Here is a 72,089-nt window from a genome sequence, read left to right on the forward strand (position 1 = left end):
TTTGCATAATTTGACCTACAAATTCACTTCCATTGTCACTCCAGACAATGCCTTGGCAAACCAAATCTCGGGAAGAATTCTTTTAAAAGTATTTTTGCAGTGGACAAGGCAGTGTTGTCCTTTAGGGGGTAGGCCTCTATCCATCTGGAAAAGGCACAAACCACCACCAGGACATACTTGAGATTGTTAAAGCGTTCCATATGGATATAGTCTATTTGCAGTACCTCGAATGGGTATGTAGAGGGTGCAAAGTGACCTGCTGGAGTTGGTGTTCCCTTTCCTGGATTGTGCATCAAACAAACAATGCAATGTTTCACCACTTTTTCTGCACATTTAGGAATACCTTCATTCTGCCATACTGGAGCTAAAAGCTTGCATATACCCCTTGCATTAATATGGGCTGGTCCATGAGCCATAGTAACTACAGGCAGTACATACGCATCTGGTAACAACCATCGTTGATGCTCTGACAATTCCGTCCAACATCCCATACTATCCAACATTCCCGTACTTTCTCTCCACGTACTCAATTCTTTCTCGGTGGCCTCCTTCTGAATCGCTTTCACACTTTCCACTGTGTCTTCACACATACCACCTTCTGCGACCCATCTTGCAGGGCCCGCAACATACATGCGACTTTCAATATTCCTTGCTGTTTCCCTCGCTATCTCATCTGCAAATGCATTTCCTCGACCCACGTCATCAGTAATCTTTTTATGTGCACTGCACTTCACAATCGCTATTTGAGTAGGCAAAGCAAGTGATTCAAGAAGGTTAGTTACCAACTGACCATGCTGTATCTTGGTGCCGTGGGAGGTAAAGAATCCTCTTTCCCTCCACAAACGACCAAAACTATGGGCAACGCCAAACGCATACTGACTGTCAGTATAAACAGTTACTCTTTTCCCTTTCGCCAACACACATGCTCTTGTCAACGCAATCAATTCTGCAGCTTGCGCTGAGTTTTGCAAAATGCGTGCAGTTTCTACCACTCTGCGCAAAGTTTTACTGCATAAGCAGCTGTGGTTTTGCCATTAGGAAGTTTGAAACAAGACCCATCTACCCAAAGGATCCCATCCGGATCCACAAGTGGTGTATCCTTTAGATCTATTCGACCCCTTGTTTCTTCTTCAGTGCGAAGAAAACAATCATGCTGATCTTGTACATGGTTTGTATCCAAAATAGGCAACAATGTTGCTGGATTCAGAACATTACATCTTTTTATGTGTATATGGCTAGCTAAAAGTGTCAACTCATATCCAGACAAACGGGCACTCGTTAAGTGCTGAGTTTTCGTCCTGTTAAGAAGAGTATCTACTGCAAGTGGCACCATAACATTAAGAGTATGATCTAGCACTAGTCCAGCAGATTGACGAATAGAAATTGCCGCTGCTGCTGTTGCTCTGAGGCAACTAGGTAATGCCTTAGCTACTGGATCTAATGTTGCAGAAAAATAGGCACATGGCCTTTGTTTTGTCGCCGAATTGTTGCGTCAGGACTGATAGTGCGCAACCTTCCCTTTCATGGACATAGAGCGTGAAAGGTTTACTGTAATTCGGGGTACCCAACACAGGAGCAGAACACAAGGCAGTACGTAAATCTGAAAAACTCTTTTGACATTCATCAGTCCAAGGAAGAGTCTGGGGCGTATCTTTAAGCGTAGGTGCCAACAGAGGTTTAGCAAGTAGGGAAGAATTTGGAATCCACTGTCTATAGTAAGAGGTAATGCCTAAGAAAGCACGCACTTCTCTTTGTGTGGACGGTACAGGCATCCGTGCAATTGCATGAATACGTTCTGGGGTCAATCGCCTTCCCTCCTTCGACAAGAGATTACCTATATAGGTAACTTCTTGTCGGCAATATTGCAACTTAGAAGATGATACTTTATGATGTAAATCAGACAAATGTTGCAAGAGCGACACAATTGCAGTTTTACAGATATTTTCCGAATCAGCAGCCACTAACAAATCATCCACGTATTGGATAAGAGTAGCACCTGAGGGCAAAGAAAAGGTGTCAAGCTGAGATTTCAAAGCTTGACTGTATATTGAAGGACTGCCACAATAACCTTGAGGTGCACGCTTAAAACGGAAGCTTCGGCCTCCGAGAGAGAAGCCAAAGAGATCCCAACTTTCCTCAGCAATAGGAATGCTAAAAAAGCATTCTTAAGATCAATAACCGAAAACCAAAAAGCCGAAGCAGGAATCATAGTAAGCAAGGCTGTTATATCTGGCACAACAGGAAACTGAGGGACAACAATTTTGTTGACCTCTCGAAGATCAATCACAAAACGGTACACAGGTGGCTGAGAGGGATCAGTACGTTTAAGAATAGGCAAAACAGGGCTATTGCAAACATTCCCTCTAGTCTCTTCAACCACACCCTTCTGAACCAAATCATGAACAATAGCCAACAAAGCTCTCTCACCATCACTAGATATTTTATATTGAGGAACACGTGGCATCTTAACATCAGGCTTAACAGTGATCACATATGGTGCAATTTGCAATAAGCCAACATCATTCGGACCCGTAGCCCAAAGTGTAGCAGGAAGTGAACGCAATTCAGGTGGTAGCTGTTCTTTAGATACATACATTGGAGAAGTCAATTTATCACCCAAAGTGAGGTGCACACCAGAGGGTGAACAATACAGTGTAGCATGTAAACGTTTCAATAAGTCCAAACCCAATAAATTCTCTCTGCATCCTGTTGTTAAGAGAAGTGGGGCTTCCAAATCGTATGGACCAATAGAAATGGGCAAAGGACAAGAAACCGGATTTGAAACTGGGGCACCAGAGAATCCCACAGAAACATTTGTTAAGCCAGACAAAGGTGCCCCAGGGAGTTTAGAATGAATTATAGAACTTCTCATAGCACCAGTATCCAAGAGAAATGGTTCTGTAACACCGAATGCCATAACATTAACATAAGGTCCTTCCTGATCTACTGGAACTGATACGACTCCCTTACTTTGCCTATGGCTGTCCTAGCTAGTATGAAAATCAACGTCCTCATTATCGAGACAATAGTCATCATTGTAATATTGTGCAGATTGAGAAGTCTGCTGGTCAAAGTAAATTGTAGAATCCTGAGGGGGAGAGGGATGTCGTTCCTGAGTCGACGCACCACGACCCCTACCTCTGGACATGGACCGAGAATCACCACGACCCCGTGGTGCTAATGGTCCACCATACCGCTGTAATAAAATTGGACAAGTATTCTTAAAATGACCATCTTCCTTACAGTAGGCACACTGATTAGGGCCCAATGGAACTCGAGGAACTGAGGGTACCGGCTTCTGCAACAACCTCTGAAACTGCGGGGGCTGTTGATATTGGGGCTGAGCAGAACGAGGGGGGTAAGCCTGTTGCAGAAGAACCTTCGTTTTCAAGTCTTTAGTCTTTTTCTCCGCTTTCTCCTTATCTTCCTTATCCCTATTCTCATAATATTGAGCAGTAGCCAATATCTGAGCAGTGGAAGAAACAGCCCACAAACTCTCCGATTGTTTTAATTTTTGCGATAATTCTGGAAGTAAATTAAAACAAATTTGTCTACGAATAATAGCTGTCCACCTTCAGTACTCATGTCTTGACCACTATGGTCGATGAAAGTCTCCTCGAAACGAGTAAAGAAGTCAGAGACACTTTCATCCGTCTTTTGCTTACACGCCGCTAACTTATCCCAGTTAACGTGCACCGCAGGCATCATAGTTTTCATCAAATCTATTATTCTTCCAGGCAATTCCGTAATCAAGTCATCCGGTTTGGCACCACCTACTTGTCCTGCATCCACAGCTGTAATGGCAGCCCAATCACCACCTAAAGCTGCAGCATGATCCTGCCTACGAATCTTGGTCCATATTGCTTGTGGGACTACATTTCCCATAAGTAAGTCAATATCTGCCAAATTCATAATACAAGCGTCAACAGTCTGGGACAACTCTTTATAATACCCAGCAGGATTCTTACGAGGGTCCGGTAAAGACTGTTTAAGTGCCAGTACTTCTGACCTTTTCCAAGGGTCATGTACCCATATACGCTGAAAATGAGCAGGAACACCTGGATTAGCACCTGCTTGAGGAACCTCATCTCTCTATATCGGACGAACTTCTCGCATAGGATATTGTGCCATCTTACGACGAACCGCGGGATCAGGTTCAAGAGAATTTTGAGAGAAAAAGGCGGATCGAAAAGTAACAAGCTTTTGAATAGCACGTTCTACAGCAGGACCCACAAAAAGTCCCTTATCAAATTGATCCTGAATTTCAAATAAATCCTGAGGAGGTGAATCTAGATCCACATCTCCCCATCCTTTAATCAGAGTATTGCACATAACATTAAATACGTATCTCTGTGTGGGCGTGTTCCATTGCAGGAAAGTATCTAAAATATCACATACACTATATTGTGCATTACTTTTAATCCAATTCCTAGCAAGAGAATCTAATTTAGTCCGTTCTTCCAAATCCGGAAACTGACTACGGGATTGTCTCCTAGACGACGCAGGAGAAAAGAAAAGAGGTCCAAGAAAAGGCGACAAAAGACCTGAAACAGTGTCGACTAAACGCCGTCGAGCTGCAGTGGAATCTGACACTAAAACAGGGGACAACGTATTCTGTAAAACAGAAGAAGAATCTGTAGCAAAGGAAATGACAGATGGAGAAGGCTGAGGAACAGGAGATTGGGGTACAGATGTCGCTGGCAAAGGGGGCGGAGCTGGAATCACAGGAATAGGCAATTGTGCAGGAACCAAAACAGTTGGATTAACAGCAGGTTACAATGGCGGTGCATTAGCACCTAACACATAAGGTGGAGGTAATGTCAACAAATGGGACATAAAAGAATCGTCATCAGGAGTTTTACTCTTTGATACAGTAGGTAACACAGGATAGCATCTATCTATTGCCATACGATGTTGTCTTTCCGACACCTCAATCACCTGATCAGCTTCGTCATTTTTAAATTGTTGGGCAGCCTGCAGAATCGACATACTCTGCTCCTTCTTATCTTTCTTCATTTGCTTAATTTCTTTCTGTTTGGCTTCCTTTCGCCATAGGCGAAAAGAGTCAAACATTGCCGGCCGGGCTTTTCTCTTGAATAGAATTGTTTCCAAATTATCTAATATGTCTGGCTCAAAAGAACCATTTTGTGGCCATTGTAAAACACCATCCTTTTAAGTGTATCGGATCCATGTTTCATTAAAAACAATAGGACCCAGACCATGTTTCGAGTACAGCTCGTAAGTAGGAGTTCCAACTGGAGGAATCGGACAAGAATCCTCTAGCCGGGAATCCCTAGAACAACCAAAACAACAACATTTCTTAAACTTACTAAATCCAGGCATTGCGTAACGAACTGGACTTCCTTACAAACGTCAAGGGATTTTTAGACAATAGAGTCACAGCACAAACGTACTTACCCCTTGGCTTCGGTTAGCGCGCTAATCGAATAACAAATACAAAAACAAAGAGAGTGGGCGCTACCCACAAATACTTAACTAAATGCTTTTCTCACGCCAACAGATGTCCGTCTAACATCTCGCGATACCAATCGTCACCAAAGGGCCAAGGCAGGGCGACAGTCAGGGCAGCAGTCGTCAGCAGCCGTCGGGAAGGAGTAGCCACGCTTCAAAAGACCTTCGGTCCACTTCGACATACAGGGGTCGCTCACGTGGTTCGCGAAATCCTCCGGAATTTTCTTGCGAAGCTCCTCACGACTCTCGGGCAAAAACTACTACCACTGAAGTCGCCCCACGTTGGGCGCCAATTGGAGAACCTGACCTTATGGGCCAGGCGGCGCAGGGCACGCCTAAGATCTCCGAGTTCACCTGCCTCGACCTAGAGAGACACGAGACACTCTGTTAGGCGTAGAAAAGTAGTTTTATTAGCTGCAGCTAAGTACAGTTATCTAAGAAGTACCACACAGGTAGGTTCTCAAGAGACTGCCACTTCAATCCGTGGCGCACAGTCTTTTATACAGCACAAGTTTACAATAACAACTCCCAATATGTACAAAAACTGACAAATAGGAATAGTTCAAAAACAAGCTATCAGATGTCTAAAACACACCCTCCTTTCAGACCCCGTGTGCTCTCCTCCCCTCAGGTTAATCAACACTAGTGCCCGTAATTCAATTTGCAGGTGGCAAAACATGTGTAGAATGCTTCAAAAGAAGGGCTATGTAACAAGAGAACACACGAAGAGAATAGTGAAGGCCAGTCAAATAAGATAAGGTAGAGAAGAATGGTGGGACTCAAACAGTGGAGTAAGACATGGATTAATCAGTCTAGACATGGCTTTGCGAACTCGGCCAGACCCTGACATCAGTATTGCACACAAGGACAAAGGTTGTTCTTTAACAAAAAAGACATGGAGCAGCTGAAAAGGCAGAAAGACCATTTTTACCGCGTTAGCCGTGCTGCCTGAGTGAGGCAACATAAAATGGTGGCTAAACACATAAATGGCGGCTGTAGCGAAGCGGGTCAAAAACTACGTAACCTCACCAGAAACAGGCATCCTGGGACCGGTTTCGGGGTAACAGCCCTCATCAGCCAGGCTAGCTTGAATCCAGTGGCAAAGTGAGCGAGGGACCCACGTCTGGGCATACCCTGCCAACTTAGGGCGAACAAAGCAAACACAAAGAGATGATGGACGGAGCGCTGAAACTTTTCAGACACTCACCCCAGTCACAGATCTGGGTTGAATCCATCATCGTTCTTTAGCTCACTACGTCACCCCAGTTCAGACACAGCTATATGCAAATCAGTCTTGACCCTGTGCCTCATGGGAACAGTCCTGCCCGAATTGCCAAGCCATATCTTCCCTGGACCGGAAACAAGCATCCTGGGACCGGTTTCGGGCTAACAGCCCTCATCAGCCATGCTAGCTTGAATCCAGTGGCAAAGTGAGCACAGGACCTGGCAGTTTGGGCTGGTCTGTTCCCATTGGGCACAGGGTCAAGACTGTTTTGCAAATGGCTGGGTTCAAACTGGAATGGCACGATGAGCAAAAAAATGATGGGCCTCATTTATGAGAAATGACGCATCGCTACGTGAAAGCAGCAATGCATTACTTCTCAGTGCGCACTCCTTGCGTCATGATTGATGCGTCATATTTATAATATGACGCATCATGTTGCAAGGAGTTAAAGATACGTCAGTATTTCTGACGTATCTGTAGGCCCAAAAGTGACGCATTGCTGGAGTGTGTCACAAAAGTGACGCAACTCCAGAAATGTGTACTTTCACATGGGCAAGTCCATGTTGTTAGTGCCTGCGTCAGTCTTACGCATGCCATGAAGCAGGCGTAAGATTTCGACGCATTAGCGGCCAAGAAATGGCACAGTGAAATCTTATAGATTTCACTGCGTCACTTCCATGACCCTTTCTTGCGTCAAAACGCCCCCCTTGCATACATAATACCTGGCACAGGTATAATGTGGCGCAGGGGTTTACAAAGTGACGCATCTACCTAGATGCATCACTTTTTAAATATGGCGCAACAAGGTGCATTTTTTACGCCACTGGTGCGTCACAAAAAGTGACGCACCGGCGGAGTAAAAGTGACGCACAGCCTCATAAATGAGGCCCGATGGATTTAGGGGCCGAAATGACATTGTTCTGCATTCTGTCCATCAATTGTTGTTTTTGCATTTGTCACCCCGAGTGGGACGGGCATGCTCAGACGTGGGTCCCATACTCTCCATGCCACTGGAGTCAAGCTATTCTGGCTGATATGGGGTGAAACATCGAAACTGGTCCTAGGATGCTTGTTTCCAGTCCAGGGAGGAGCTGGCCCGCAAGTTTGGGTTGGACTGTTCCCATTGGGCACAGGGTCAAGACTGATTTGCATATGGCTGGGTTCAAACTGGAACGGCATGGTGTGCAAAAAAACGATGGATTTAGGCCCAGATCTCTGTACTGGGGTCAATGTATGACACTGTTCTGCATTCTGTCCATCACTTGTCGTTTTTACAAAAATTTAAGCAGCCCTGATTCCTTCAAGGGAATTGGGTTGCTTTAAAAAAAAAAGTTGTTCTCTTTTGAAAAGCAAATACAGGATAATCGTCTGTTGACCCTTGCAGGCCACAATTTCTATGATAGTCACCAAATAAAGGAAGTTACAAATTACTGCAGTCTGTGACTCGCAATGATTCCCTATTAAAGCAGGTTGGTTTGCAAAATCTGAATCAATTCGTAAAAAGTCAATGAGCATTCTGCGACCGTTTTTTCTGAATGAATTTTTACTAAACCTAAACCTGAGCGCAGTATTCTCTTTATGAAAAAAATAAAATACATGTACGGACAAAATGAACAGCAAATTGATATGTCAAATGTGCACATATGCAAGTTACAATTTAATGAAGTTATAGAATAATAACATTTCTAAACACATTTCATTTCTCATAAGCGTCTTCCGCGTGCATTTTCGGTCTGCACTAAGTTCATCATTCCGTTTGTTACATTATCTGTTGTTATAGGATCCACTGTAAAGTCGCACACAAGCAATTATGATTGACTGATACAGTCTGAACACTACACTAAGAAGAGAAAATGAGATTTGCAAGAGAAAGGTCCTTTACATACAAATAGGTAATAACTACTAGGTTTGGCAAGGATCTAGGCAAATGCATGAAGGAAAGTGAATGTAATTGTATTTTAATGGTATGTTTCGGTTTCTCTTTTGATTGAACATGAAAGTTCATTTATAAATTCATGAAAACATGAACATTTCTAGTTGCAATCTCATTTTAATGCTACCTCACTATTGTCACAAATGAAGTGAGAGATGTGAACTGCAGGAGGGCACTCATGTGTGTCAGTACATTAAGAATGCATTCTCTTATTGCTTACCTTAACATCAGAAACAGTACATAAATCTAAGGAGCATTTTATCTGGACCATACCGATCAAAGTTATTCTCTCAAGCTGTTGGAAAGGGATTGGGGAGGAGTTAATCGAACCAAGATGTTCTTGTGTTCATTTCAGCCATGGATTGACTGGACAGGATTTAAAGTTAGCAAACCCTCTGCCAGTTGAAAGTCATGTGCATGATTAAATCTTGACCACACTCATCCTAACTTCCCTATGTTTCTACTGGCCCCTTTGTCATTTACTAGGGTCTCTGGGCCTCATTACTACTCCTGTGTTGTTCTGAGTAACAGTACTGCACCCGGTAAATGCTGGAGCCGCAGGCTGAAGTATTTACCATGTGGAATATTATCTCATAATTTCAATTTCGGTAACTCTGAATCTGTCATAATTTGTAATGAAGCTAATTGTTCTTGTTCTGATGTGCATATATAATGAATTTTGCAGGTTTGCATTCCTGTATCATAAAAAGGCAGCAGACAAAACCTGGCGGTGCAAAACTCCTAATCCTGACTCAGATGAAAACTTGAATTTGTGATAAAATCAAGATTTACAGAGCATATCACAAATATCATATATTTGTGCTCTGGTGTGCGTGCAACTCAGGAAGTGTAAACATCCTGCGTTTAGGTAAGCAGCGAGCTGCCTTTTTTCAGGTTGTTGAGACACCTCATGATTTATAGAACTATATGAAAGGAGCAGGATTGAGAATACCAGTAGGAAATCAGTCATTTGTTGCCATACAATGTATAATATACTTTTCAATGCCTGTCACTCACAAACATATAAATGTTACTTGGCCATATGAAAACAATTCCATATAATGGAGAAGTGTGGCTCAACGGTTAGAGGCGGCAGACCCGGAGGCTGAGGTCGGCCCGGGACCAGGGTTAAATTCCCTATGCGGCCGGGTGCAGGACCAATGTCAGCGGGCCCGATAAATCGCGCCTGGGTGCCACTCTAACCATGGGGTCCCACGCTGCAACTCTGGGCAATAGCTTGCTTAATCTCCACTCCAACCTCCCCACCGACGGGGATGCCTGGCTTCACCTTGGAGATACCCAGTAAAGGGACCATCTCACAGGGAAAGCCAGGACGGGTTCCCCAGTGGTACAGCGCTGGGATGCTCCAGGGTAACCACACGCTCTATAAATCCAACATTCATTCATTCATTCATTTGAGTGCACCGTTGCAATTCCTAATAATCCCATGATTACACATATATTTTAACAAACTAATGTGTAGTATGAAGTGTGCCTTTTTTCTTAGAAGCTTGTATAAACACACTTTATTTTCATGAAGAATCTCTCTGCCTGTTTGTGGAAAGCACACATGTTAAGGAATTTGCATTACATTTGTGGTACCCAGTGGAACAACTTGGACAGTGTATTCTACAGTACAGCTGCTGATGTAGTCACCACCGCCTGTGAAGTGGAGATTTTTATGATGACAGGCTGGCATTGTGGGCAGTGGTTTTGTAGATGTAAACCCTCCAAACTGGACAAAGTTCTAGGTGGAGGCTAAAATGACATGGGCCCAGAATCACCCCGTGGTTACCCCGGGATTAAATTAAGAAATCATCCTTTAGGTAAAAAAAACCACATTTGTTCACATTGTACTGGAAGTCACCAATGTGTAAAGATTGAAGACAACTCAGGATGTACAAAACGTAAATTAGCTGTCTGCATCATCTCTCTAATCTTCAAAGCTACTGGAACCTTGGCAGTCACCCGTGATCTCCAAAGCAGCTCCGATTGACCTTCTAACACAAAGGACATAGGCATCATCTGTTATGGTTACCATCTCTTTAATGGAACACTGCCTGTTCTACATCATTGATGGAGTGTTGACTTTCCTATACTGTGTCAGTTGCTGAGGATTACTGTTGATGGTTGGATTAATAAACCAGCTCTTTCTACTAAACCTGAATTGTGAGCTTTTATCACTGGCGACGAGATGAAGGCTTGATTGGGGACAAGCACCTACAACCATCAACTCCCCTACAATTGGAACATCAATTGGATTTGGACTAAGAGTTTGATTTGGACTTTGGACTAGGTTTAAAGAAACCTACATATTGAATAACCCTCTCATTGGACTGATATTGGCTTCAAACCCTGGATCTCATTTTGTTCTACTCAAACATCGAAATCCGGTCTCAATTCTACTTTATTTGGATTTTCTACAATTTTTCACCTGAATTGGATCGTTTAAATAGTTTAAATTGACTTTTTATCATCTTTTGCTGTGTTTATGGATTATGCTGCTGTATTGTCTGCGGTGCCAATAGCCTTGAACGGACTTCCATGAACTAATTTTCTATCTCTTGGCTTATTTATCTCTGGGCAGTTACAATCAAGATTTGTTTATGCTTAAACAGAGATACATCAGCGACAACGGCAGCGGGTGACATCGCGTGTATCTGCACGCTCACCTTCTCTTTCGTCGGATTGAGAACCAGTTCCGACATCGCGTGTGTCTGCGCGCTCACCTTCTCTTTTGTCAGCTTCAGAACTCCAACTTCGACTCCAGGACGTGATGCCAGAACGTACGCACGAACAAACGTACTACTCAAATTTAACCTTGACGCCTTAAACGTATAGCGTCACCACGCAGCGGCCATTTTTTTTCTTCGGTATATTTCCTCACACCGATGCGCACGGTAGCGCTTTTCAGTAACCTTGGCAACCACGCTGATGCGCACAGCAACGATAGTTTCTTCACATTAATTTTCTTGGTTTCATCGTCGATGTGCACGACAGCACATATATTCTTTATGATCCTTTGATAGTAAGTTATTTTGTTGGTCAATTTACTTTAACATCGTCGATGTGCACGACAGCACATTGACTTAAAAGTAAAGTCGTGTGATTGGACTTATTAGTCAATAATCGTATCACCTGAAAGTTTAAGACATGAGAGTAGATTACACAGTCTTAGCAGATTTGCTTTATTATTTTTTTTGTGTTGAAGAAATATGTTCTATTAGTCAGTAACATCAACTCTTTATTTTTTTTTTTTTTAGTATTGAATATTTAACCACAAGATGGCCACTACTTCCAGTATGTCGCAACCTCCCCCTTTCCTTTCTGAAGAGGGAGAACCTATTCTTCCAAAGAAGAGATGGCGGAATCTTTTTGATTCTTATCTTGTAGCAATTGGTGGGGAAAAGTTTTCAGCTGCTAGAAAACAGGCAATTTTGTTACATAATCTGGGGATTGAAGGTAGGCACACATATGATAGTATGGACACCATACCTGTAGGTGGTGCTGATGGTGAACCTTCTGATATTTTTGAAATGTCTATGTCCATGTTAGAAAGTTATTTTGCAAACACAACAATGATGGACAGAATGTGGATCAATGTCACACATTCACCCCAGTCCAAAGATCTGGGCCCAAATCCATCGTTTTTCCACTCCACACCACCCTGGGTTAGACAATGGCGATATGCAAATCAGCGCTGACCCTGTGCCCCATGGGAACAGTCCAGTCCGAACTACAAAAGCCATGTCCTTCCCTGAACGGAAACAAGCATCCGAGGACCGGCCCGGTTTCGAGGTAACACCTCTCATCAGCCCGGCTAGCTTGACTCCAGTGGTGTGGAGTGCCTGGGACTCACGTCTGAGCATCCCCAGTACACTTAGAGCGGTAATTGCAAACACAACAATGATGGACAGAATGTGGATCAATGTCACACATTCACCCCAGTCCAAAGATCTGGGCCCAAATCCATCGTTTTTCCACTCCACACCACCCTGGGTTAGACAATGGCGATATGCAAATCAGCGCTGACCCTGTGCCCCATGGGAACAGTCCAGTCCGAACTACAAAAGCCATGTCCTTCCCAGAACGGAAACAAGCATCCGAGGACCGGCCCGGTTTCGAGGTAACACCTCTCATCAGCCCGGCTAGCTTGACTCCAGTGGTGTGGAGTGCCTGGGACTCACGTCTGAGCATCCCCAGTACACTTAGAGCGGTAATTGCAAACACAACAATGATGGACAGAATGTGGATCAATGTCACACATTCACCCCAGTCCAAAGATCTGGGCCCAAATCCATCGTTTTTCCACTCCACACCACCCTGGGTTAGACAATGGCGATATGCAAATCAGCGCTGACCCTGTGCCCCATGGGAACAGTCCAGTCCGAACTACAAAAGCCATGTCCTTCCCAGAACGGAAACAAGCATCCGAGGACCGGCCCAGTTTCGAGGTAACACCTCTCATCAGCCCGGCTAGCTTGACTCCAGTGGTGTGGAGTGCCTGGGACTCACGTCTGAGCATCCCCAGTACACTTAGAGCGGTAATTGCAAACACAACAATGATGGACAGAATGTGGATCAATGTCACACATTCACCCCAGTCCAAAAATCTGGGCCCAAATCCATCGTTTTTCCACTCCACACCACCCTGGGCTAGACAATGGCGATATGCAAATCAGCGCTGACCCTGTGCCCCATGGGAACAGTCCAGTCCGAACTACAAAAGCCATGTCCTTCCCAGAACGGAAACAAGCATCCGAGGACCGGCCTGGTTTCGAGGTAACACCTCTCATCAGCCCGGCTAGCTTGACTCCAGTGGTGTGGAGTGCCTGGGACTCACGTCTGAGCATCCCCAGTACACTTAGAGCGGTAATTGCAAACACAACAATGATGGACAGAATGTGGATCAATGTCACACATTCACCCCAGTCCAAAGATCTGGGCCCAAATCCATCGTTTTTCCACTCCACACCACCCTGGGTTAGACAATGGCGATATGCAAATCAGCGCTGACCCTGTGCCCCATGGGAACAGTCCAGTCCGAACTACAAAAGCCATGTCCTTCCCAGAACGGAAACAAGCATCCGAGGACCGGCCCGGTTTCGAGGTAACACCTCTCATCAGCCTGGCTAGCTTGACTCCAGTGGTGTGGAGTGCCTGGGACTCACGTCTGAGCATCCCCAGTACACTTAGAGCGGTAATTGCAAACACAACAATGATGGACAGAATGTGGATCAATGTCACACATTCACCCCAGTCCAAAGATCTGGGCCCAAATCCATCGTTTTTCCACTCCACACCACCCTGGGTTAGACAATGGCGATATGCAAATCAGCGCTGACCCTGTGCCCCATGGGAACAGTCCAGTCCGAACTACAAAAGCCATGTCCTTCCCAGAACGGAAACAAGCATCCGAGGACCGGCCCAGTTTCGAGGTAACACCTCTCATCAGCCCGGCTAGCTTGACTCCAGTGGTGTGGAGTGCCTGGGACTCACGTCTGAGCATCCCCAGTACACTTAGAGCGGTAATTGCAAACACAACAATGATGGACAGAATGTGGATCAATGTCACACATTCACCCCAGTCCAAAGATCTGGGCCCAAATCCATCGTTTTTCCACTCCACACCACCCTGGGTTAGACAATGGCGATATGCAAATCAGCGCTGACCCTGTGCCCCATGGGAACAGTCCAGTCTGAACTACAAAAGCCATGTCCTTCCCAGAACGGAAACAAGCATCCGAGGACCGGCCCGGTTTCGAGGTAACACCTCTCATCAGCCCGGCTAGCTTGACTCCAGTGGTGTGGAGTGCCTGGGACTCATGTCTGAGCATCCCCAGTACACTTAGAGCGGTAATTGCAAACACAACAATGATGGACAGAATGTGGATCAATGTCACATATTCACCCCAGTCCAAAGATCTGGGCCCAAATCCATTGTTTTTCCACTCCACACCACCCTGGGTTAGACAATGGCGATATGCAAATCAGCGCTGACCCTGTGCCCCATGGGAACAGTCCAGTCCGAACTACAAAAGCCATGTCCTTCCCAGAACGGAAACAAGCATCCGAGGACCGGCCCGGTTTTGAGGTTACACCTCTCATCAGCCCGGCTAGCTTGACTCCAGTGGTGTGGAGTGCCTGGGACTCACGTCTGAGCATCCCCAGCACACTTAGAGCGGTAATTGCAAACACAACAATGATGGACAGAATGTGGATCAATGTCACACATTCACCCCAGTCCAAAGATCTGGGCCCAAATCCATCGTTTTTCCACTCCACACCACCCTGGGCTAGACAATGGCGATATGCAAATCAGCGCTGACCCTGTGCCCCATGGGAACAGTCCAGTCCGAACTACAAAAGCCATGTCCTTCCCAGAACGGAAACAAGCATCCGAGGACCGGCCCGGTTTCGAGGTAACACCTCTCATCAGCCCGGCTAGCTTGACTCCAGTGGTGTGGAGTGCCTGGGACTCACGTCTGAGCATCCCCAGTACACTTAGAGCGGTAATTGCAAACACAACAATGATGGACAGAATGTGGATCAATGTCACACATTCACCCCAGTCCAAAGATCTGGGCCCAAATCCATCGTTTTTCCACTCCACACCACCCTGGGTTAGACAATGGGGATATGCAAATCAGCGCTGACCCTGTGCCCCATGGGAACAGTCCAGTCCGAACTACAAAAGCCATGTCCTTCCCAGAACGGAAACAAGCATCCGAGGACCGGCCCGGTTTCGAGGTAACACCTCTCATCAGCCCGGCTAGCTTGACTCCAGTGGTGTGGAGTGCCTGGGACTCACGTCTGAGCATCCCCAGTACACTTAGAGCGGTAATTGCAAACACAACAATGATGACCAGAATGTGGATCAATGTCACACATTCACCCCAGTCCAAAGATCTGGGCCCAAATCCATCGTTTTTCCACTCCACACCACCCTGGGTTAGACAACGGCGATATGCAAATCAGCGCTGACCCTGTGCCCCATGGGAACAGTCCAGTCCGAACTACAAAAGCCATGTCCTTCCCAGAACGGAAACAAGCATCCGAGGACCGGCCCGGTTTCGAGGTAACACCTCTCATCAGCCCGGCTAGCTTGACTCCAGTGGTGTGGAGTGCCTGGGACTCACGTCTGAGCATCCCCAGTACACTTAGAGCGGTAATTGCAAACACAACAATGATGGACAGAATGTGGATCAATGTCACACATTCACCCCAGTCCAAAGATCTGGGCCCAAATCCATCGTTTTTCCACTCCACACCACCCTGGGTTAGACAATGGCGATATGCAAATCAGCGCTGACCCTGTGCCCCATGGGAACAGTCCAGTCCGAACTACAAAAGCCATGTCCTTCCCAGAACGGAAACAAGCATCCGAGGACCGGCCCGGTTTCGAGGTAACACCTCTCATCAGCCCGGCTAGCTTGACTCCAGTGGTGTGGAGTGCCTGGGACTCACGTCTGAGCATCCCCAGTACACTTAGAGCGGTAATTGCAAACACAACAATGATGGACAGAATGTGGATCAATGTCACACATTCACCCCAGTCCAAAGATCTGGGCCCAAATCCATCGTTTTTCCACTCCACACCACCCTGGGCTAGACAATGGCGATATGCAAATCAGCGCTGACCCTGTGCCCCATGGGAACAGTCCAGTCCGAACTACAAAAGCCATGTCCTTCCCAGAACGGAAACAAGCATCCGAGGACCGGCCTGGTTTCGAGGTAACACCTCTCATCAGCCCGGCTAGCTTGACTCCAGTGGTGTGGAGTGCCTGGGACTCACGTCTGAGCATCCCCAGTACACTTAGAGCGGTAATTGCAAACACAACAATGATGGACAGAATGTGGATCAATGTCACACATTCACCCCAGTCCAAAGATCTGGGCCCAAATCCATCGTTTTTCCACTCCACACCACCCTGGGTTAGACAATGGCGATATGCAAATCAGCGCTGACCCTGTGCCCCATGGGAACAGTCCAGTCCGAACTACAAAAGCCATGTCCTTCCCAGAACGGAAACAAGCATCCGAGGACCGGCCCGGTTTCGAGGTAACACCTCTCATCAGCCTGGCTAGCTTGACTCCAGTGGTGTGGAGTGCCTGGGACTCACGTCTGAGCATCCCCAGTACACTTAGAGCGGTAATTGCAAACACAACAATGATGGACAGAATGTGGATCAATGTCACACATTCACCCCAGTCCAAAGATCTGGGCCCAAATCCATCGTTTTTCCACTCCACACCACCCTGGGTTAGACAATGGCGATATGCAAATCAGCGCTGACCCTGTGCCCCATGGGAACAGTCCAGTCCGAACTACAAAAGCCATGTCCTTCCCAGAACGGAAACAAGCATCCGAGGACCGGCCCGGTTTCGAGGTAACACCTCTCATCAGCCCGGCTAGCTTGACTCCAGTGGTGTGGAGTGCCTGGGACTCACGTCTGAGCATCCCCAGTACACTTAGAGCGGTAATTGCAAACACAACAATGATGGACAGAATGTGGATCAATGTCACACATTCACCCCAGTCCAAAGATCTGGGCCCAAATCCATCGTTTTTCCACTCCACACCACCCTGGGTTAGACAATGGCGATATGCAAATCAGCGCTGACCCTGTGCCCCATGGGAACAGTCCAGTCTGAACTACAAAAGCCATGTCCTTCCCAGAACGGAAACAAGCATCCGAGGACCGGCCCGGTTTCGAGGTAACACCTCTCATCAGCCCGGCTAGCTTGACTCCAGTGGTGTGGAGTGCCTGGGACTCACGTCTGAGCATCCCCAGTACACTTAGAGCGGTAATTGCAAACACAACAATGATGGACAGAATGTGGATCAATGTCACATATTCACCCCAGTCCAAAGATCTGGGCCCAAATCCATTGTTTTTCCACTCCACACCACCCTGGGTTAGACAATGGCAATATGCAAATCAGCGCTGACCCTGTGCCCCATGGGAACAGTCCAGTCCGAACTACAAAAGCCATGTCCTTCCCAGAACGGAAACAAGCATCCGAGGACCGGCCCGGTTTTGAGGTAACACCTCTCATCAGCCCGGCTAGCTTGACTCCAGTGGTGTGGAGTGCCTGGGACTCACGTCTGAGCATCCCCAGTACACTTAGAGCGGTAATTGCAAACACAACAATGATGGACAGAATGTGGATCAATGTCACACATTCACCCCAGTCCAAAGATCTGGGCCCAAATCCATCGTTTTTCCACTCCACACCACCCTGGGCTAGACAATGGCGATATGCAAATCAGCGCTGACCCTGTGCCCCATGGGAACAGTCCAGTCCGAACTACAAAAGCCATGTCCTTCCCAGAACGGAAACAAGCATCCGAGGACCGGCCCGGTTTCGAGGTAACACCTCTCATCAGCCCGGCTAGCTTGACTCCAGTGGTGTGGAGTGCCTGGGACTCACGTCTGAGCATCCCCAGTACACTTAGAGCGGTAATTGCAAACACAACAATGATGGACAGAATGTGGATCAATGTCACACATTCACCCCAGTCCAAAGATCTGGGCCCAAATCCATCGTTTTTCCACTCCACACCACCCTGGGTTAGACAATGGGGATATGCAAATCAGCGCTGACCCTGTGCCCCATGGGAACAGTCCAGTCCGAACTACAAAAGCCATGTCCTTCCCAGAACGGAAACAAGCATCCGAGGACCGGCCCGGTTTCGAGGTAACACCTCTCATCAGCCTGGCTAGCTTGACTCCAGTGGTGTGGAGTGCCTGGGACTCACGTCTGAGCATCCCCAGTACACTTAGAGCGGTAATTGCAAACACAACAATGATGACCAGAATGTGGATCAATGTCACACATTCACCCCAGTCCAAAGATCTGGACCCAAATCCATCGTTTTTCCACTCCACACCACCCTGGGTTAGACAACGGCGATATGCAAATCAGCGCTGACCCTGTGCCCCATGGGAACAGTCCAGTCCGAACTACAAAAGCCATGTCCTTCCCAGAACGGAAACAAGCATCCGAGGACCGGCCCGGTTTCGAGGTAACACCTCTCATCAGCCCGGCTAGCTTGACTCCAGTGGTGTGGAGTGCCTGGGACTCACGTCTGAGCATCCCCAGTACACTTAGAGCGGTAATTGCAAACACAACAATGATGGACAGAATGTGGATCAATGTCACACATTCACCCCAGTCCAAAGATCTGGGCCCAAATCCATCGTTTTTCCACTCCACACCACCCTGGGTTAGACAATGGCGATATGCAAATCAGCGCTGACCCTGTGCCCCATGGGAACAGTCCAGTCCGAACTACAAAAGCCATGTCCTTCCCAGAACGGAAACAAGCATCCGAGGACCGGCCCGGTTTCGAGGTAACACCTCTCATCAGCCCGGCTAGCTTGACTCCAGTGGTGTGGAGTGCCTGGGACTCACGTCTGAGCATCCCCAGTACACTTAGAGCGGTAATTGCAAACACAACAATGATGGACAGAATGTGGATCAATGTCACACATTCACCCCAGTCCAAAGATCTGGGCCCAAATCCATCGTTTTTCCACTCCACACCACCTTGGGTTAGACAATGGCGATATGCAAATCAGCGCTGACCCTGTGCCCCATGGGAACAGTCCAGTCCGAACTACAAAAGCCATGTCTTTCCCAGAACGGAAACAAGCATCCGAGGACTGGCCCGGTTTCGAGGTAACACCTCTCATCAGCCCGGCTAGCTTGACTCCAGTGGTGTGGAGTGCCTGGGACTCACGTCTGAGCATCCCCGGTACACTTAGAGCGGTAATTGCAAACACAACAATGATGGACAGAATGTGGATCCGTTCTGGGAAGGACATGGCTTTTGTAGTTCGGACTGGACTGTTCCCATGGGGCACAGGGTCAGCGCTGATTTGCATATCGCCATTGTCTAACCCAGGGTGGTGTGGAGTGGAAAAACGATGGATTTGGGCCCAGATCTTTGGACTGGGGTGAATGTGTGACATTGATCCATATTCTGTCCATCACTGTTGTGTTTGCAATTACCGCTCTAAGAAAGTTATTTTGGTCCTAGAATTAATGTTACTCTAGAACGTCACAGATTTTTCACTCGAGTACAGGGTCCTGTTGAGCGTGTGGGTACATTTGTAGCTGTTTTAAAAACTCTTGCACGCACATGTGATTTTGGGGATTTAGCTGAATCGCCAGTGAGAGATCAGCTTGTAAGATATACCAATAGTTCTAGAGTTCAAGAAAAACTTTTATCCAAGAATCCTACTATGAAAGAGGCTATGGTTATTGTAGAAGGTATGGAGAATACTTCTACTTGGGTCAAAGAAATTAGAAAAAATAAAGAAGAGACTAATCACACTTCTACCGAAGTTAAAATGAAAATTGAAGATATTGTGCACAGACTACAAGATGATGAATTTCTTGAAGAATCTCATGATTCTATTGCGAAAATTTCAGCTAATACGAGAAACAAATTGCCTCAAAAGAACTAATCTCAGAAAAGTTCTCAAGATACTCGCCCTGTGTTTAATAGAGAGACTTCTGTGTCCAAAGAACGTGATTTGCGCCAGCAACGCTCATTCCCTAATCAAAGGTTACGTTGTTTCAGATGTGGTAGTTTTTCTTACACTTCTAATTATCCAAACTGTTTTGCAAGGGATAGTTTCTGTAACAATTGTGGGGGTAAAGGTCACTATGCCCGTGTTTGCAAATCTAATAAGAAGAAAGAGGCTAATGAAAATGTTTCTGACATTGTTCGCACTGTAGTGGTTTCAAATGTTATTGAAGAAAATGTGGATTCTGAAAAAATTATAATGCCTTTTTGTGATATAGGTATTGATAAGTATATGTTTAAACTGATGGCTGATTCAGGATCTCCTTACACGTTAATTGGTAACAAAATTTGGGACGAAGTGGTTGGTTTAGAAAATATTCCACTGTTGCCACCAGATATTGCTCCTTTGAGTTATGGTCGTTCAAGGATTGATATCTTGGGATACACAGTTGCTAGGATCTCATTTAGAGGTAAAGTGATCACTGGGAAAGTTTATGTGGCTGTGAGAGGAGACAATCTTCTTGGATGGAGACATCAACATGATTTTGGTATCATTCTTAATCCCTGTGCCAAAGATCCTCATAATCAAGTCATTTTTATGGAATACTTAGTTCCTTCTTCTCTTTCCCATGAGATCAACACTGTGTCTGATTCTAATAGCATTTTTTCTGAATTCCCTAAAGTTTTTTCTGACACATTGGGATGTTTAAAGGGATTTGAACACAAAATCATCCTTAAGAAATCTGCTAAACCGTGTGTACACAAGGTTCGGAAAGTCCCGAATATGATGGTTGAGCCTTTGAGATTGGAGATTGAGAAACTGCTAAAATTAGGTGTGATTGAAGAAATTGAGTCTTCAGAATGGTTAAGTCTTATAGTTTTGGCACCTAAGGGTGGTGGAAAAGCTGTAAGAATGTGTGTGGATTTACGTGGATTAAATTAGAACATTTGGGTTGATCGACAACCCTTACCAAACATTTCTGAATCTATTAGTATTTTGAAGGGTGCGAACGTATTTAGTGTTCTTGATCTCTCTTCTGCGTACCCCCAAATTGTTGTACACCAAGAATCTAGGCATTTAACATCCTTTGTCACACCCCTCGGTGCTTATCAGTTCTTGAGAATGCCTTTTGGTTTAGCTTCGGCTGCTGCCTGCTTTCAAAGGGTTATGAAGATGATTCTTGGAGATCTACGTAATGTAATGTTCTTTCAAGATGATATTTTGATGTATGGAGTGGATGCCAGGGAACATGATACTGTTTTGAGATCTGTGTTAAGTAGGCTTTCTGACAGGGGACTCACTGTTAAGAAAGAGAAATGCAGAATTGGTTTAGACTCTGTTACTTACCTTGGACATGTAATCTCTGGAAAAGGAATACAACCCAAACTGGAATTGGCTGAGAATATTGTTAAAGCGCCAGCTCCTGAGGATAAGGATCAGGCCAAGTCTTTCTTGGGCATGGCGTAATTTTATTCCAAATTTGTCAAAGGTTTTGCTAGCATTGTCGAGCCAATAAGATTCCTTTTGATAAAAGGGGTACGTTTCACTTGGTCTAGTGATTGTGAACATGCATTTCAATTGATAAAGAGTGAAATTGGCAAAATGCCCACATTGGGTCATTTTGATGCCAAATTGAAAACCATTGTCACTACTGATGCCAGTCTTAAAGGGCTTGGAACTGTTCTTTCTCAAATCGTGAATGGAGAAGAGGTTGTGGTAGCTTTTGCTTCGAGAGCTTTGAAGGATGCAGAATTGAATTACTCTTGCATTGAAAGAGAGGCATTGGCTGTATTTTGGTCAATACACCATTTTAAGTTCTTTTTATGGGGCATTCCGTTTATTGTGAGATCAGACCATCGGCCTCTTGTCCAGATATTTTCTTGTCATCAAAGTGATCATATGACACCTAGACTGAAGAGGTGGAGCGAAGGACTACAGGAATTTAATTTTTCGGTACAGTATATTCCTGGTCAGAACAACAAGCCTGCAGACTGTTTATCAAGGTTGCCGATTGATAGGGATTGCCTTTCTGGTAATATTGAATGCATAAATTGGGTGCTAGAATCGTCCTTGTCCAGAGATGAGTGGTCAAGTAGTATTGATAATGACACTGTTTTTAGGTCTTTGAGAGATATCATTAGAGTAGGGTGGCCTAGAAATGATCAACTGGACAATGAGTTGAAGCCCTATTGGACTGTCAGAAATGACTTGACATTTTGTCAGTGTAATTTGTTAAGAGGTGAAAGACTTGTGCCTCCAAATGATTTATGTGAGAAAGTTGTCCATCTGGCTCATGAAGGCCATCTTGGGAGGAACCTTACCAAGGCTCGCATCAGAGAGAGATACTGGTGGCCCAGTATGGATCGTATAGTAGAAGCTGTTGTGAAAGATTGCCAATTGTGTGCTGCCAATGACAAATCACACACTACTAGTCATGCTCCTCTTTCTCCAGTAGATGTTCCTACCACAGTTTGGACAAAGATGGGGTTGGATATAGCCGGTCCTTTTGAGCTCATGCCTTCACACAAGAGGTTTGTAGTACTTCTGGTAGACTACACTTCAAAGTGGGTGATCTCGAAATGTTTGGGAATGGTGAATTCCAGGGCTATCATTGAGTTTCCTAGGGATGTATTTGTCTCAGAGGGTGTGCCTAAATATCTTCTTACTGACAATGGGGTACAATTTACCTCCAATGAAATGGACTGTTTTCTTAAAGATCTTGGTATTGTTCACCAAAAAACAGCTCTTCATTCGCCTCAGGCGAATGGACTTACTGAGCGAATGAATAGGGTTGTCAAAAGTTGTGCGCAGAGGGCTTTACAATCTAAAGTTTCTTTCAGTAGTGTGTTGAGGGAGACCTGGTGGGCGCATCACACTGTTCCCAATGCTATCATGAAAAAGTCTCCTTTTGAAGCATTGAGGGGGAGATTAGCTAATTCCAAACTCAATCCGGCTTGGCTTCCGGAGAAAGGTTGTGATGATAGTGTTGAGGGTGAATTAAGAAGGAGAAATGCGTTGGTTGAGTATCAACTGAAATATAAACAACGTTATGATGAAAGGATGGCTGTCAAATATAGGAAATGGAATGTTGGTGACTGTGTCCTTGTGAAGAAACCGAAGTCTGGGCACAAGGGTACTTCCAATTTCAGTGGTCCTTTCATCATTACTGCTATTAGAAAAAATGTTGTGACTTTAGACAATGGTTGCACTTGGAACATGTCTAGATTAACCAAGTTTTCCAAGTTTAATAGTCACTCTAATAGTGGTTCTGTGCCTATTGATAATTCCAACCATTCCTGCATTTCTCCTAGCCAAGGTCTAGATAGTGCTCTTGATAATTCAAGAGTGACTCCTAGGACAAGACAAGTTCCCAGGAAATTTAAGGATTACGTACTGTAATAGTTTCCTGGTACAGTCTCTTGTCTGTAGTTTTCATTCATCCGTTTTAGCTATTTTCTTTTTGATGTATTTCTTCTAAGTTGTTTATGAAACTGTTGTTGTTCTTGATTTTATTCTTCTTTTCTTTTATATTAGTAAGGGGATGTGTTATGGTTACCGTCTCTTTAATGGAACACTACCTGTTCTACATCATTGATGGAGTGTTGACTTTCCTATACTGTGTCAGTTGCTGAGGATTACTGTTGAGGGTTGGATCAATAAACCAGCTCTTTCTACTAAACCTGAATTGTGAGCTTTTATCATCATCCCATCAGAGTCAGCACAGATCGCCAAGTATTGTGGGTATTCCTCATCGTCCAGTTGGCAGCCACTTCACAGCACTAAACAAGGAACCCAGCAAATCCTTATTTTCTCCAGGCCTGTTAGTTCATTATAAGAATGGAATTACCTCTCATGTACATAAAATGCATAGCACAAGTCTGTCTGTCTGTTGTATTCTTCTGCACTACACTACTTGCACCAAGGACACCCACGCATGCGTTGATGTGAACAGCCTGCTTGGAGGCCCTCCTCCAAGCAGGCTGAAAATCCAAAAAATCACTTCTGAATAGATCAAACATCTTTGACTAGGAGGCTATACATATAGATAAAACAATAGAAATTGGAAATAAGAATAAATAACTGATCAAATTATGAGGCAGGGGAGACAAGCAATTGTCAAGCAATTACAAATAATGCAGAAATATCTTGCTTATGCCTCTTTCAAACCTTTTACTACTGGACCAAACCATGGAAGGAATGATTAGTAATCAATTACACAATTCTGTTGAGTTCCATCACACCTGAATTGCAACCACTGCAGATTTTTAACATGCCACAGGACAGAGAGTATTCCCTAGGACATGTTTGAGCTTTCTTTGGAGGCTTCAGGTGAAGATTGTACTGCAGTTCAGTGTCACTGTCGCAGCACTTGGCTTCCTTGACTCAATACTTCCTCTTCAGGAAATCAGAAAACAAAATTGTTCTAGCCTTCTCCTCCTGACCTCCCAGTCTGCTCTCCCTGAACATCTATGTAGATCCTTAATGCCCATATCTGTTGCCCATACCATTCATCATCTACTTGATCCTCCTGTCTGCAGTCATAAATGTTTCCCCCTAATTTTCAGCAAATCATGAAACTAGGTATGGAGCTCTGTTAAGCCATCTATTGTTGTCCTAAAGTATGTTATGCTTGGAAACAAATAACACGTTACTCTTAACAAGACACCAAAACTAATTGTTCAACATGAGTACCTCTCCTGCTACTGAACTCTTTGTTCCGTGTTCTGCTCTATTAGTGTTTCACCACAAACCGCCTTGAGAAAAATAACTGAGGAATTTAGGGGTCATAGTTAACCACAAACTCATAATCAGCTACTACATTGGACACATATCTAAAATCTGCAACTTGATCCTCAATTTTGTTCAGCTTGCTCCCTTTTCCTCACTACTAAAATCAGTGGTAATCAACCTATCCCCCCTTGCCTGCAAGAATGCCCTCCTTGCTTTGTTACTCCCAGTGACCATCACTCCTTTTAAATTTGAATCTTTAGGAATACATACAGAAAACCTTTAAATGTCTTCACTGGCTTACCAATCACTCCCACATACTTTTCAAAATATGTTTTTCCATTCAATAGAAAATGTTAACTAGGGTCCCTCATCAGCTCTAGTCAAACTAATCCTCTGACGAAAGGGCACCCAAAGGCCAAGAAATTTGAGGCAACCAGAAGAGAATTGCATTTTTTGTCCAAAGTGAAGAACCTCTTTCCCTGTCACCAGTAGGTTCACTGGTGCACACCTACCTCCTGAAAGAACTAGAAGACATCTTTATATGAACTTCACTGTCAAACTGACTCTTCCCCTCCTACATACAGGCTAACTCCTGCCATCACACTCCATCTTGATACAGCATGCTCTCAAGCAACTACTCTACGATGATATGCAGTGCACCAAACCAAAACACAGGTATTGTATACAAGACGCTTTCATGACCTTAATGCAGAATTATTTGTTTTGACTTTGAATGTGCTGTGAAAGTCTGAAAAATTACTTTTTTATATGTCATTACCTAATTTTTTTTATCTAAAGGCTACATCAAAATTAGAAATCTTTTTGTGCCTTGTGTCATCAAATTCCTACACTCTATCACTACCTAGCTTAAAAAATATACCAAGGGAAATTACAGTTGCTGAGTCATTGTATTTGGGCATAGTGGAACATAACAATTTTACTTGATCCATATAACTTTAGATTTTCTATTGGTTTTATGATGAACACTACATGTTTTCAATACTAATAACATCCTTCGAATTCTCCTTCATATAGAGCTATTCACAAGGATAAAGAGTGCAACAAACTATACCAGTAAAAGGAAAATAGCAAATTCAAATTGTAAATCAATAAAAATCTTCTATCCAATATTGTCAGACCTGATGTACTTGGCATAGTATTCCCCCAAACCTTTTCCCTTCAACCTTCCTGCTTTGCTGAATTTGTTTGGCTTTAGGACTCTGTGCACTTTGCCACTGCTAACCAGTGCTACAGTGTATGTGCTCTCTCCCGAAAGCATAGTAAAATTGGCCTATCCCTGATTGGCACTTTTAATTTACTTCTAAGTCCCTCATATATGGCATTATATTTGCCCAGGGCCTGGAAATGTAATGCTATTAGTGGGCCTGCAGCACTCATAGTGCCAGTCACTAAAGTAGCACTTTAAAACATGTCTCACCCTGACGTTTCAGCCTGTAGGGCAGTTTTAAGCTACCATTTTAACTTGCCAAAAAAATCTCTTGCCAGGCTTAAACCTTCGTTTTTAATACATATAACGCACCCCTAAGGTAGTCCTTAACCGCTTCTAGCGCTGAGTGCATGGTATTTATAATGCAGGATATGTATTCTTAAGTTTTACATGTCCTGTTGGTGAAAAACTCCTAAAGTCGATTTTTCATTTTGGTAATGCCTATCTCTCCCATTGACTGACATTGGGTTATCTTATTACATTTGATAAGTGCTAACTTTGGATTGGGAACAGATAGAGATTATGCTGTTTAGACTCAAATGAATTGTAATATAAAATCATCTTTAATGCTAAAGTCGGATAAAAGTGGCAATTTTTAAAAATTCACTTTTAGAAAGTTTAATAAAGAAAGCAGAGGCGGGGCCCAGGCTAGTCAGCAAGACTGGGCCTCAAAAATTGAGTGCAAGAAAAAGTGACAATGCTGATGATCATTAAACACTGATGAAGACTAAATTTTGTGAGCTCGCAAAATAATTAACAGGACTTATTAACAATGCTCTTTGGGGTGTGCCCTTGTGGACGCATTTCGAACCCTGAAAAGCTTGGGGTTCTCCTCAGGACTTGGAACACATGGATATTCTTCAGTCAAGGAGTAAATATGTGTTTTGGTCTTCCAATACATCTCAAGAAAAGTGGATCACAAGTCTTTCTCCTTGTTATAGTGACTTGCCAGCCTCATATTGCTGCATATCATCTTCTGAATTCTTTCAAGAAAATTAATTTTGTCTCCTCGTTGTGGGGTCTCACTTAGACTGTGCATCACCTACACTTGGGGGCATACCTCATGTGAGTTAATACTAATGCGGCTGAGCTTTCCTTAGTTAATATTTTGTTTGTCTGCTCTAGGGCCTCTCAATGAACAGACAAAATGTATTTTCTTGAGAGAATACAGAAGATGACATGAAGAGTATCCAAGTTTTCTGAGTACTGAGGAGAACCCCCAAGCTTTTCAGGGTTTGAAATGCGTTAACAAGGGCAAAACCCAGAGAGCGTTGTTAATAAGTCAACTTGGGCTTACAGGGCGATGTAAATTGTGGTGATGTAAATTGTTTAAAGAACAGGGTGATGTAATTTGTGTTAATAAAATATCCCTGTTATGTGCCGCTGAATGAATTCATTTTTTCCTCTTTGCTATAGGCCCACCAGGCCAGAGCTATAAAATGGTTATAATTGGTCTAGCTCTTTTGTAGATCAATTTAGAACCAGGATACGAAACACTGCCATATGTTTACAGGCAGGTGAATTGGTATTTTATTATGTTTTTGTTACAAGTGATGTGCTGTGAAAGGTTTTTATGGGTTATTACATTTCTGTTAAAGTATTGACAGATTATTTTCTAATGTGTGTCCATCAACTGTGTATGATTTCGATGTACATAAATGACCTGTTAATTTTTCCTGAAACATTATACAAATTTTAAGTCTTCATCAGTGTTAAATCATTGTCAGCATTGGCACATTTTCTTGCAAGTTACTTTTAGAAAGTTGGAATTTTTTTACCCAACCATTTGTGCTTTCTGCCAGTATCCTGGGTATCTAGATTGTGAATGGCTCTGATGTTGGGATGTGTGCATTCCTCCTAGACAGTGACACAAAGGGGACAGGTGTGGGCAGGATAGGCCATCCTGCCAAGACAGCTGGGAGCAGAGCTGTACCCTCTCACACTAACACTTTAAGGGACTATTTCCCCAGCACTGACAAAGTAACCTGACACCAGCCTTTTGTCACCCCAGACAGATTGGAGCTTTCAAAAGGGAAGGGAGGAACATTCCAGAATCATAAGTGGGAGTAGGACAGCACACACACAAAGACTGTGACCAGTTATAAACACTGGATCCCAAGAACAACTCTTTAGTGCATTCCTGGACCCAGGGAAGATTCAGATGAATGACTGCCCTTCTGCCAGAACGACTACCCTGGTGTTCTACTGCCTTGCTGCTGGAAAGACTGTTTTGCTGCTCTACTGTCTGAAGAAGCAGGACTGGACCTACTCTTTGAACCGAGGACCACCAGAGTGACTAATTTGCTGGCCTCCTGTGTGAGCTACAGTGACATAACAAGCTTCTGAGGCCTTGAACAGTGTCTTTTGAAATGAGTCCTCACTCCCATAGTGATGTCTCCCAGGTCCTGGACCCTTGGTGTGATGCTGGAGTGGCCTCCTTCTACCAGAATTCAAAACCTGGGACTTTTAAACATTTTCACTAAAACTGCTCTGAGATCTGACAGGATACCAGAACCTAGATGCAAGCCAATCTGCCAAAGTTGCATTGCCAGTAGGATTGACTTTGCCGCAGCTCACACTAATGTCTTTTCTATAGCAGCAAGTACTCTTCAGTGGGACACCCCTGTGGTGGTATCTGGCCTCATCTATACCCTTCGCCTGCAGATTTGTCCCACTGGGTTGATGCATAATCCAGAATAATGTCTAAGTACGAAGGTAGAAATCTTCACTGTGATCAATGAAGACCAGCATTCCGTCGTCAATGATGGCATCTTAGGCCTGAAAATCTAACTTTTCCTGCCTGAAGCTTTTCCCACCATTGTTAACTGCTTCGTCATGATTTCATCCAGCAGCTCCCTCATCATCGATAACCTCCTCTCGGCTACAGCCTGCTGCCCTGCCCCACTGAGACTCTATCTTCTCCAGAATTTGTTTTTGAAATTTCTTCTAAGGGAGTTGTATTTCACTCTGACAATCATTGTGGTGATTTCCTCAATGAGGATTCTATCCTCCTCAACCAATAAAACCAATTTCTTACAGTTATCATTACATTTCTTCCATGTCTATCATTTTAAGGTAACAGTGTGGAATGGCTCTCATTCTATTTGATCAATAGGCTCTAAATTATCTTTCATTCATGTTTTGAATCTGCCAAGTTTGACACAGATGCATGTTTTCTTCACTACTCTACTGTTGCCTTATTTCTATTCAGCACACATCTCAACCTTCTTCCTTGCCTCATCAGATCATACAGCATCATCTCCTGCAGCAACAATTATTCCCACACAGATCATCCTCAGTCTGAAAAAAACACATCAGGCATGGTCTTCGGTGTCCACATTAATGGACCACTTGTAATCATTAAACCACCTAAAACTCAATCTGATTAAAACAGAGATTGTCACATATGTAGCTTACACTCGATACCTTACCACTCCCCTGTGGCCACATGAACCTAGATGGCCACCAATATTCCCTTCCACTGTGGAGAGGGAAATAAGTGATAATGGAAGCAAAATTCACTCCTGCTCCATAAATCAATTGTAGAAAGACTCTTTCTTTAACTTTTTCTTCAACTTGCAAACCCTGCATCCTTTCTTTATTTCTTGGGTACCCCAGAAAGCAGAGGTCTCTATCGTACATCCTGCTTAAACTTGTCCAAAGGATTTTACATTTGGGCTACTGAGAAATTGGGTTGTAGGTTGAGCCCTTGTGAGACAACAGCCACAATCCTTGGCAGGGTGAACCACAAACGTCACTGTATTATCTTGTCGTTAACCGTAAATAACTTGGCACAAAAAGCAGTCTGACTTAACTTAGAGGCAATGTGTAACGTATCTATGCTGCACAGAGTAATAAAGTAAAAAAACAACACAAGAAAAATTCAACACCAATTTGGAAAAAAAGAGTGCATTTTAATAAACTATGTGACAACAATAAACTATTTGACACTAAAATGAAAAAAATCAGTAGAAAAGAGTTATGAATTTTTTAAGTTTTTAATAAACACTTGTTTAAAAGATTTTAGCAAAAGCTAGTGCTTAAAAGATCAAGCCTCACGCGGACATGTGCAAGTCGAATACAAGAAATGGATTCAGCTTACCTTTCGACTTAGAAGAAGTTTCAAGAAACATTTTCTGAAGAGGTAGTGCAAAGATACTGGTAATGTCCGAGGAATGAGCGTCATCACCGTGGAGCCACTGGATGAAGTTATGGTCAAGATTTCTACGTTTGTCAATTTCACGGAGGTCTAAATATCCAGTGGGGCCAGGCAGGAGGCTGTAGTCGATGAGTGTTCTAGGAGATGGATATTCTTTTGGTGAAGGACCACTGAACAGAATTTGCTGCTGCAGAGAAAAACGTAATGGGAGCTACTGCAAAATCAGGCCAACCGGCGATGCACTTCAGACCAAAAATGTACAAGTCCCAAGTTTTGAACTTGTCTGTCTGGGCACCTTTAGCACCACCACTCATAGTCCAAGACAGGAGAGGCACAAGTTGGGGGGGTTAGGACTCACTCAGACTGGGTCCAGGGGCTAGTTCAAGATGATGGGAACCTGTTATGTCACTGGGGCTTTGAACAGGAGGCCAACGAACTAGCCCTTGTAGTCACTCTGGTAGTCCTGGGTTCAGCTAGAGAAGCAGGGCAGACCTCTAAGGGTTCAACGCAGGATCCAGGCAGCAAAGCAGTCCTTCCAGGTGCAGTAAAGCAGTCTTGTGGAGTACACAGAAGCCCACAGCGGCAGGTAGGCTTCCGAGAGTCCTTTCACAGACCCAGAAAGTGAACTGAAGTGTGGGTGTGAGGGCCCTATTTTTTTACCTAGAGCCTTCTTAGATGTGGTTCAAGTTTGCAGATGTTTCTCTTTGAAGTGCTTCGAATTTCCTGACTCCCCTAGCCTAGCTCAAAGGATGCTACAGAGACAATGCAGTGGTAACAAGTCCTTTGTATGAAGGCAGATCACAGCCTGTTCAGTTGCAAGTGAGGCTCTGCCAAGTCCTGTCCCTCATCCTCCCATTCAGGCATACCCAATCCCTCTGTTGTGTGACTGTCTTGGAGGAATTCACAAAGTCCTAACTGCAAACTACACCCAGTCATATAACCCAGGGGAGGCTGAAGGCATGAAATAGCAGAGGGCAAGACAATGAAAACTTTCTAAAAATGCCATTTTTGGAATTGTAATTTAAAATCTGAGTTTTATAATTAAGGAGAATTCTTTAAAAAAAATATATTTTATTAGATTTTTAATGAGAGCAAAAGGAAGTCGCCTGTTCCCAAGCACAGGGGTAAAAGACATAACATATCCCGCATAAGCAAATTGAGAAATGACAAACTTCATAAAAATACATGAAAACTCTGACATACAACCTAATACCTAGGAGAAGGAGAGCACCATGGATGAACAGAAAGAAACCCAAAGCTCAGGAACAGGCGGACCAGCCCTGAAAAGCCACCATCTCAGCTAGCCGACACTGAACGGAATCTCATATCTGACCTAGCCTTCTACTCTGAAGGTCATTATCGATTAGCACCATCTGTAATCTGCTCATATATAAGAATTCCCACCACCATATCCAAGGATCGGGTGACTCACTGACAAACCAAAATCGTGTCAAAACCAACCTTGCTAACATGAAGGAAAAAGAATTTACATCCGCTAAACAGGGGGATTGCCGGTGAACGCCCCAATATAACAAGCTTCAGATCTGCAGAGACCGCCATATTGCATAAACTGCTCAGATTACCAAAGGCAAATTGCCAAAACAATCATAGCACAGCGAATGATGTGAAAATATGTACTGTGTTAGCACCCGCCATCCCACAGCGGAAGCAATGGTCATCAGGCCGTAGCGTCAAAATAAAAACAGGATGCGTGGTATAGTGCCTATTACACTTAAGATGATGTACCCTCTCCTGAGATACCTTCAAAACTAAATGGACAGCATGCTGCTACACCAAAGATCGGTCCCCAGTAACATTTCTGCACAGACAAGAACTCTACTTATTGGCCCTCTACTGCAACTAGTCAATGACTAGATTATGTGAAACTGCATACATTAAGTTGTAGTCCAACCTGATCTTTCGCTTACCAGGAGTTTTTTATTATAAGGTCTAAGCCAAGGTTATCAGTACAATTCAGGTCCTAATCCTTAAGCCTGAAAATAAAATGTTGGAACTGTAAATATCTAAAGAAAAACCTAGATGACGGGAAGCCTGCCGCTGTAAACTACTAAATGAAGAAAAGACATCACCCTCAAACAGTTGTCCGAAGATCAGAAGATTTACCCTGCCCCATATCTCCCAAAACCCATTGTGAACTCCATTAGGAAAGTTGGGATTGAATGGGGTAATACCTGGGAATATCGATTGTAGGTAAAGAACGGTGAGGGTACTAGAATCGTGTGCACAGCAGGATATTACATACAATTATTATCCATCTATTAAAAAAACAGATACTCAACTTTGAGCAGCCCACTGCTAATGCTGCTACACAAAGAACAACAATTTAAACAAAGGAGCATCTAATGTGCCAAGACAAATTAAGCAATAATTTTTGCCATTAATTAATAATCCAAAACAAGCGATGAAATAATATCCAAATGCAGGTTTGTGTTCTTCTTAAATTCAACTTTAATATTTAATATGAAGAAAATATAGCCTACGCGTTTCGTCCCTTCAGGGACATCATCAGGGCTGTAAAAATGAAAAAGAACTGAGGTATTTTGTAGTTTTTACAAAATTATAATCACATTTTATTGACATATCCTGCCTATATGCCATTCTAAACATTGTTCCAAATATCTGATTGCTTCGTCCTCCTATATAACAGTCTTCATTGTTTTAGTATCATTGTGCATGAAAGCAGATAAAAGAGAGAAAGGAAAAAACAGCTCCCACCTGGTAGAGAATCATTATTAATTGAATCTAGGTAGGGGAACATTCCCATGTCAGCTATACCGCATCTAAGATGCTGAATCTTGTAATATCTAAATAATCTCATCTCACCTTTGCAAAGTGTGTTGACTTAATTTCAATCTCAACTTAAGTTTTCTAGAATAGCGTCTTTTATTCTATTCCTTAAGCCGGGACACTGTAGAGTGAAACAGAAAACGGGCCATGGACAAGAAAAATTGTTTAGTTTTACCACTGGGCAAAAAGGGTGACTCTAATCTTCAAGAACCAATCTTCTACACTCACCTAAAACGTGCTTAGCAATCCTCCGATATAGATTTCAAAATGATCGTTCCTTTTCTACACCCTGTAACCTTCCATCCTTCAATAAAATCCAATAACCAGTGTTTTGTCTATAGGCAAAATTAAAAAAACAAAACCATTTAGGTTCCCCATATCTTTAAGTACTATTAGCGTTTTGTTAGGTCTGTAATAACCGATCAAGTAACTCAGCTCGCTCACCTTAAATTAACGCTGTCTATACAATGACCCGTAGCGAGTTTTATCTTGGTACAATCTCAATCCTGAAATATCTACTAAGGACCTGTTGTCATCACATTCTCCAACTCCCTACAACACACAAAAAAGAGAAAAAGGGTCGTTATCCCTTATTCTACAATTAATCAACAACCAATATTTCCTTCTACGCCTATTCCCAGTCTTACCTCCATAGTTTGGCACATCAATATCCCCAGGGTTTCCTCCAACGACAAGTTCGATAAATTACTTATACAGGTAGCGGGGATGATCTTTTAAAGTTTTAGCCAACCAATCAAATACTATCAATCTTCCCACGTAAAATTAGCCTGCGCTTGCCTCGTTCTCTCCAGGGTCCTCTACTTAGTCCTGTGACCGGAAATAATACCAATTGTATCCTGTTGCTAGTATCAACCAATCAAATGCGTTCACTCATTTATTTTACGATGATGCCGGCTCCCACCCTATACCTCGCTCAGTGTTGCGCTACATATCTCTACCCCGAAAACCGGAAATATTTTGTATCTATATCCTGTTGTCCAAACCCACCTATCGGGTCGCCTATTCTTGTTGCGAGAATATACCGGGCTCCCGACCCATTCTTATTCCTGTACTGTCTCTCTGGCTAATCATGCCGCGTCACCAACTAACTTAAAGCGATATTGTCGAGTTCCCTGTAATAGTAATCAATTCGCTCTTGGAACTCATATTAATAAAGAGAACATTCCCACACTACTCAAAACAATGTTTTTATTAATAAAATCTCATTAAAAAGTTTAGATTAACCATTTAAAGTCCTGCAGGGGAAACACCAGATCAATTCAATTACAATCAGACATTTGCATTAGTTTCAAAGTTTCAGTTTGGGACCGTTCCTCTCTACGTTATTTCACAAACATGTCCAAATGGGTAACTCACATCTTAGACCTGAGCGACCAAGCATACAAATATCTGGATAAAGTCAACGCAATATCATAACACAACACATTTTAGGTAGGGTCAGAGGCAAAGTTTTAAAGACCTACAGGGATAATAAGCCCCACATTAACTATTCAAACAACAATATCCCAGAGTCTACACACAAATGGAACCACGCGTTCTTTTCCTAGCCAAGGCTATCTCAACAAAAATAGTAAATCCTGAAAAAATATTCAATACATTTTCGGATTCCCATCACTCACCGTACCAGGTAACATGCTTCATCATCTGGATCTCCTTTAATAGTCCTCCTAGTGACTATAAGGGCTACAACTCCACCATATTGATGGAGGAGCCCAAGGATGTTTTAGAAACCTATACTAGATAGTCTGTTCACACAGATGTGAACAAAAAAGTATTATGGAGTATATGGGAAAGAAGTGCAGTGCAATCGTGAATGTGAAATTTAAAATTGAAACGTGGTAAGACCAACATTTTGTTCTTGTCTGCCAAGGTCCAAATTAAAAACAGTGCAAAAGAACAGTTTCAACAGGTAGCTGTCTCTAATAGTCAAATGGTCAACATGTTTCAGCACATCTAGGCAATCCTGTACCTTGTGCTTTCATCAGGACCTATTCAATTATTTTTGCTACTGCAAAAGTGAATCATTATAAACCTAAAGTGTGTCCATGCATATACCCCACTTGGAAACAATACAACCTTGTAACCTGTTTCTCACAGTTCACAATTCCTCCTCAAGGAATACTCGTATCTCTTGAAGTATCTATGAGAAAATACAAAAGGAGTACATATCATGGAAATCTAAAAGCTTTGGATGAAATCACACATGTTACATATTTATAACCATTGTAGCAATAAATTTGCCAGCCAGTCAACTCCTATTTAGGGCACTCATCACTCTTTCTTACCTCAAGTATTCGGAGGAAATAGCTCACCCCACCTGGCAACAGCTCAAGGTAAAGGAGGCACCGCTCTGAAAAGGAAGAAACATAGAAACCCATCATTTAAATTTGGTGCTCTGACTTGCCTTACATCTTCTACCTATTATTCATGTTGCACCAAAACCAGTGTATAACTTCTCACATTTCCACAACCCAACCCTTACTGTTGTCATAGGCTGGTCCCTTATTACTAATATTATAGTGTTCATCTTTCTATGCACCAAACTCAAACTCGAGGTTCAAAAACCCCTTCTCAGTCTCTGATCTGAAATTTATATTAATGGAGATACCCTGAAAGAGGAGGGGTATCCATCTAAATGCTAAACATACCTCCGTATCTACTCGGTATCTCCAGAATGAAGGTGCAATTACACATAACTCAAGGATAACCGCAAGAACACATGATTAATGTTGCCCATGCTTAAATCTTGTTCCTACTATGTGTTCCGACATCACGGCTCTGCAAACTAGTGATGCCCCGTATAAAAACCTGGGAAAAGTCTTCCCCTGAGATCATAATATGTTAACTCTTAAGTATTCTGAATAACTCAGTGCAGCTAGCTAGATGGACGACATTGTTTATATCAAAGTCCTGCAGAGCCTAATCAATTAGCGCTCATCGCTCGCCATTCTCACTATTGTTGCTAAACCTTACCTGTCCGTCGGTACCTCTGACGGTCATCCAAGCCGTCGGGGAGGTACTGACTACAGGAACTAGTGGTCTTTATATTAGCTGACTCCTTTCTTCCTGCTCTGTGTTGCCGGCGCGTAACCACGCGAGAGCGTGATTACATCATCACGTGTCGTCTCAGCCTCATGGGAAATGTAGTAATGCTCCCATCGAGTAAGAGCGCAATGCTAAAGCCAAGGCATGATTGTGTCATCACACATCGCCTCAGCCTCATGGGAAATGTAGTCATTTAACTATCGAGCGCGATAATGAATACTAATGCTCAGCAACTATCACTCAATCTTTGATCATTATATCGATAGTATATATGAATCATAGTGTGTTATTTACTGTAGTAGACTTTCAATATAAATGGCATTACTTCAAAAATAGAATATTTTGAGTTGCTCGGGTCTCAATAAAGTTAATAAAAAATTACTGAATTATCAACCATTAAGGTTATCTATTTTTTGGCCAAAGGCTATCCAGTTAAAACTTCAAAAAAACACTGTATACTTAGTGGTGATGGTCACTTGCCTCTTGCTTCCAAACAAACCCCCATAGATCAGTGATCTGAAAAGTGTGATCTGTCTAGCATACCATTATAATCTATCAGACAGGGAACAAATGTCATAGTGATGGAATCTGCGTGTACATGTAAAGATTCTGGATGTCATGCATTCTTAGTGTCAGCAAATTTTCACATAATGCATTATAACATGGTCCAAGGAATAGAATCGTTCAGACCTACTTTATTGCTCTTGAGTCTGAAAACCCATTTTTGTTCCCTTAGCAAAAGAAATGTAGATATATCAGTCACATTTTCAGGGATGTAGGGTTGTTCTAGAACTGTCCAGACAAACTTGTCCGGTCGATGGTTCAGTTGCAAAAAATGAGTTTGGGAGTTGTGTAGCTTGTTTTTTGCACCTCACGGTACTCATGTGCTCCATGATTCTGAGCTTAACTTTACGAGTAGTCATCCCCACGTAGTTTAATTTACAGGGGCACGTAATTAAGTATACCACCCTTTCACTATTGCAATTAGTGAACTTTTTTGTATCCAAGGTCTTTCTGTGCCGATCTCCACTGATTTTGATTTCTTAGTTAGTGGGCATACTTTGCACGAGCCACAAGGATAGTGACCCTGCACTGCCGGTAAGCCCCATACATTATCTGTTATCTGGGCTTTTGGACTTAAGGTTCTGGTATGTACAAGCTTGTCTCATAAATTGCTGCTCCTTTTGAAAGCAAATAGAGGTTCTGGTATACGCTCTACCCCAATATTGAGTATTTTCCAGTGTCTCTGCACTATTTTTTTGATTAATCATGTGTTCTTGCGGTGATCCTTGAGTTATGTGTAAGTCTGGTGCATAGAAAGATGAGCAATATGATATTAGTAATAAGGGACCAGCCCATGACAACAGTAAGGGTTGGGTTGTGGAAATGTGAGAAGTTATACACTGGTTTTGCTGCAACATGAATAATAGGTAGAAGATGTAAGGCAAGTCAGAGCACCAAATTTAAATGATGGGTTGCTCTGTTTCTTCCTTTTCAGAGCGGTGCCTCCTTTACCCTGAGCCATTGCCAAGTGGGGTGAGGTATTTCCTCAGAATACTTGAGGTAAGGAAGAGTGCTCTAAATAGGAGTTGACTGGCTGGCAAATTTATTGCTACAATGGTGATAAATATGGAACACGTGTGATTCCATCCAAGGCTTTTAGATTGCCATGATATGTACTCCTTTTGTATTTTCTCACAGATACTTCAGGAGAAACGAGTATTTCTTTAGGAGGAATTGTGAACTGTGAGAAACAGGTGACAAGGTTGTATTGCTTTCAAGTGAGGCATATGCATGGACACACTTTAGATTTATATTGATTCACTTTTGCAGTAGCAAAAATAATTGGATAGGTCCTGATGAAAGCTACAGGATTGCCTAGATGTGCTGAAACATGTTGACCATTTGACTATTAGAGACAGCTATCTGTTGAAACTGTTCTTTTGCACTGTTTTAAATTTGGACTGTGGCAAACAAGAATAAAATTTTGGTCTTACCACGATTCAATTTTAAATTTCACATTCACGATTGCACTGCACTTCTTTCCCATACACTCCATAATACTTTTTTGCTCACATCTGTGTGAACAGACTATCTAGTATAGGTTTATAAAACATCCTTGGGCTCATCCATCAATATGCTGGAGTTGTAGCTCTTATAGTCACTAGGTTGACTTTTAAAGGAGACCCAGATGATGAAGCATGTCATCTGGTACGGTGAGTGATGGGAATCCGAAAATGTATTGAATATTTTTTTAGGATTTACTATTTTTATTTAGATAGCCTTGGCTAGGAAAAGAATGTGTGGTTCCATTTGTGTGTAGACTCTGGGATATTGTTGTTTGTAAAGTCAACACAAGCCATCTAGTTGTGTCATATCTAAACACAGGTATTGCATCTTCAGATTGGGTAAATGACAGCAGATGACAATCAGGGATAATCAACCTTTTTCTGACATGGGCATAGTTAGGGCAAGTGAACATAAAGTGGTCTATGGTTCCAGAGCTTGAGCCACACATAGGTCACATTGGGGTTACAGTAGCATTCGCTATCTACTTTTCATAGCATTCAGGGGAAGAGCCCCAGTCCTTAATTGTATATAAAGTGCTCCTGCCTGAGGAGATTAAACTTCATCCATGAAGTTTTCAAACTGAATTTTTTTAAAGTTATCTGCTAAAGTGCCTGGTGACATAAAATTAGTACATGTAGACGCAGTATAATCCCAGTATCTCTTTTTTAGCGGAGGATGCACTTTTATTCATGGATGTGGGTCATCCCACAAAGTCCCTAAAGCCAGTTTAAAAAGCCACTGCCTGACCTTTCTAGACCAACTCAGTCATCTAGCCTATTTTTCAAGAGTTAATAATTCTTCTACTGAGTCCTGGGTGCTTTTAGCCCACAGTCTCACCCAAAACACTAGGACCTTTAAAACAGCAGTATGATAGATAGACTTTAGCCCCAGATCAAGACATACCAAAAATAATTGAGTATTTATTGGTAAGTTTAGAATTGATCTTAAGAGTTTGTTTTCAGCAACCTCTAATTGATTTGGTTGTTCCAATCCATAATTCTCCATAAAGGCTGCATCCAACGCTCTAGCCGGGTGTATTTCAATAACGGGAGGAATTGGGCAGAAAGCTGATTATTTGATTTTCAGTAAGATTGCACTATTCACATGCAGAAGTATGAGGATGCTCTTTTTTTAACTGGGATGGCCATGTCAGGTTGCCAGTTGGTCTAACTCCCAAATTGTCAAAGACCTAGACCTGGTCTAGAGAATTTTGACCCAACCTGTTTCCCTTGAAAGATGTATGTGGGTTAAAGACCATGAACTTTGTTTTAGAACAGTTAATTTCAAGTCCCCGAAAACCCACAAGCTGTGGCAAACCTATTTAGGACATTCTGAATGCCCATTGGGGTTTTTGAAATGAGCAGCGTATCATCCGCAAATAGAAGAGAGGAAATAAGTTTGCCAGCTAGTTTGGGGGAATCACATCCACAGTCATATAATGCATTAATGAACCCATTCATGCATATGGTAAACGGGGTTGAGGCCTGAACACAGCCCTGTCACACCCCTTTTGAAACAGTTATATTTTTGTTTAAGTATCCTCATGTGTTCCACCTAGCTTTAGAATAGTTATCTTGGCACAGTCAAACCAAGAGTGGAAGTAAGCCACTAGGTAATCCAAGATCCCTAAGGGCAACCCATATTTTGATATGATTACTAGAATCAAATGTTGATTTAAGATGAACAAACACAACGTACAGGTCTCCCTTCATAATCGTGACTTCCTATCAAATAAGCATTAGTAAATGGAACACCTGATCTAGACCAGCCTGCAAGTAGGACAGTATGCTGTTTTCCTCTATGCAATAATGCAGATGTATTAGAATAATTTTACTGAAGACTTTCTGTGTGATATCTATAAGGCTAATAGGCCTGTAATTTGACGGATACCCATTGTGCCCTTTCTTAAATATGGGGATTATTTCTGCACCCTTCCAGGTCTCGGGGATAGCCCCTCCTCTTGTTATGGCACTAAAAACTAAGTGGAGTAAAGGACCCCATATGTTTGGCTCGGAGCGATATAAATCTCCAGGTATTCTATCTAATCCTGGTGCTTTCCAAAGCTGTAGTGTGCTATTTGCGGCCAAGTGTGCTTGAAGTACATAGTGTCTGACAATCCCATGACCAGGGAAAATCAATTCACTGAATGGAAGAAACTGTGAGTACATGCCAGCATGCCAGCCAGTGCCCACAGCATCCACCATTTACCAGAGTAGAGTGATAAATTATGCCAAAAATAAAACCTAAGAATAGGAAGTGACACCCCCCCTGTTCCTTAGACTACTGTAAAAGCTAAAGCTTACATCAAGGTTCACGGTAGGCCCAAATAAACATCTGTCATAGTGGCAGCACTTTGGCATTAAAAAGCTGCAGGAACAAAAACTGGAAAACAATGGAAAAGGTACAGGTACCACGGGAGGATAATCATCTTAACTAAACTGCAGTGATGTATAAGCCCTAGATGCAGACAATTCCATTTAAGAATGACCTCTAATGTATGCTGATGGAACTTCCCATAGTTATGGTCCAAGATATCAGGAACGTTCATAGATAAAATGACTCCAAGGTAGACTAAGGACATCACCCATCTCCGATCCTGGACAGGGAGAGCAACATTAGATAAAATCTGAGTCTTGTTGGAGTTCTGTTTATAGCTAGTAACTGCCCTGAATGATTGAGCTGCAACACCACTGTCTTGAATCCCACACTCGGAGAAGATGTCAAAATAGTGATGTTGTGAGTAAGTGCCTCTTTTGCATGGTTATCCCCCCAATTTTTGCCTGGTTTTGATATGCTTTCTAATGTAGTGCACAGGGTCCCTGCAAACCAGGTCTCCTATGCCAGTGCTCCTTCCCTAAAACAAACCCCCAATTAGTAATTCTGCCCCCTGTAAGTCCCTAGTAAATGGTGCCCTGGTTACCTAGGACCTGGGAGCTAAGGAGGGTCCCTTGGGACCCTCTTCACTGGGAGCATGCCACTGTCCTTGCAGCCTGCATGCCCCTGTTAGGGAGAAAACAACATGGTCGACATGGCACCCTGCCTGGGTGCCATGTCAGCTAGCACTGCCTGCCAGCATAGGTAAATCACACCTCTAGCAGGTCTTAGAGCCTTGAGGCAGGGTGCACTATCCTACAGGTGAGTGCATATCTGCATGAGCTGATATGCTCCTCCAATATTGGGCAACATTTCCTAATATTGTAAGTCCCCGTAAAGCCATAGAGAGTACATGGGCTGGGAACTTGACAAATCGAGTACCACAGCACCATGATGGCTCGACTAAATATAGGAGTGTTTGGTACCATACTTCTCCCTTCAATAAAACCACACTGATGCCAGAGTGGGATTTATTGCACCATGTACCCAGAGGGCGCTCAGAGGTGCCCCTGAATCCCTTCCAGTCCTGGTGTGGTCTCTGACTGGCTGTAGGCAGCCAGCCACCACCAGACATGTTCCTGGACCCCTAGATAGAGAGCCCCTGGTCTGTGGAACCAGAAACAATGCACATTCTGTGATATGCCTCCTCCCCCAGGATGGGCCGGTACTCAAAGAGGGAAGCTTCAAAGGCCTGCCACCTTTGTATTGAGACCCCCAGCCCCTGCAGCAATGACAGCCTCCCAGTTTACACCCCCACTTTGGGTTGGAAAACTGGAGGGAAAATTAAAAAACATAGGAGGTGTGACCACCTCTGCCAACCCCGCCTCTAACATGAGGAAAGTGAGGTGCAGCACAATTTTCAGTCCCTGCATCTTGAAGATGGGGGAGCCCTCTAATCAGGGCTAGGTCTATGCCCCTTTCCGCAGGTGGGTGGCATAATAGAGGGTGTAGTCACCACAGGTAAGGTACCCCTTGGTCTTACCTGCTACTCCTCTAAAATGCCTCCTAAATTTGATATTGATGTGGCTTCCCCAGACCAGCACTCAAATTCAATGTACCAAAAGAAGAAGATGGAAGATGACCGCTGACAGACCAGGAACTGAGCCGCTGCAGGAAAAACTCAGCAAAAACCCTCGACACCTGCCACCAGTTTGACCATTGGCCCTGCTGTTCAACCAGAAAATCTGTAAGACCCGGGAGACCTTTCAACCTTCACCAAAGTGCCAAGAACCTCCCTTTGGACTAGAGACTCTAGTCCCTGGCGTCCGGTGGTATCACAACCACAGTGGTGAAGACCAACATTTGTGTAGATGCTGCTCACTGCTACCAAAGAATGCAACACTACCTGGTCAAAAGAAAACCTTGCAGCCTCCACTGTCAGGTTCCTGGCAAACCGCGCCTATGAAACATTGGTTAAAACTACATTTCCCAGAATGCCCGGGTCGGTGTGGAGATTTAGGCTCCGAAGTAGCGCGGGATGTTGCACGTAATCCTGAGCTTTCTGGGTATTCACACTCTCTCCCGGCTGGGAGAAGAAAGTCGATGGCGTCGCGTTGGATCCCAATGGTTGGGAAGGTGAAAGACTGGAATCCTGTTCTCGAGGGAATCCATGAGTACTATCGCCATTGGTCGTGGGAATTCTGGCTTCCATAGTATGCAGAGCAACGGACGTTTTGTAAAACAATAAGAGTAGCGGAATACGGCGGTACTTCCGCGTGTTACCGTTCCATTCTGATCAAAAGACTTTGGTGGAACAGGTATAAGGCGACGATCGCAACCGCTTGTTGCCGTGGCTGCATATTTGAGTTATTTGAGGTTCCTTGCATACAGCGGAATACGGCGGCGGTCGCAACCGCGTATTGCCGTTTGTGAATTATTCATTTGTTTTCTTGGGAGATTAGGGCACAGCGGAATACGGCGGTGGTCACAACAGCGTATTGCCGTTTGTGCATTTCTATATTGGTTTCTTTGGAGATTAAGGCACAGCGGAATACGGCGGTGGTCTCAACCGCGTATTGCCGTGGGTGCATATTATTCATTCTTGAGAATCTTTGGGCACAGCGGAATAAGGCGGCGGTCGCAACCACGTATTGCCGTTGGTGCATCTTTTGTGGACAATTGGGATATACGCACATGTTGGTAATCATATCGGCGGCATACAGCGGGGAGGAGCAACCGCTTATTACCGTTTGTAATACAGACGATCCTTTCAAGTTTACTTTATCTGTGACTGGATATCCTTGAACCTTTAATTTCTGAACTCCTCCACTAAGGTTCATTAGTGGCTGCATTGAGTATCCAGACTTTACTTTATGTGTTATTACGGAGTATCCAAATCTGTGCTGAATATGTGAGAGATCTCTCCTACCTTATTACAAGTTCCTTAGCACTGTCACATGTTCTGAGTTGAGAAACACCTAATGGGGTATGTAGGAGATAGAAGTAAAAAATAGATGTGCGGAAATTTGAAATGATAGAGCCAATATTCATACATGTTTTTTCCCTTTTGTAGACCATATGGATGCATAACATTTAAAGAGTCACAAGGAAGGAGTTAACCACGAATCACTGTATTCAGGTTGAGAAGGATCATCATTCATAAATATGCCCCCTGAACATCTGGGGTCTAACAACGGAGAAAACAGAGCGTTTAACTGCAGGCTTGCAGAAGACTCATGACGAGAAGGCTCACTATTTAAACATATGCTCCTGGAACATCCGGGGTCTAACAAAGGAGAAAACAGAACGTTTAACCTCAGGCCTGCAAAAGACCCACGACATCTTTGCTATCCAAGAAACGTGGGCCTTGGAAAACACCATCTGTGAAGACTTTACATTAATAGAATCTACCGCCACCCCATCTAAAGTCGGTGGTCATTGATCCGGGGGCGTGCTGATCGCCATAAAGAACTTACTGACTGCGAAGATAGAAACTCTCCATATTGGAGCTGGCGATTATATTTTCATCAGGACTGAGATCGAGAGCCAAGTAAAGGGGAAACCAAAGCAAAAAATGATCCTTGGATGTATCTATTTACACCCAACAAAAACGAGACGAGAGTCCACTTTGAGTAAAATGTTACCATTAATGAATAATCTCGAAGTTTTATACCCAAATGACCTGTGGTTGATAATGGGCGACTTCAACGCAAATTTATTGGAAACCGATTCACCCAATCCTCTCAATAACATCACTTAATGTAATGTGGGCAATCCCGGAGATAAAATCCCAGTATCACCTAAAGGATGTTAATGGAACGAAATTGGCAACAAAGCTGAATCACCTCGGCCTGCGCATCCTCAATGGAAGGATTGCCACAGACCAACCGGTCGCATATTCCCTTGTATCCTCCTTCCGTATGGCCACTCTAGACTACATATGGATATTGCTTACGGCTTTCCACCTGGTATGCCAATTTACGGTAACACCATCTCCCGACAGCGACCATGCCATTTTAACTTGTAGTATCGCCTTCAGCCCACTACATCGCCCGAACACAAACCCGATAGGGATAGCTTCAGGTCTACAGAATGTTACAAAACTGCGATGGTCAGAAAATAACCAGGACGCAATTGAAAGGGAGGTGGACATGCTTATAACCAGATGGCCCCTGGCTGGTATTAGTTCTGTGACGGCCCCCAATTGGGAAACTATACTGACCAACTTTAGAGATCGCTTTAATCCAAAACTTATTAACAACCCTTCAAAGGACATTCCAACTACGACAACTTTGTCAGCGCAAAAAGAACATGTAATTACTGCAAAGAGTAAACATAATAAGTTACAACGAACAAACATTAATAATGAAAGTGAACATAAACTCTTGAAGGAAGACATCATGGCTGCGCGAAAAACCTACAGGAAGGCCCGATTTTTATTAAAGAAATTGGAAGAAGAGCGGCACTGGGTAACAGCTTTCGAGATTATAAAATCTAAAGACCAAAGAAAATTCTGGAACTGGGTTAACAAGGCCAGCAAAGCTACTAAACCCCCTACTGCAACCAACATTTCCCCCGAGGACTGGGAAACTTATGTTAAAAGGCTTTACACAGCACCGCATGGCCAGATCACCAATAGTACGGCCTTCTTTGATCATTTAGTTAATCAGGACGGAACTTTCCCAACCGCCAATATACTTACCAACGCCATAACAGAAATAATAAAGAAAATGCGTTCGGGCGGTGCTCCTGGCCCTAACGGAATTCCGACCCAAATATTTAAAGCCTCTGCTGGAAAATGGGCCAAGATACTGTCACCACTCTTTGAAGCTGCAATATTGGGTGGCCCCATCCCAGCGTCTTGGCAAGGCTCACTTCTTGTTCCCTTCCATAAGAAGGGCTCGCGCTCCAATGTATTCTCTTAACTGCACTCACCAAGTGGGCAGAAACTAACAACTTAGTCCCCCTCACCCAAACCGGCTTTCAAAAAGGGTGCCACATTGAAGACAATCTGATCTGTATCGCCCATCTGATCGAAACCACCCTAGCTGCAAAAGGGAAATCGTTACATCTTGGATTCATTGACTTTCGCAAAGCTTTTGATAGCGTAAGCCGACAAAAACTTTGGGAAAAACTCGCAAGATGGGGCTTTCCGCAGTCGTTACTGAAAGCATTAATCGCATTACACACTGACACCTGGGTTAAAGTGAGAGTTACATCAAGATGGTCCACCTCCAATAAAATCTATACCACCAGAGGTTTAAAACAAGGGTGCACTCTTGCGCCAAAGCTTTTCAATCTGTACCTTGCAGACCTCCCCGAATGGCTGTCAAGTTCCCGTGCTTCCCCTCCGGGAATTGAATCAAAAAAGATTCAAACTCTGCAATACGCATATCGACACCATTCTGCTCGATCAAACCCAGGTGGGCCTTCAAAGACTGTTTAATTCCCTCGCCCAGTACTGTAACACGAAAACGCTCGAAATAAATGTCTCCAAAACTAAAGCAATGACAATATCCACTGGAAAAACCAAAAAGAACACGTGGTTTATTGAAGGGAAGAAATTGGAAACTGTCACTGCCTACAAGTACTTGGGCGTGTGGATCGACCACAAAGGGAGACCCAGAGTGCACATAACCAAAATGCAGTCTGTTGCACTAAGCCTCGAAGGGGCTTTCATAAGAACAAAAAGTACTTTGCACTCCCAGGATTTAGTACCATTAACAAAACTTATTACTGCAAAACTACTCCCCACAATCTCCTTTGGAGCAACAATCTTCAAGGATAAAATTAACATTTGGCTGGACAGAGCGCAATCGTCCTGCTATCGCAGGGTTTTTCGACTCCCTAATTCAACTGCTCATGCCCAAATTAGAAAATAATTCTTGCTGTCCTCTCAGCGATGGATTATGAGTGCACGTTTCATCAGCTACTGCTTAAAAACTAAACAAGATAGCGCTCATACATTAAAGATCTGTCTATGGACAGTCTTCAGCAACCCAAAAACATTGTGGAACAAATATTTAATGTCATGCCTCGAATCACTCGAGGCAAAAGACATATGGCTTTCTTCGCTGTCTATTGAGGCGAAAACAAAACTCTTAACCAGGCAAGCAAAAATTCTTTCAAATGATTTTGATGAGCAGCGGGTAAATCAGCTTTTTCATGGCTCCTGGGCCTCCAAATTATACACCTCGAAAATTCTTCCATCGTACCTTGCATCCTCTGTGAAAGTCCACATAAAACTTCAATTGATGAGATTCCGCTTTGGTTTAATACCACTGATGGCACACAAGTTCGGCCAAGGCTACAGGAAAGAAGCATCTCCACAATGCCGCTTTTGCAAACAGGATGAAGAAAACCTTATCCATATTCTGTGCATCTGCCAAGAACTCCGAGCCCAAATAAATTTTTGGTTGCGCCCACTCTGGCTCCTACTAAATATCAGGACTTGCCATGAAGCATTAGATGCATGTATGAGGGGAGACTCACCGCAGTTGGCAGCGCGTTTTGTTAAGTTTATTACCGAAATTAATTCCCTGAAACTTCCCTCTGTCAAAGCTTGAATCCTTTTTTCCCCCTGTGACATTTTTGCGTTCTTTTTAATTTAACTAGCAACTTCTCTGTTCTTTAATTGATTTTTATATTGTTTTTCTTTTTAAAATTCTTTAAACTTTTAATTTTTTAAAGGTTATTCTTTGGCTGTACATTGTGCACCGATTTTAATTAATTGTGCAAATAAATTTACTTACTATATGTTAGACCTGGCATCCTTGGCGTGGTTTCCCCTGACTTTTTTATCTCTGCCTCCTATGTTTTTGACTCTATGCTGGATTACGTTTTGCTGGTTTAGATGCTTTGGGCACTTTGCCACTGCTGATCAGTGCCAAGGTGCAAGTGCTCCTAGTAGGGCCTGTACAGATGTAAGGGACATGCTGCAGTAGTGGATTGCTGCCAAATTCGTTTTTCACTGTAGCAAGGCTACCCTGCCCATAGGACAGAATGAGGGGGAGTGGGGGCCCATGGGTGCCTGCCAATCTTCCCCCAGGAACAAGATAGAAAATCCAAACCTGTCCTCTCAGCGATGGATTATGAGTGCACGTTTCATCAGCTACTGCTTAAAAACTAAACAAGGTAGCGCTCATACCTTAAAGATCTGTCTATGGACAGTCTTCAGCAACCCAAAAACATCGTGGAACAAATATTTGATGTCATGCCTCGAATCCCTCGAGGCAAAAGACATATGGCTTTCTTCGCTGTCCATTGAGGCGAAAACAAAACTCTTAACCAGGCAAGCAAAAATTCTTTCAAATGATTTTGATGAGCAGCGGGTAAATCAGCTTTTTCATGGCTCCTGGGCCTCCAAATTATACACCTCGAAAATTCTTCCATCGTACCTTGCATCCTCTGTGAAAGTCCACATAAAACTTCAATTGATGAGATTCTGCTTTGGTTTAATACCACTGATGGCATACAAGTTCGGCCAAGGCTACAGGAAAGAAGCATCTCCACAATGCCGCTTTTGCAAACAGGATGAAGAAAACCTTATCCATATTCTGTGCATCTGCCAAGAACTCCGAGCCCAAAGAAATTTTTGGTTGCGCCCACTCTGGCTCCTACTAAATATCAGGACTTGCCATGAAGCATTAGATGCATGTATGAGGGGAGACTCACCGCAGTTGGCAGCGCGTTTTGTTAAGTTTATTACCAAAATTAATTCCCTGAAACTTCCCTCTGTCAAAGCTTGAATCCTTTTTTCCCCCTGTGACATTTTTGCGTTCTTTTTAATTTAACTAGCAACTTCTCTGTTCTTTAATTGATTTTTATATTGTTTTTCTTTTTAAAATTCTTTAAACTTTTAATTTTTTAAAGGTTATTCTTTGGCTGTACATTGTGCACCGATTTTAATTAATTGTGCAAATAAATTTACTTACTATATGTTAGACCTGGCATCCTTGGCGTGGTTTCCCCTGACTTTTTTATCTCTGCCTCCTATGTTTTTGACTCTATGCTGGATTACGTTTTGCTGGTTTAGATGCTTTGGGCACTTTGCCACTGCTGATCAGTGCCAAGGTGCAAGTGCTCCTAGTAGGGCCTGTACAGATGTAAGGGACATGCTGCAGTAGTGGATTGCTGCCAAATTCGTTTTTCACTGTAGCAAGGCTACCCTGCCCATAGGACAGAATGAGGGGGGGTGGGGGCCCATGGGTGCCTGCCAATCTTCCCCCAGGAACAAGATAGAAAATCCAAACCTGGTTTCTCTGGATTCAGAAATCCATAATACATCTTTTAGCATAGGTGGTTTTTAAATGTTGTGTCTGAAAATAGCACTTTTAGAAAGTGGCTAATTTCTTGTCCAGTCTGTCTGTGGGCCTGCCTGGGTGTTCGAGTTAGAGGGAGTGTGACACGGTCTGGGAAAGCTCCAGCAGTGGGATGATAGCTGGCTGCCCCTGAAGGTTAGGGGGAGGAGTGGTGCTGGGCTGTGCCCTGCCTATGCGATACCGGCTCCCCGGTCTGCTGGGTGACGGATGTCCCTGCCTCCCTGCTTCAAAGGGAAGATTCCCCAGGACCGAGAGACTCCTGCCACCAGTGCCTGGACAAGGGCGACCCGTGCTTAAATCACCAAACCTCAAAGGCATCAAAGACTATTTTCTGTATAAAGGAAAGAGCCGTGTAGATTAGAATCAGACTACTTCTGACTGAAGAGGAGAATCCCTGCTGAAGAGGACACCGTAAGAAGACCCCAGGAACAGTGCTGCCATTGCTGTGTGTCTGGAAGCTGACCTGCTGTCTTGTCTTGTCCTGCCTAAGAGGGACTGTTGGGACTGTGCTGTGTGCTTTGTCCCACTCCTACCAAGAAGAACTCTCCAAGGGCTAGAAGAAGAGCTAGCCTCCTGGCCCCAGAGTCCAGGGACAAAGAAACTCTGCCGTGGTCATCGCCTTTCCCCCCCTCCTGGCTGTGTGCGGGGGAAGGCTGTGTTGGTGACCTGCATTTGCCGCGAGAGAGGGTGCTGCGACAGCCCGTGGGCTCGTATCCTCTCTCCCCAAGTCCCAAACTTCAGAAAGCATCGCCAAAGTTTAGGAGGCCGCCCTCCTGCCGGTAAATAGGAGCGCCGTGGGCCCGTGACTCTGCCCGCGAAAACCCGGCGTCCCCCGGTGCCCCCACCACCGAGATCTGCGAGGCACCGGGAGCCGAAAAGTAGAGGGGAGGCTCGCCCAAATCGCCGCGCTGGGATTGGGCGGTGGGCTCTGACATCACCGCTGGGATTTCCTGAAGCCGCTTGGGGATTGGCTGGCGGCCCGCCACGTCACCGGCACGCCGCGCAAGGATTGGCTGGTGGCCCGCCGCGTCACCGGCAAGCCGCGCAAGGATTGGCTGGCGGCCCCTGCCTCACACGGAGGAGTGTGGATTGCCCAGCTAGCGAGGAGGAATATCGCCCCCCCCCCCGAGACCCGGGAGCCGAGCAGCCTGCAGCTCCCCCCCCCAGGTAACGCTCGAGTGTGAGACGAGTGCAAGCGCGTCCACCTGGGGGGAGAGGGAGGCCCAGCGTGTGTGCTTTCTTCTGTGTATCCAATCATCGGATCCCCCCTGAAGAGAGGGGCAGTCCCCTGGCCATAAAAGACTGGTCGTGGGGGAAATTGAGGTGCCCAAGTTTTTGGCAACAGACTCTTTTTACGTTTCAAGAACACTTTCCATGTGAAGAATACTTTTGACTCACGAAGCCTATTTTATGTTGGTATATGTCCGTTTTAAGTCTGCCTAAGAACATATAAAAAGATTATTTTTATATTATACCAGTGTGGTGTCAGTTTGTGGTGTTCCCTCTAATTATTGTGAGTGGTGGCGCAAATACTTTACACATTGCCCTGGAGATAAGCCTGTCTGCTGTGCCAAGCTACCAAGGGGGTGAGCAGGGATTGTCTTTTGACGTACATCCACCTTGTCTTGACTGGAGGAGAGGGTCCCTAGTTGGTCAGAGGCCGTGGCCCTACCAAGTATGGACCCCCAATTCTAACATTGGTGGTGTAGCGGTGGGATGAGGACGTATGTTTGCGCCTGACCTACAGTGATTGGTGAGCACCACTAGTTTAGTGCAGACCTACATAACCACATACCGAGTTATTTTTTTGTTCTTGGTCCTATTTTTGAATTTCCTTGAAGCACCATGTCACAGTCCAGGAAGGCACTCAGTGAAAAGGTGCCCAGTGAGAAGGCACCAAGTGAGAAGGAAGACAGTATCAGGGGAGAAGTGGATTTTAACATTGAGGATCTGTATTCCTACCACAAGGATGCTCTCAGGAAGTACTGCAGAGAGTTTGGGTGCCCCATCAAAGGCAGCTCTAGAAAGGATGAGCTGCAGGACGCCTTAAAGGTCTGGTGGGAGGCCAAAGAGGCAGCGGGGACAGGTGCTGAAGAAACGGAGAATCCACCAGGGAATGGCTTTGGAGCAAAGGATCTGCCAATAGGCGGACCAGCCTCAAGGGCTGGCAGCAACCATTCCAGCAGGGGTCTCTCCCCGGAGGAAATTCAAGAGAACCAGAGAGCGTGAGAACATGAGCTGGAAGTCCTGAGGCTCAAGGCCCAGATGGAAGAAAAGAAGTTACTTCTGGCCCATGAGGTGAGCATGAGAGAACTGGATCTAAAAGCTAAACAGTGGGGGTCCGGTTCGAATGGTGGCAGCGCACAGCCAGTGCATGGGCCTAGGGTATACCTCCCCAAGGACAAAGTCCAGAATTTTCAGAGGGGGGAGGATATCTATGCATGGTTCACAGCCTATGAGATTGCTCTTAAGATGGGTAAGGTGCCTATGGAGGATTGGGGGGCGGGCTTGTGGAAACATTTTGAGGCTTCTGGGAGGGATGTCCTCTCACCCTTAGAATTGGCAGGCAAAATGACCTATCCCCACATGAAGGACGCCCTATGCCTCAGGTATGGGCTTACCCCAGAGCAGTATAGACAGAAGTTTAGGAACTTTAAAAAGTTAGATTCCAGTACATGGGTGGAGTGTGTGAACCTGTATACGCGTGCATTGGAAGGTTGGGTGAAGGGCAGCAAGGCAACTGATTATGAGGGGTTGTTCCATTTAATTAGTTGGGAGCACTTGAGCAGTCTATGTGTTCCAGAGCTGCGCCAGCATCTTTTGGATAGTAAGTTAACTGATCCCAGGGAGCTTGCTAAGGAGGCGGACCACTGGACCAGCACCAGGGTCCACAAGGGGATCGTGAGTACCACAGCCAAAGTTGGACAGGGTCCCCAGCAGAAGAGTGGGGGGGACACAGGTAACAAGAAGGAGTTCCCTAAAGGGCCCCAAAACAGTTCAGCTGGAAAGGAGTCCCCGGCCCCCCAGTCTCAGGCACCCCCACCCCCTAAGGGCGGGCGTACCTTTCAAGGTCCCATTAGGTGTTATAACTGCAATGGGAATGGTCACATTGCCCTTAGGTGCCCCAAGAAGTCCCTAGCACCCCCTGTTGCTTCCAAACTGGGTTTGACGAGTGTAACCTTGGGGGAGGAGTTAGTACCTAGTGGGGAGGAGGAGCTGGCAGTGATGACCCTGGTCTCTTTAGGAGACCAAGAGATGGTCCAGGAAACCTACCTGCCTGAAAACACTAAAAAGTACAGGCAGTGGGTGACCATCAATGGGAGGAAGGTGGAGGCTCTCGGAGATACGGGAGCCAGTGTGACATCTGTCAGATGTCAGTGGGTCTCTGAGGAGCAGGTTATCTTAGATGTGTTACACACGGTAGTGTCAGCTGACAACTCGGTGCGCCGCTGCAAAGTGGCGCAAGTTCCCTTCGAGTGGGGGGGGTCTCAGGTCCCTTGAGAGTTGTTGTGAGGCCCTCCATGCCGGTAGACTGTCTGCTAGGCAATGATCTGGAGAGTTCCCCCTGGAGGGAGGTGGAACGCCAGGTGCATCTGGAGATGTTGGGTTGGCCTGAGTGGGCCTGTGCGAACACTCGCTCCATTGCCACCAGTAAGGGTGGTAAAGCAGACTTGGAGCCTGAAACAGTGGCCCAGGTAGCTGCCCAGAGGAGGAAGGGCAAGGGGCGTGGGAAACCAGCCCCGACCGTTCCCACGGTCCAGGAGGAAGCAGACCCGGAGGGGGATGCTCTGGTACCTACAGGGGAACAGGTAGCCGAACTGGGAGACTTGCCTGAGCTGACCCATTGGCAGCAAGAAGGGGGTCCCTCCAGGGAGGAGTTCTGCAAGGCGCAGAAAGAGTGCCCTTCCCTTATTGGTATGCGGCAACAGGCTGCAGACCAGGCAGCAGGTGGAGAGTCCAAACACCATCTCATTTACTGGAAAGATGGATTGTTGTATAGTGAGCCTAAGGTCATTGAGCCCGGTGCAGCCCGTGTGCTGGTGGTACCCGAGCGCTTCAGGACCTTCTTACTGGGTCTGGCTCATGACGTGCCACTCGCAGGAAATCTAGGGCAGGACAAGACCTTTCAACGGCTTGTCACCCACTTTTACTGGCCCCAGATGAAGAAGCACGTGGGAACTTTTTGTAGGACTTGTCAGACTTGCCAGACCAGTGTCAAGAGTGGGGGAAGGTGCAAGGCACCCCTCCAACCCTTTCCCGTGGTTAGCACCCCTTTTGAGCGGGTGGGCATAGACATTGTGGGTCCTCTGGAACCCAAGACAGCCCTAGGCAACAGGTTCATCCTGGTCTTGGTGGACCATGCCACCCGGTACCCGGAAGCTGTCCCTCTCCGGACAATCACAGCCCCTGTGGTGGGCCGTGCATTGATGGGGATCTTCTCCCGGGTGGGATTTCCCAGGGAGGTGGTGTCTGACAGGGGGACCAACTTCATCTCTAAGTCGTTGTGGGAGGAGTGTGGGGTGACTTATAAGTTCACCACCCCTTACCACCCTCAAGGGAATGGTCTGATGGAGAGATTCAACCGGACCCTCAAAGGCATGATAATGGGCCTCACAGAGCCCCTGAGGCGGAAGTGGGACGTCTTCCTACCCTGCCTGTTGTTTGCCTACAGAGAGGTGCCCCAGAAGTCTTTAGGGTTCAGCCCCTTTGAGCTTCTGTACGGTCACCCTGTGAGAGGACCTCTGAGTCTGGTGAAGGAGGGTTGGGAGAAATCCCATGGTAAGACCCCTCAGGATGTGTTCAGCTATGTGCTGGCCTTCCGCAACCAGACTCAACGCTTCAGGAAACTCGCTCAGGCGAACCTAGAAGCCAGCCAGGAAGAAATGAAAAGATGGTATGACCAGAATGCCACTCTGGTCGAATTTCAACCTGGGCAGAAGGTGTGGGTGATGGCGCCAGTGGAGCCTTGCGCGCTCCAAGATAAGTGGCCTGGGCCATATGAGGTGGTGGAGCGCAAGAGCGATGTAACCTACCTGGTTAACTTTCAGTCTCCCAGGAACCCTTTGAGGGTCCTGCATGTAAACCGCCTCAAACCACACTTTGAGAGGTCGGATGTCACCATGCTCCTGGCTACAGATGATGGGATGGAGGAGGAGAGTGATCCCCTTCCTGACCCCCTGGCCACCCAGGAACAGGATGGGTCAGTGGATGGAGTGGTTCTCTCCCCCACCCTGACCCCAGAGCAGCAGAGAGACTGTCGCCATGTGTTGGGTCAGTGTGCATCCCTATTTTCCCTGACCCCAGGAGTCACCAATTGGTGCGTCCATGATGTGGACACTGGAGATAGCCCCCCTGTGAAATAGAAATTTTACAGGGTAGCTGACAAAGTCAGGGCCAGCATCAAGGAAGAGGTTGCCAAGATGTTGGCGCTAGGGGTGATTGAGCCATCCAGCAGCCCGTGGGCTAGTCCGGTGGTCTTAGTACCAAAGGCTGCTGCGCCCGGTGCCACCCTAGAACTCAGGTTTTGTGTGGACTACCGCGGACTCAATGCGGTCACCAAGACTGACGCATACCCCATCCCCCGAGCGGATGAGCTGGTGGATCGGTTGGGGGCTGCCAAGTATCTCAGTACATTTGATTTGACTTCTGGGTACTGGCAGATTGCCTTAACTGAGGGGGCAAAGGAGAGGTCGGCGTTTTCAACCCCAGAAGGGCACTTCCAGTTCAGAGTCATGCCCTTTGGTTTGAAAAACGCCCCTGCCACCTTCCAGCGACTGGTCAACCAGGTACTGTTCGGACTGGAGCAATTCAGCTCCGCGTACCTGGATGACATTGCTGTGTTCAGTTCCCTTTGGGAGGAACACCTGCAACACCTCTGGGAAGTGTTGAAAGCTCTGCAGAATGCAGGCCTCACTATCAAGGCCAGTAAGTGCCAGATAGGGCAGGGATCTGTGGTGTACTTGGGACACCAGGTAGGGAGCGGCCAGGTGGCGCCCCTACAGGCAAAGATTGATACCATTCTCGATTGGGAACCCCCCAAGACCCAGACAGAGGTGAGAGCCTTCTTGGGACTCACCGGGTATTACCGGAGGTTTGTCAAAGGGTATGGCACCATTGTGGCCCCCTTGACCGGGCTGACTTCCAACAAACAGCCCAAAATGGTGATCTGGACTGATGCCTGTCAGACAGCATTTGAAACCCTGAAAGCTGCCATGTGCACCGCACCCGTGCTCAGAGCCCCTGATTTCTCCAAGGAATTTGTGGTGCAGACAGACGCTTCAGAGCATGGTGTGGGAGCAGTGCTCTCCCAGCTGAATGAAGAGGGTTGGGACCAACCTGTGGTCTTCATCAGTAGGAGGCTACTCCCACGGGAGCAGAAGTGGAGCGCGATTGAAAGGGAAGCTTTTGCTGTGGTCTGGGCACTGAAGAAGCTAAGGCCCTATCTATTTGGGACTCACTTCCGAGTTCAGACAGACCACAGGCCCCTCAGATGGTTGATGCAGATGAGGGGAGAAAACCCAAAACTGTTGAGGTGGTCAATTTCCTTACAGGGGATGGACTTTATGGTGGAACACCGCCCTGGCACAGAACACGCTAATGCTGACGGTCTGTCCAGATTTTTCCGCCTTAGCGATGAGAACTCCCAAGGGGTTGGGTAGTTCCCCTCACTTTCAGCTGGAGGGGACACGTGTTAGACCTGGCATCCTTGGCGTGATTTCCCCTGACTTTTTGATCTCTGCCTCCTATGTTTTTGACTCTATGCTGGATTACGTTTTGCTGATTTAGATGCTTTGGGCACTTTGCCACTGCTGATCAATGCCAAGGTGCAAGTGCTCCTAGTAGGGCCTGTACAGATGTAAGGGACATGCTGCAGTAATGGATTGCTGCCAAATTCGTTTTTCACTGTAGCAAGACTACCCTGCCCATAGGACAGAATGAGGGGGGGTGGGGGCCCATGGGTGCCTGCCTATCTTCCCCCAGGAACAAGATAGAAAATCCAAACCTGGTTTCTCTGGATTCAGAAATCCATAATACATCTTTTAGCATAGGTGGTTTTTAAATGTTGTGTCTGAAAATAGCACTTTTAGAAAGTGGCTAATTTCTTGTCCAGTCTGTCTGTGGGCCTGCCTGGGTGTTCGAGTTAGAGGGAGTGTGACAGGGTCTGGGAAAGCTCCAGCAGCTGCCCCTGAAGGTTAGGGGGAGGAGTGGTGCTGGGCTGTGCCCTGCCTGTGCGATACCGGCTCCCCTGTCTGCTGGGTGACGGATGTCCCTGCCTCCCTGCTTCAAAGGGAAGATTACCCAGGACCGAGAGACTCCTGCCGCCAGTGCCTGGACAAGGGCGACCCGTGCTTAAATCACCAAACCTCAAAGGCATCAAAGACTATTTTCTGTATAAAGGAAAGAGCCGTGTAGATTAGAATCAGACTACTTCTGACTGAAGAGGAGAATCCCTGCTGAAGAGGACACCGTAAGAAGACCCCAGGAACAGTGCTGCCATTGCTGTGTGTCTGGAAGCTGACCTGCTGTCTTGTCTTGTCCTGCCTAAGAGGGACTGTTGGGACTGTGCTGTGTGCTTTGTCCCCCTCCTACCAAGAAGAACTCTCCAAGGGCTAGAAGAAGAGCTAGCCTCCTGGCCCCAGAGTCCAGGGACAAAGAAACTCTGCCGTGGTCATCGCCTTTCCCCCCCCTCCTGGCTGTGTGCGGGGGAAGGCTGTGTTGGTGACCTGCATTTGCCGAGAGAGAGGGTGCTACGAGAGCCCGTGGGCTCGTATCCTCTCTCCCCAAGTCCCAAACTTCAGAAAGCATCGCCAAAGTTTAGGAGGCCGCCCTCCTACCAGTAAATAGGAGCGCCGTGGGCCCCTGACTCTGCCCGCGAAAACCCAGCGTCCCCCGGTGCCCCCACCACCGAGATCTGCGAGGCACCAGGAGCCGAGAAGTAGAGGGGAGGCTCGCCCAAATCGCCGCGCTGGGATTGGGCGGCGGGCTCTGACATCACCGCTGGGATTTCCTGAGGCCGCTTGGGGATTGGCTGGCGGCCCGCCGCGTCACCGGCAAGCCGCGCAAGGATTGGCTGGCGGCCCGCCGCGTCACCGAAAAGCCGCGCAAGGATTGGCTGGCGGCCCCTGCCTCACACGGAGAAGGAGTGTGGATTGCCCAGCTAGCGAGGAGGAATATCCCCCCCCCCCGAGACCCGGGAGCCGAGCAGCCTGCAGCTTTCCCCCCAGGTAACGCTCGAGTGTGAGACGAGTGCGAGCGCGTCCACCTGGGGGGAGAGGGAGGCCCAGCGTGTGTGCTTTCTTCTGTGTATACAATCATCGGATCCCCCCTGAAGAGAGGGGCAGTCCCCTGGCCATAAAAGACTGGTCGTGGGGGAAATTGAGGTGCCCAAGTTTTTGGCAACAGACTCTTTTTACGTTTCAAGAACACTTTCCATGTGAAGAATACTTTTGACTCACGAAGCCTATTTTATGTTGGTATATGTCCGTTTTAAGTCTGCCTAAGAACATATAAAAAGATTATTTTTATATTATACCAGTGTGGTGTCAGTTTGTGGTGTTCCCTCTAATTATTGTGAGTGGTGGCGCAAATACTTTACACATTGCCCTGGAGATAAGCCTGTCTGCTCTGCCAAGCTACCAAGGGGGTGAGCAGGGATTATCTTTTGACGTACATCCACCTTGCCTTGACTGGAGGAGAGGGTCCCTAGTTGGTCAGAGGCCGTGGCCCTACCAAGTATGAACCCCCAATTCTAACACTATACATGCTACCATTTAGCGAGATATTAACGAGAGTAGACTTTTCTGGTATTAAACCTCTGCCTTTGTTGTTTCAGGTCCTATTTTCCCTGCTGTTCTCTCCCCTTCTTTTCCCTCGCCTGATCACTCGAATACCCTGTGTATGTTTTACAGTTCACGGTGTTGGTAGGATCAGGAGGTGAACCTTCTTGTCAACTATGACAGGATCCTGCGGAGCTGGGTCTGACATCCACATCCTCAACTGATCCTTTCGGCCCCTTGACCTGAGCAGTGCCCAGCTCTGTGCCCGAGAGCCTGTATGCTCCAGCAAGTAGCTCTGTAAGCCTCCTCCTTTCCCTCTTGCGCTACCTGCCCAACTGTGACCTCACTGTGAGGGCCCACAGACGGCAGAACTTCTCCATCCAAAGAACAACCGCCAGCCGCTGGTGACTGCGATGCTAACCGAGTTGGCTGTCTGCTGGAAACTGACCCGCTTCATTGCTCCCTGCGGACTGCAAGGGTAAATCTCCTTGCCAGTATGGAATGCCTCAGCGTAGCTACTGAATTCCGCACCGTTGGGGTGCCCACAGTCCCCCACGACTGACATTGCCCACAGTCTTGGCCTAAGACACCCGAAGACTGAACTGGAACTGTAAGTGGTATATGTACACCGCACAATTGTTTTCCTCTGAAGGATAATATTGAACCGCTCTGAAATTTGCACTGTCAAACTTCTGAAACCTCAAAAGTATTGTTAATGCGAGCCATACCTGCAATAAAACAGAGACATTGGTCTTAAAAATAAAATATAAACAAAGCATGTTTTTCTAAAATTGGTCTGGATCTCCTTCTTGTGTAGTGTGTCCATTATTGATCACTGTTATGCAATAACGGTCTTACACTTCTCTGTGTGAGGCCTAAGGCCGCTCGCCCACACTACTACAAATAGAGTACATTTAGTACAAATAGAGTACGTTTTACATTGAGCCCTGTACACTTTTGAGGAACTCCTGGACTCTGTGCATCTTATTACCACCTATTGGCAATCTCATATGCAGAGCCAGCTTCCGAAAGATTTCATCAGCATATGCAAGAATTTTAACATCACATCGGGGAAGCCGCAAAGGTTGTATCCTCTCATTCTGTTTAAGAGATTGACTAAACAGTTCAATATAGATTGAAAACAACTGCGGAGGGAAGACGGTAGCCCTGCCTTGTACTGCGAGGAACAGCAATAAGGTCTGATAAAAGGCTTGCGCTGTGTACTCTTGACTTAAGGCCCAGGTAGAGACGCTGAACCCTGGCAACACATATAGACCCCAAGCCATCAGTCTCCAGAACCACCCGGAGGAAAGGACAAGACACACAATCAAAGGCCTTCTCAGCATCCAGACAAATCATACCGACAGGACTCTCTGGCTAAGCTGTAACTGCTGTGTTTACATGAGACGATGTATCACGGCCCAGAATAAAACCATGATGGCTTGGATCCACCAATTGGCAATAATGCAAGTATAGATTTTAGAATCTACATTCATTAGAGCTATAGGGAGGTATGACCCATAGGAAGTGGGATTCTTCCCCTTTTTTAGAAAGAAAGCAATGTTTGCCACTCTCTAAGACTCAGTGACATCATCCCATAAATCCATTGAATTAAAAAGATCCCTTAACACTGGGGCCAAAATCTGTGAAAAGGTAGCATACAATTCTGATGGTATCTGGTCAGGACCTGATGCCTCCCAGCAAGCCAAGGAGCTGATCGCCTCCTTAACCTCAATAAGAGTAATAGGTGCCACTAATTTAAAATGCTAGTGAAGAGTAGCCCAGCAATTAAAATACCACTGATTACATTTAAAGACATCTGCTGCAGACAAGAGACAGTCTTCCCTATAGAGGTCCTGGTAGAACCGGCGAAAGACCTCAAAAAACAGAAACGGGATTAGCAACTAGAAGGCCATTCTCATCCCAGGTTTGAAGAATATAACAAGAGCTAGATCAATATTTTATAATGAATGACAGAATCTCCCCATTTCCTCGCTATTTATGCTTTTGACTGAATTCTCCCAGACTATGGTCCTCTCTAAGGACGGCAAACTGTTCTCAAAGCTTCTCCACCCTGAGCTAGTCTCTCACCCTAGTACTACTTTCTAGGTCGGATTCAACAGACCCTAGAGCAGAGGTCTTCAAACTTTTGGGTGCCAAGACCCCCCTGTCAACATTTTCAGACGTAAGGACCCCCTCCTGACAAACATTTCTAGAACTTGATACTCCTCATTATGGATAACCATACACACTCCCAGTTCCCACATAAAATAATTTTTACAGTGTGGAAATATTAGTTAACAGTGTTTAGCAAGTCAAAGTTTTGTGGGTAACAAATAAACAGTAAAAACAGTCCACCAGACCATACAACAGGCCAGCAAGCAGCCACAAAAAGCCTACACACTGACCTGCCTGGCCACCCCTTTGGGCATTACCAGACTGTCCTGTAGGCAGGGCTACTGGAATTATGAGGCAAGGGAGGACCAACTTATGTGTCAGTTTTAAACTTGTAAAAGTCGAGCTGTAAAAGTGTTTTGCAAGGAATGGATAACTGCATACATTTGTGCTTGTTGCAGACAATATTTGGGGTCATAGCACAGAAATTAACAGTAAAAACAGTCCACCAGACCATAAGGCAGGTGAGCAAGCAGCAAAAAGATAAAAGCCCACACACTGACCTGACTGCCCATCACTTTGCGCACTGCCAGCCTGCCCTAAAGGCAGGGCTACTGGAATGATGAGTCAGGGGAGGGCCAAATTATGCAGGAGGATTGATTGAATTGTGTGGTATGAAAATTTAAATAATGCTATGTGATGCAGCATATTTTGGGATAGTTTTGCTTCATGATTTTGATATTTTTTGAACACGGTAACACTAAGCAAAGATTTTACCTTATAAGTACCAGTTTATAACCAAAATATAGCAATAACAAACAGAAAGATGTCTAGTCATCCTTTGGAAAGGGCCTTCGACTCCGCAGTGTCGCCACATTAGAAGCTCGTCTGGCCCTGGCCCAGCACAGGTCCCTTAATACCCTGGCGGTCTTGTGCAGAATCAAGCAGTTCACACACACCTCTTTCCTCCCACCCCGTCCCCTTTATCCCTCTCTCCCTTTGCAGGCCATTTTCTTTCAACCCTTTTTACAACTTCTGAACAATCCCCATTCAACCTCTTACTGCACCTTTAATCATCTCTCGGTGTTCTGTTTTTTCAATCCCCTCATCTCTAACAGTCTCTCTTATTTATCTCATGGCCTCCCTCGCCCCATCTCCTTTCTCAACCCTCAGCACTTCTCATTCACCTCAAGTCTCTCCCTTCAAATTTCTGTCTTATCTAATTGTATCTTACACTTCTCCAGTCCCACCATTCATCGTTCCCATCACTATTGTGTTCTTCCACACCTTCTTGAAATAACGTTCCTCTCACCTGCTACCTCAGCACCCAACCCAGTATTCCCTCTATTACCCTTTCGCTGCTCCCCCTCACCAACGTCGGAACAAATTCTCCTTATACCTCATGGATCACCTCTCAGCTATCTTCTCTCACCCTGTAATGGTAGCTCTCCTCTCTGACTTCTCCTTTCTCTCACACTCACCTCTCCTCTTGTGTTTCCGCACTTCCTTCGCCACTTCACATCTCTCTTCATCCTCGACCTCTCAAATTGAATTCTCTGACTCCCTTGCTGTCCCCTCACTTCTCTCATCTGTCTTCTCCCATCTGTCTTCTCCCATTCCGTCTCCCCTCACCCTCATCTCTCCTCACCTCTCACATCTTCCCCTCTCACCACTCCCATGTCTCTCACATTGCCTCTCCTCAATTCTCTCACACCATCCACACCTTCTCTCCAGTCCCCTCTCACACCTGCATCCTGCCTCTCACCTCTAGCTCCACACCTCTCTCCTTGCCTCCAATTCGGCCTCGCATACCCCTATCTCCCGTCAGTTAAAGTATGTCTGGCCCTGTCTTTCAATACCTAATAATCACACACAGACAGTGCCTTGTCGGTAAAGGCTCCTCCCCTTCATCCCTACAGTGTTATCCCCCTTCAAATCCTCCTCTGGCCCAACCAAGCACAGTGCCCTTCTGTCAGCTGCATCATTGCGGTGCCATTTCTAAAGGGGGAAGAGCACCTGCAGCCTTCACCACAGCTGCACTGGCCCAACCCTGCCTCGGGAAGAAAGTAAAAGGCACACACCAAGCGCACAACATGTAAATGTATGTTTCTGGTAAAGCGCACTGCTGCCCTGAGGCGTCATGGCGCTGTAGACCGCTGGGGAACCCGTCCTGGCTATCCCTGTGACATGGTCCCTACTGGGTATCTCCAAGGTGAAACCAGGCATCCCCGGCGAATGTGGGGGGCCGTTGTAGAGATGAGGCAAGCTAATGCCCAGAGTTGCCGAGTGTGATCCCTGGTTAGAGTAGGCACCGTGGCGAGAATTATCAAGTCCGCTGACCCTGGTCCACGACCCTGCCGCGTCGGGAATGGAACCCTGGTCCCGGGCCGTTCTCTGCTTCCGCGTCTGCTGCCTCTAACCAGTGAGCCACACCACTCCACATGTGAGCCCTCTGGTTGGATTCTCCTTATTTTCATATATTGAATACTCAATAACACATGATTGAGTTTTGTTAAGAATGGCTAATTTTGTGTTCAAAAAAACTTTTTTTGTTTGAAAAAATTGTTCTTTCCGGTAGCGCAGGTGGGAGTGATACTGCCAACCCTGGGAACTATAAAGCACAGAATGAAGTGTCAGATTGAAAATCATTTGGGATAACATTGCATTAAAAGTCGAATAACAGAGATCAGTAGGTGAAATTCATGCTATTTACCAAATGTAACTGGCTTGGTAGATGCCATTGGGACAGTGCCCAGTGGGGTTTTAAGGTGTATAGGCAGTTGTGGGGGAGAACTGAGCTGATTACTCAATGCACAAAACAATGAGTAGCTGGTGGTCTGCACCTTGATAGTGACGGAGAGTCTGCCCACTGACCTATTCTAAAGTGAACACATGTTCAGGAGAGTTGCTACCTCTAGAGCATGGTACTTCCTTAGATGAAAAAGTACCCATCAGTCATCTCTCGGTTCCGCCCTTGTCATCATTTGGTACTCCTTTCACCAAGGAGAAAGCATTTGCATGGATAATAACTGCTAAGTACGAAGATGAATCTCCCACTGTGACACTAAGTATGGGTGATGTAACCTAGTGAAGGTGACTGAGAAGCAGTGCGTGAAATAGTGAGTGAAAACGTGAGCTGAGTGAAAAAAGTGTATATAAAAATTGGATAATAGAGAGCTAATCAATTTTATTAGGTGTCTCTCATATTTCCAAATCTTAAAACCAGTGCGGGATCACCGCAGTTTTGAACAAATATCTGCTTTTTTGATGTAACAGGTCAACATGTTTCTGCAGGTAATGGACCACAGAATGTGTCCTCTGCTTTCTTCAGGACCATAGTTTCGCTACTGCATAGTGATAAAAGTAAAGTGATCAAATCAATTAAATACTTTAAAGATATCACCTGGACGTCTTTGAAGAGTAATCGTCCTTACTAAAGGAGATGGCGTTCGGGTGGAACAAATCAGTGGAGCACACAAACACAAAATAAAAAGGAAAGAAACAAAAACACATTGGTAATCGTAAACTCACTTCACATATAGTGGTAAAGTACATACATTGATCGTTAGGTACCTTAAGTACCCCAAAGTGGTGTACTCAGCCCTGTTATTCGGCCGTCGTCCACTTACCTAATAGGTAGGACGTAATTTGCACTAAAGATGACACATCATAGTTTTCTATGAGCTGAGCTGATTTAAACCTTTTAAAGTAATATCTGTACTTCTGTATGTTGGATGTTTGTCATATTGGTCATATTTGGTGTAGATAAAGATACATTTTTCTTCTAAACTGGTCTGGTGTCCATTTGTAGTGTTTTCCCTGTGTTACTGTGTTATGCACAAATACTTTACACATTGCCTCTGAGATAAGCCTAACAGCTTGTTCCAAGCTACCAAGGGGGTGAGCAGGGGTTGTCTTGGGTGTATAATTCCCTTACCATGACTAGAAGGAAGGGTCCCTATTTGGACAGGGTGCAAGCCATTGCCAACTAGAGACTCCCGTTTCTAACAGTGGGACCCAGAGATTCAACTTCATAAAAGAAAGTCATAAAAAGTCAGGTCATTCATATTAGGCCAGTAAAGAACGTGAATAGTAAAGCGCTCCTTATCCTTCTGGATTGTTGCCACCAACCAGTGCCTCCTGAATCCATTATTTGATTCAAAATCTCCCATTGGCTATCCTGTACCATAAGTGCAACCCCCCCCCGCCCCCCTGGGAAGAGGTGTACCTCGAAATGGATAACGTCTTATATCTGAGTTCTTTTAAAACTTAGTTCTTAGTCTGAGATAAATGAGTCTTTTGGAGACACAAGATTTGTGGCCTTATATTGTTCAATTCCTCTGGTACAGGTTTCCACTTTTGTAACGACTTGTCCCATTAATGTTCCATGATAAAATATTTAACTTGTGCCCAGAGCCTCCGCCCGTTCTAGCTATAAGCTTAACCCTAAATTATCAACATGCTTCTCCTCCCCACCACACACAAAGATGTGCTGGCTCCAAGAACGTTTTGTCAACTCAAGCTGAATATTTTACTTGCAATGTAAGCGACATTGCTCCAAGACTCTTGGTCAACAATACTACCCCAAATACTCTGAAGAGTAAACACAAAAACCCCTAACCCACCCCTGACTCCCATATCGGTGAGCAATTGCCAAGAGCACCTAGGGTCCAACCTCAACCTGAGTTGCAGTTCAAAACCAGCCATCTGCTGACACAGTGATAGGACCGGCTGCCACCCCTAAGTCCCTTCAAAACAACAAAAAGGAGGGAAAGACAAGGACAGAAAAAGGCATCCCCTCAACACCCCAGCCACCCAAGAGTCCAAAGCTAAAAAAAAATAGCAAGAGGAGGGGACAGCGTACGCACCCAAAAGAATAGAGCCGACCTTTATTTATTTAGATTTGTATAGCGCCTTATCACCCAGAGGTCTCTAAGCGCTAGTCCAAAAGTACATACTGAATACTCACAGGGCCAGAGCACATTAGGACGAGCCCCAAGCCTCCCGGAAGAGCATGGTTTTAAGCATCTTCCTGAAGGGTAAGAGGCTCGGTTCCTTGCGCAGGTGTATTGGCAAGTTGTTCTAAGCCACTGGGATCGCATTGGAGGAAGCACGCCCTCCCATAGTTGATAGTCTGAAACGGGGGCGGACCAGAAGAGTGGCATCTGTCGAGCGGAGTGCCCTACTGGTGATATATGGAACCAAGTGCGCCTTGATATATCTTGGCGCATTTCCATATAGGGCTTTGTGTGTAATGCAAAGGCCCTTAAACATTATTCTTTGCCTGATTGGCAGCCAGTGGAGCTCGCGCAACAAAGGTGTAGCGTGTGTCTGCCTCGGTTTTTTAAAAACCAGTCTGGCTGCATCATTCATGACTGTTTGTAGACTAGTCAGCTGTTGTTGGGGAAGGCCAGCATACAGCGAGTTACCATAGTCTAAGCGCGACAAAATCATGGCTGATACTGCGCGTCTGAGGGTTGCCGGGGTCAGAAGTTGAGAGATTCTCCAGAGTTGCCACAAAAGGCCTACACAAGTTCTGACGACTGAAGAAACTTGTTTTATCATAGTCAATTTGCCATCTATATAGATACCCAAACTTTTCACTGCCACTGCTGGTTCTGGAAAGGGTCCTAATTCCTTAGGCCAGAATAGATCATTCCAGGGGCTGCCAGAGATGGTAATCGGCAGCACCTCTGTTTTGTCTGGATTTATCTTTAAGGAATTACCGGACATCCAGTTAACCGTGTATTTCAAGATGTTTTGCAGTCTCGCATGTGCCAAAGGTGAGTCAATTTTGGATGACAATCTGAGTGTCATCTGCATAATCATAAATTTGTCATTTCATCTGATTTTGTGCCGAAATCAGCGGTCGCAGATACACATTAAAAAGGAGGGGTGAGAGTGCCGAGCCTTGGGGAACTCCACAAGAAATACTGGCTGACGATGGCACCAGGTCTGCCAGTTGTACTCTGTGGGAGCGATTTTGAAGAAAAGAGGTTAACCAGGCATGTGCAGTTCCCTGGATGCCAAAGTCCCCCAACCGCGACAACAGTTGTCCATGGTTAACCGTGTCAAATGCAGCAGAGAGGTCTAACAGAACCAGGGCGCCAGGGATCTTTTTATCTGCTCTACATCTCAAATCATCAAGTACGGACAGCATCACCAGCTCCGTACTATGATGAGCCCGAAAACCCACCTGATTCTGTTCTAACAGCACGTTATTTTCAAGGTGGCAGGAAAGATGTGTGAGAACATGTTGTTCCAAAATTTCTTCCAAAGAAAGGCAGCTGGGAGAGGGGCCTAAAATTTTTCAAGTTCTTAGCATCTGCACCCGGCTTCTTCAATAGTGGAATCAAGCGTGCCTCCTTAAAATTGGTGGGGACCTGTCCTGTTTCCAAGGAGCTATTAAGGAGGAAAAGGACATCGTCCTCTATTCCTGGTGATGCTAGCTTGAATGTATAGTAGTTCCTTTGTGATCGGGGGCAGTGTACTCAGGGGGTGGGCAATCAACGGGGCTGTCGGAGTAAATTGAACAGTACAATCAAGTCTTGGGGTGTGAGATATTTCTGTTAGGAGATCTAATATTTTATTAGAGAAGAAAACCTGAAATGTTTGACAATCATCCTGTGTGAATGAAGGACTCTGTTCTTTGTTTTTCCTTAGTTCTGTCAGGACTTTAAAGATTTCCTTCTGGGGATCTCTTGCCGCCGCAATTCTATCCTCATAAAATTCCGCTTTCCTAGACATAATTGCCTGTTTATATAGCGCAAATTCCTGCACATACAGAGCCCGTGCACTAGGTTCATACTCTCGACGCCAGGCTCTCTCAGTTTTACGCAAGGCTCGCTTCCTTAACCTAAGCGTATCATTGAACCTTGGGGCCCCTATTCCCTTATCCACAATTTTTACCCTCCGTGCCGGTGCAGTAACTTCAATAGCTCTCTCAAGTTTTATCGTCAAGTTGTGACAGATAGCCTCTAGATTGTCCTCAGGCTGCTTAGGAGGGGACAAGGTCTTCAAATTATCTATCAAATCCCCCGCTCTGATCTTATTCCAGCTCCTTAAGACTTCCCATCCAGAAGATGGCTTTCCCCCTTGCCCTAGAACAGCAAAATGGCCCTGCAATAAATGGTGATCTGACCATGAGCAAGGTGAAATAACAATTGGGCTCAACCCGGAGCAGTCATCCAAATTAAATCTAAGGTATGGCCTTTCTCGTGTGTCGGGCCCACTACCTGTTGATCGAGGCAAAGTGAGGTCATCCCCTCTTCTAGCTGGTTTGCCTGGCAGTCTTTAGGAGATTTCTCCCAATGAAAGTTGAAATCTCCCATTACCATCAGTCTTTTATAACGTGACCGAAGGTCATGAACTAGTTCCAGGAAGGAGTCAACAAAGCCAGGTGAAGTACGTGGGAGGCGGTAGACTAGGAGTATTACCAAACATTCAGTAGCAGCATGGAATTTAACCCCTAGAACATCCGCACCCTCCAGACTTTGTGCACAGATCCTTTCTGCTTTAATACGGCTGTTATATAAGAAAGCCACCCCCCCCCCCCTTTCATGGTGCCAGATCAATTTTTATGAATGGCCACAAAATTTGGTGGTAGAGATGCCACCAAATCAGGAGTAGAGGATTCTTCAAGCCATGTTTCAGTGACTCCTAAGATATCCAAATCCCCTTTCTGAAGTAGCGAAAAGATCTCTAGATTATGTTTTTGCAGAGAACGGGTGTTAAGCAATGCGAAATTATGTCTATCTGCTGGGGACTTTTTTTCTAATTTTCTAATAGGCCCACATTTCGGGGCGGTACATGATGGGTTAAGCAAACCTTCCCGCCGTAAGTCTGTGATAGTCCGATGGCTAGGCTGTAGTGCGCCCTGATTTAATTCCATGAGCTCTAACCTGGAGTACGAGATGTAAGGGCCAGGGGTTGTGGCCCCTGGTCCCGGCTGGGTGCGGACGGGCGCAGACGGGCTTGCCTCTGGCGCGCCTCAGGCGCGCCATTGGCGCGCCCGCTGCTGCGTCCTCGTGCTGCCCGCTTGCATTGTCTGACTTAAATTGTTGACAAGCTTCGCCGCCTAGCCACTAGAGCGCTCCCAAGATGGCGCCCGCAAATGGCAAGTCCTCTCCTAAGATGGCGCGCAAAATCGGGTGAAATGAACTGAAAATCCCGCTCAAGCAGCAGGTGAGAGTAGTATTTTTAAAATGCGAGTAAGAATCTAACAAAGTGGTGACAAATCAACAGGAACACACAAAATGTTTAAAACCAACGTTCAGCTGATAGCGATAGCATGCGTTTTCAATTGGCCCCCAAAGCAGTAGTACCTTTGGGGTACCTTAAGAAGAAAGGGAAGAGAAAGAGACACTGATCAGTAGTACCCCCACTAAAAGTGAAGAAGAAAATCTCCTCCCCTGTCAACCACTAAGCACAAGATATTCAGTCCTGAAGCCCATAACAGACTATTCCCAGCACAGTTCAAACCCAGTGTTATTTATAAAAAAAATAACAGTGCCCAAGGCAGCCCACTAGCCAGACATATACCAAATTCTGAGAGCAAAAAAAGTGAGGGTCCTAACCCTACCGCTGGTTGCCACTTAGTTAGAAGTTCCTTCATTCTATGACCATCATACCAAAAACAAGTCTGGTCTACTTTACAAATCTGTAGAGCTGCAGGCTCCATAGGAGAAACCAAGGCCCCCAACTTCTAGAGTGTTGGAATTAAATCCTGTAGCTGCCAGTCCCTCATGACTTCCTGATGACAAAAGTCTGAGCAAACAAAAAATAAATCATTGCCTCATGCTTTCGCTGGCTGCTTAGGTGTTTTTGCCTGAAAAGCCTCTTGTCAAAGGATAAAACTTCCCATATAAATCAGTATGACGCGAGGGTATGAAAGGGGTTACTGGGAAGACAGAAAGCAAAACAATGTGCCCACTGTACCATACAATCCATATTCCAGTCACTGAAAGCAGGAAAAGCCTCTCGAAGAAAATGCACTGCAAAACCATGTGGTTCATCACCTGTTGGGCCCTCAGGTACCCCCAAAACCTGCAAATTATTCTGACATGACCTGTTCTCCACGTTCTCAACCCTTGAAGACAAAGTGGTAATCTGCTGCGGATGCTGGGACAACCCCTGGATATTGGATTCCACTGCCTTTTCAAGCGCAACGCGGGAGGCTTCCACAACCCCAAACTGTGACCTGATGATGTCCATATTTTTCGATAGTTTAAGGAGAACCACTTGGGTCTTTAGATGGGTGGCAGTCAATGCCATTGAGCCCTTATGTTAGGCCTCTCTGTGCTGCAAAAGGTGATGATAAATGGCCCCTAACATGGGCAAATCCTGCAGCGAGCCCTTAGGTGGGGATCCAAAAGGAGGTACGGGGACCGCCAAATGGTTAGAGACAGATTGTTTGACCAGAGACGAGCCCATGATAGGAGAGTGATTCTTAGACATCAACTCCATTCCATCCGGGTCACATAGAAGCACACCTTCCACCTCCAGTGGGGCAACAAGATCTATTAGATCTTGATCATACACTGCAGACACAAGAACCTCTGCTAATCTGCAGGCAGGCCATTCCCCTTACGGCTCCATTGAGATAAAAAAAAGTGGAGGAGACAGAAGGCCACAATGTAGCCTTAAAAGAGTTATTTCAAACATTAGAGGCCAATACAGTATGAGTTGCCTGCTCAAGATCTTCATCCAAATCGGTATCAGAGAGATCTGAAAAAGAAAGGAAGGCATTGGGACCATCCCCCCAGTCGCAGCAACCTCCAAGCTTCCAGGGCATAGAAGCTGAGAATCCAGAAGAGAATGTGACTTGACTAGCAATCTCTGAGAGGCCACTGAAGGCTCGACAACCTAAGCCACATAAAGATTTAACTTCACCAGTACTGGGGGGGGGGGGGTGGGTGGAGGGGGGTTATGGCTGCAGCAGAAGAGATTGTCTGCTCTCCACCCAAACCAGACTTAGTAGTTGTAGATGTAGTTGTAGAAGGGAAGAATGGGCCCACTGTCAAAAACGCATCCATTGTATATTGGGTACGAGGTACTAGACTGTCCCTCTCTGATCTGGCTGATACCACAGTGTACCAATTGCCTTCTACCTTGGGGGTGTCTCCACAGTGGACAACACAGGACAATCTTCTACTCTCTCCTGCACAGTGGGGGGAGAGGAGGTGGGACAGATTGCACACCAGCGAGCAAGCGGTAACTGAAAGGAAAAGCCGGCAATAAATGTAGCTACTACATGCCTTCCTCCACCCAACCAGAAGTTCAGAAACATGACTGCAGAGCTTCCCACCATCTGCCTTCACAGCAGCAGTTGCCTCGGACATCCCTGTTACCCAAACTCCCACTGGAAGTTGCAGTGAACAGGTGACCAATAGGGCCCCTCTATCAGCTCTCATCGGGAGCTCATCAGTGCCTCCATTGCAACTGGGTCTTTTGCCATGAATCCGGCAGCCAGAGAGAAGTTCAACAAGCCACTGAGGGCCTGCAAACATCAGAGGGCCCTCAGACACAGTAGGAATGTAGATGGGGAGCTTGGGGTTGCCCTTCTAGCCAAGACACCGCTCAAAGGTACTGTAGAGCTTGGGAATCACAGCCCTGGTTCTGCCGCAAGCCCCCATATTGCCAGGTCTACTAAAGTCATACAATTAAAGAGGATTTTTAACAACCATAGATAACAACATGTAAGGTTTGCTTGACCCCCTTCAAAAGTAAGCACTTATTAAATGTAATAAGGCAACCCAATATTATCCCACAACACAGTCTCACAGTAGTGAAAAAGTGATTGTAAAACTTAAAAGTACATGTCCAACCTTTTAATTACAATGTACTCTGCCCTATGGGCTACCTAGGGCGTACCTTGGGGCTAACCTATATGCAATAAATGGGAAGTTGAATGCTTGGCAGGGGGTAGCATTGTCAAGTCGATTTCCACTTTAAAACTACATTCAGACTGCAATGGCAGACCTGGGACATGTTTTAAGGGGCTACATAATTGGATGGTGTAATATGTGCTGCAGGCACACTGGTATCATTTAATTTACAGGTCCTGAGTATATGCTATACCATTCTACAAGGGACTTATAAATAAAATATGCCTGTCAGGTGTATACCAATTTAAACATGTTTAGGGGAGTGAGCACAAGCACTTTACCACTGTTTAGCAAAGGTAAGGCACACAGAGGTCTATGGCCAACAAAAACGAATTTCAGCAAAAGAAATGGAGAGAAAAAGGCAAAACCTTGAGGGAGGATCACCCAAAGACTGTTATGTCTAACAGGACTCTTTAACAAAGGCTGCAGCAGATCCGAAAGGTGGCAGCAAGATACCTTCTGCACCCTCGCATCAGTAATCAGATTAACTGTTTCTTAGACAGAACATGTGTCACCCACTTGGTCACCAAAGGCAATGGAGTGATCTTTGAGTACACAGCACGACTGGAAACAGAAACGAGTCGTGGCAATTCCCTTCAACGTACCCAAGGGGGGTGGGTGTTCAAGAGAGAACAGCCAGTCCGGGGGTGGTGAGGAGTAGGTAGTGTCAAGCACCGCTGCCACTTTTGTTACAGGGGGCTGATATTGCAGCATTGTTGCGAAACCGTCCCTAGTAACAAAACCGGACTGCGGTTCAAAAACCATCCCCCGCCCTTCTGGCTCACCGGGAATACGTCCAGTGCCCGCTTCGGTCAGTCCGGCCCTGTTCGCATAACATAAACCTTGTGTCCATTGCCAGAGGAAATGACCCAGGCCCAGACTTGCTCACCTCTGGCCATCTCTATATTTGGAGATTCTTGGCTGTACATTCCATCTACCAGTTTCTGGATTTCTTCGCGATCAAGAATAAAGAACAGTCACAACCACTCTGGCAGTCATCCAGTACTCTGACAATACTTCAATTATGTGAATTAACAATTAAAATAATATCTTTCTCGCACCCTTCTGCTTCACTTCATGAATAAGCTCAGCTACACATTTGCAGCAGCTTGTTTCAAGAACGTCTTCGACCCTGGCGCATGACACATATTACTTCCAGCATAGGCAACACTGTAAACATTCTCTCCTCCACCACACACCTTAGAAGCTGTAGCCTTTTAAGTAGAATGCAAATGTTTACCTCGGCAGGCGATCATTTTCTGGGGTAGCCTCTTCACCGAATCGCTGCAAGAGAGTGCTTTGCTGGCACACCCGTGGAATGAAGCGCTACGTAAACACAACCAGACAAAACAGGGGGGCTTATTTACAAGCCCCTTGCGCCGCCTTTTCGTCCCTTTTAACATGGGAAAATGTGACGCACGAGCAGTGCAAGGGACTTGTAAATA

This window comes from Lissotriton helveticus, chromosome 6 (genome assembly GCF_964261635.1).
Source record: "Lissotriton helveticus chromosome 6, aLisHel1.1, whole genome shotgun sequence".
Taxonomy (NCBI): domain Eukaryota; kingdom Metazoa; phylum Chordata; class Amphibia; order Caudata; family Salamandridae; genus Lissotriton; species Lissotriton helveticus.